The sequence below is a fragment of the Tachyglossus aculeatus genome, chromosome X1, assembly GCF_015852505.1.
Source record: "Tachyglossus aculeatus isolate mTacAcu1 chromosome X1, mTacAcu1.pri, whole genome shotgun sequence".
NCBI lineage: Eukaryota > Metazoa > Chordata > Mammalia > Monotremata > Tachyglossidae > Tachyglossus > Tachyglossus aculeatus.
The window spans coordinates 36,602,773-36,674,861 of NC_052101.1; the positions used below are offsets into that span (position 1 = coordinate 36,602,773).

Sequence of the window (72,089 nt, forward strand, 5' to 3'; positions counted from 1 at the left end):
GAAAATTGGTTTGGACACAGTCCCTGTCACGCACAGGGCTCACAGTCTTAATCCTCATTTTACAGATGAGTAAACAGGCACACAAGTTAAGTAACTTGCCCAAGGTCACACAGCACTCAGAATAAGAACCCAGGTCCTTTTGACTTCCAGGACTATGTTTTATCCATTAGGCACCCGCTGCTTCCTACTGTATGAAGGTTAGGACTCCATGGTAACACTCAAGGTCTCCCAAGTGCTTGGTACAGTACCCCGCACATAGTAGGTGCTCAAATACAATTAACTGGCACCAAAAATCTGGCATCTCTCTGATATAGTGGCTACATCACCTCAATTCTCTCCAGGCTCACTTGGGTGTGTGCCTCTGGGGCACAGTCATCCACCTTTAAAACTCTCAAAAGACTTGATGACAGTGTTGAAATTTTCCCAAGGATCTGCCGTGCATTCTACCTCAGCACTCGGGTCTCCTGCTCCATCCTCCAGTATGGATGACAAGTTAAGACCTACTAAACGTCCCTGGTTTATCCCATTGAATGGAGAAGCCAGTCTGACAAAGCAGCCTCACTTTGGACATGATTGTGAGCCCCATGTGGGACAACCTGATCACCTTGTATCCCCCCAGGGCTTAGAACAGTGCTTTGCACATAGTAAGCGCTTTACAAATGCCATTATTATTATTATAACCAACCCTGCTATACCATATGCATATAAGACATACCATTTGTTAATTGCCAAAGCCCTAATCTACTGGTGCCAACTGCAGCGTGGCTCAGTGGAAAGAGCACGGGCTTGGGAGTCAGGTCATGGGTTCTAATCCTAGCTCCACCACGTCTGCTGTGTGACCTTGGGCAAGTCATTTAAGTTCTCTGAGCCTGTTACCTCATCTGTAAAATGGGGATTAAGACTCAGTCCCTTTGAGACAACCTGATCTCCTTGAAACCTACCCAGCACTTAGAACAGTGCTTTGCACATAGTAAGCACTTAGTAAATGCCATCAGAAGAAAAAAAGCTGCACGTGGAAGGTCTGTGGAACTGTAGGTGTTGTCCATGTTGCCCACTGCACATCTCTTGACTCCAATGCTCTATGTCACATCCACTGTGAGCCCACCTTTTAGACTGTGAGCCCACTGTTGGGTAGGGACTGTATATGTTGCCAACTTGTACTTCCCAAGTGCTTAGTACAGTGCTCTGCACACAGTAAGCACTCAATAAATGCGATTGATTGATTGATTTAAAGCTACAGTAGGATTCTTGAGGTATACAGTCCACATTACATTCTTCAAGAGCTAGTCCAAGAGTGCTGCTAGAATGTTACCATGCAATAGAGAACAGAGATGTACCAAGAGTGGGCAAAGAACCGTAATACCATAGTCCAGTATTTCATTGGGAGACTTCAGTCTAATAAACCAGCTAAGATCTGAATCCTCATTTCTGATCTGATAACTGAAGGGCCCAACAGTGAGAAGCAGCGTGGCTCAGTGGAAAGAGCATGGGCTTGGGAGTCAGAGGTCATGGGTTCTAATCCTGGCTTTGCCACTTTCAGCTGTGTGACTTTGGGCAAGTCACTTTAACTTCTCTGTGCCTCAGTTCCCTCATCTGTAAAATGGGGATTAAGATTGTGAGCCCCACACGGGACAACCTTGATTATCTTGTATCCCCCCCAGCGCTTAGAACAGTGATTGGCACATAGTAAGCACTTAAATGTCAACACTATTAATATTTAGGCCAGAACATCTCTACGCAACTGCCTGTGAACTGGCTTCGAATGAGTGTCTGTTTCTTTTAGAGTATTCAGCTCAATTCCATTAGAAGTATGGCAGTTTTTTAATTCCAACAATTGAAAACACATACACAGATGACCAAAACTGAGTTGGGAACAAGTCCAGAAAATGCTCAAGTGAAAAATTCCCCACATACACTTTGATAAAGCAAACCTAGAGGGTTTTTTATTTTTTTATTTTTTTTTTTAACAATTTGCCAAGACTGGAATGAGAGATAAATAGAAGGCACAACAATTTTGCTTTTTTTTTTACAAATACAAACTAAACATGAAAAAAATTCCCTACGTCAATAAAAAATTTCTTTTCACAAATTCAGGAAAAGCATTTTACACATCATGTTTTAGGCATTTAAAACATCGCACAATCCAAAATTTGTTAAGTGGTAAAAACAGTAGTTAAGAATTTTTTGTGATCATATATCAAAAGCAAAAAAAAAAAAAAACCTTTATGAATACCCTTTATTCCGTTTTAACCATGCCACGGAGCAAGAGCGACTGTCAATTTTTCCAGTGGCAACATCTCCAAGTCAGTGAGATAAACAAGGTGGGTTTTTCCTGCCCTCGAAACGCTCATCAAATCCTGAGTCTCTGACAAGCCCTTGGAACATGTGCAAAAGTTAAAAAAAAAAAAACAACAACCCAACTTATTCCACTGACTGAAACACACCCAGTTATGAGTAAGACAAATTCTTTTAGGAAAGGCTGCTGTTGTATTAAAAAAAAAAAATCCAGTCCATATATTTGAAGTGAGCAAGGAATTTCAGTTCTTTTCTCCTTCTTTTAAAATCCACTTTTTCTAAAATATTGTTCCACAAAGCTGGAAGTGGGGATAAGGACTAGGAAAAAACAGCACGCACTCACACACACATACACACATGCACGCAAAACCATAACAAACCCAAAAAAAAAAAAAAAAAGGACCAAAAATGGTATCAAACGAAGCAGTCTATAAACAGACTAGGGTCACATTCCAAGACACCCAAGGCTGAAATTCACAATGCTGCAGGGGCATGGGTTTGTGCCACTGTGTGGAATCTGTGATAAATTCACTGACGCTGGCCAATGCCCCTCCCAGTTCCAAATCCTGGTTTCTGAGACATGCCTCCGCGGGGCGGCCCCCTTATTCCGCCACCGAGCCCACTGCGAGGGCCTCCCGGTCCTCGCGGCCTGTTATCCCGGCGATCCCCTTCTCTGGCTGCTCGGGTCTTTTTCTCCTCCACGTTCAAACGCACCTCGCCCCTGAACATAATGGGCTGCAAGAATCAAGGGTGCAAAAATTAGTGACCCGTCTGCCTCCGTGGTTCAACCTGCCAGAGATTAAGCACAGTGACCCGCGGACAAGAGGTTCACATAATAATAAAAATAATAATGACGGTATTTGTTAAGCGCTTACTATGTGCAAAACACTGTTCTAAGCACTGGGAGGGATACAACGTGATCAGATTGTCCCACGTGGGGCTCACAATCTTAATCCCCATTTTACAGATGAGGTCACAGGCACAGAGAAGTTAAGTGACTTGCCCAAAGTCACACAGCTGACAATTGGCAGACCCAGGATTTGAACCCATGACCTCTGACTCCAACGCCTGTGATCTTTCCGCTGAGCCACGCTGCTTCTCTTTGGAGGTGCACGGCTGAGAAAAATACTTGCTGTGTTGGGGTCTGTTAATGCAAATACCAGATTCAGTGCAGGTGACCTCCTTTCCTTAAATCAATCAATGACATTGATGAAGTATTTGCTGTGCACAGAGCAATGTACAAAGTACTTGGGAGAATGTAATGTGGCTCAGTGGAAAGAGTACGGGCTTTGGAGTCAGAGGTCGTGGGTTCTAATCCCAACATTCATTCATTCATTCAATCATATTTATTGAGCGCTTACTGTGTGCACAGCACTGTACTAAGCGCTTGGGAAGTACAAGTTGGCAACATATAGAGACGGTCTCTACCCAACAGCGGGCTCACAGTCTAGAAGGGGGAGACAGACAACAAAACACATTAACAAAATAAAATAAATGGAATAGTAAATATTTACAAGTAAAATAGAGTAATAAATATGTACAAACATATATGCAGGTGCTGTGGGGAGGGGAAGGAAGTAGGGTGGGGGGGATGGCAAGGGGGAGGAGGGGGATATCTGTGACCCTGGGCAAGTCACTTTACTTCTCAGCCTCAGTTGCCTCATCTTAAAATGAGGGTTAAGGTTGTGAGCCCCACTTGGGACAACTTGCTTATCTTGTTTCTACCCCAGCATTTAGAACAGTGCCTGGCACATAGTAAGCGCTTAACAAATACCATTATTATTATTGTTATTATTATTAGTATAGATACTTTCACTGCTCATAACCAGTTTACAGACTCTACTATGAAGACTTCTGGATGCTCTCAACCTCAGGCCACCTGAGCCAATGCTTGGTGCCTGCCCTTTGAGAAACTTAAATTTCATGCTTACTGCTATCTTTCCCCCACCCCACACAAAAAGGCTTCATAATACCAGTTTCCCTCTACGCAAGCTGCTTGTCCCTAAAGACACACAGCCTTGAACGATTTAGAAGGAAACACGCTTAACTCATTAAGTGAAAGAAGAATTTGATAAGTTCAACTTGGGCAGGTGGGGCTTAACATGCTTCCATCGCCAGCTAAGAGACGGCTCCTAGTACAACACTTGGCACAGAAGAGGTGCTCCATAAATACTACTGATTGAGAGAAGCCTGAGTCCTGGTCAGAGATCTACAGCCCCCAGAATCTCAAAAATCCAAAATCCCAGCACGGGGCGGTTGAGGTATTCTCTCCCTTATCCAAGAGGAGCAGCCTGCAGGCTGAGAGTGAAGAAAACCTGCCACCACATTTGCTACTTCAAATGCCATGAAAACTCTGAACAGTTCCAGGCCTTGGGGGCAGCAGGAACATTTATTTTGTTCTGAAAAGGCTTCTTCAACTATGGACATTGTTTAGAAATATCCTTCCAGGTCGATGTGTGTTTATGGAATTTGTGTTTGTAGCTTCCCAGATTAGCTCCGAAGGCAGGGACCACTGCTCATAAATTCTCTTGGTATTTTCTCCAAGTCTTTATGCAGTGTTCTGCATGTTACTGTGCACTTCGAGGAAAAAAAACAAATAGTTCATTTTGAATGGTGATTTCTTCCTTCTCAACATCTATTAGAAACAGTTACTACCCTTTCCCACAGGTCTAAAGATACACAAATATGCTTTGTTTGCAGAAACACACATGTTCCCTCTGCGACTATGGTAAGTGTACCCGGAACTCTGGAAACACCCTGTATGACCCACATTTACCCTGTTGCTAAGGATCTTCTGAACAGGTTCTGGGTCGTCGAACACCACAAAGCCAAAGTTGGGCAGCTTCCCGCCACTGTTGATGCGAAGTTCCACAACATTGCCATAGCCTGCGACGGAAACACAGAGTTCTTCCATCACCCATTAGAAGCTTCCTTCAAGACGAAGGGCAATCAGCAAGTCTGACATATTAGCAACCTACTTTGGAAGAAGTCTTTAAGTTCCGCTTTGTCCACATCATGGGGCAGATTTCCAACAAAGAGCTGGTGACTGTCTGGGTATCTCACAATCCGCCTGGTCTCTAGATCACCCTGCTCTCCATCACGAACTTGGGAAGGGAAACAGGATACAACATAACGATACACTGCCTCTTCATCTATTCTTCTATCACAATTAACAACTTAGTTTTGCCTTTTGCCCCAAGTTTAATTCAACCCCAGTCTATCCATTCCAGTTGCCACTAAGAGAATCCTTTCAGACGCTTACTTGGTCTAGGACCTCTCTGTGGTGGGAGATTTGTTCGCTGCTCCCGCACCCTCTGAGGCCTCTGAAGCGGAGTCTGAGATTCGGGTTTAGATTCTGGGCGGGGCTGTGAAAAAAAAAAAAACCAAAACACAGCTGTTAACTCACATAAGCTCTTATGCCACCCACGCATCTAAAGTTTAGTTTATAAGGGATTCCCCAATCCTGCTCTCGTCTCTAATAGTTTTCCAATTCACCCAGTTAATCCTTCATAAGAGTGAGACAGCAATAGCTTAAAAGTTTTAAGAATCACTCTCCCTGCCACTTGCTCTCCTAGTCCCCAAAAGGGTTATTTTGGGAAGATAAATACCACACGACATGCCACTTCAGTTCTAAAGTTAGTAAAACAGCCTTACCTGAGACACTGGTACTTTAACAACATGAGGTGGTATGCCAGACACAGGAACAGCTCCACTAGGTGGAAGATTTTTACTGGTCACAGATGCCCAAGAAAACGTCTACAGGAACAAAACCAACACTTCACTGTTAACATGGAACAGAAATTCCCCTATCCTCCTTCAAAACATTATCCAAGCTCAACTTTTCTCACAGTATCCTACATACATGGTCAAGTGTGGCAATCGGAATCCTAGAATTTCCATTATCTGAACGAAGCTTTCACAAATGATAGACACCATTCCCACCAGGCATTTACTGGCCTTTACTGATACGAAGCAGTTGCCGAAAGTTATTCTGACAGGAGGAGTTTTCATCTAACAAAAGTGGGTCTAAGCAGAATCATTCAGCTACACACTCCTGCTCTCACTGTGTCAAGAAGAAAAGGCAAGCCCCATATAGGTATATCACATTATTGTTCCCCGCCAATCACTGCCTCTCCTGAAAAACTTTGGCTGGCAGTTCTGAGTAAGTGACTGGAAGTGATGTCAGTTTTTTTAAATGATATTTATTAAATGCTTACTATGTGCCACGCACTGTACTAAGCACTGGGGTGGATCAGGTTGGACAAAGTCCCTGTCCCTCACGGAGCTCAAGGTCTCAATCCCCATTTTACAGACAAGGTACTGGGGCACAGCAGTCAAGTGACTTGCCCAAGGTCACACATCAGACAAGTGATAGAGATGGGATTAGAACCCAGGTCCTTCTGACTCTCAGGCCCGTGCTCTATCCACTAGGCCACGCTACTTCTGTCAATTCTGCTAGAAAGGCAGGCAGGGACAAGTCCTCCAGTTATGTCTTTTCTAGCAACAAGACCCTTTGCTGAAATCGATTCCACTGAAATAGCCAAATAGCTTCACTGTAATTTCACTTTTATTTGTCCCAATTCCATGCTCTTGTTTACTTGAATAGGGAAGGGCCAAATATCCTGAATTCCAGAGGACGCAAGTCTTTTCTTGTCACATGAAGTATGAAAGCCAAGTCCTGGATCTCTGTGGCAGAATTAAAAACTGAAAGAACCAAATCCCGGAAGCAGAATGGTCTAGTGGAAAGAACACGGCCCCAGCTCTGCCAGCTGCTTGCTGTGTGACCTTGGGTAAGTCCCTCAACTTCTCTATGCCTGGGCTCCCTAAACTCTAAAAGTGTGAGTTGAATATCTGTTCTTCCCCCCAACTCAGACTGTGTGCCCCATAAGGGACAAGGAATGTGTCCAACCTATTTAACTTGTTTAATATACCCCAGTGCTTGACATATATAGTAAACATCTAACAAATACAATAACAATAAGGACGGTAGTAATAATAATAATGATAGGTAATCTTTCTTACCCTGGAGTCCTCCTGCACCACTGGGGCAGTGTCTGCAGGTACAGGAGAAGGACTCTTCTCCGTGTCCTCAGGAGCTGTTTCTTCTAACACCGGCTCTTGCTTTTCTTCTTGCGATTCAGGTGCAGCTTCCTGTTCAGGCTCGGCCTCAGCTTCGGGCTCCGGCTCCGCAACAGGCTCATCCAGGTGTTCCTCCAGATCATTGCTTTTAGAAGAAATTAAAAATGCAAGCATATTTTTCCACTTCAGCTTGGCTCCTGAAGGAATATATTTGCTTGTGAAATTGCCTGCACCAAATGAAGTGTTCGCTAATAAACATGCATTACTGAGTGCTTCGTAAGGGACAGTCATGTGCAAAGCACAGAGTATAAAAATCAAACAGTTCCTTGTCTGAGAGGGAGAGATAGCATCATCTCCATTTTACAAGGTAAGTGAGTTGCTCACCAGAACACAATGGGCCAGCAACAGAGATAGGACTACAACCCAGGTCTCCTTCCTCGGTCTCAAGTTGGTTTCACTAGGCCACTTGTCTCCCAATCTCTTGAGGACACTATACTAAATAAAACAGCTGAAGTTGGGGACCAAGATCATTAAACCAAAGGTTGTGTCTGGACAGGAGACCCACTTCTAAAATGATGGGGAAAAACTAAAATAAATGAAGTGGGACTTTCACAAGTTCTGAACGTCCTCTGCAACCGTGCTTTAGTTTCCTCTGTGAGCTGCATGTGAGACATGGACTGTGTCCAACCTGATTAACTTGTATCAACCCCAGTACTTTGGGGGGGGGGGGGGGGGGGGGGGGAGAGAGAAAGAGAGAGAGTGTGTGTGTGTGTATATGTGTGTACATACACAAATCAGGTTGTACACAGTCCCTGTCCCTCATGGGGCTCACAGTCTTAATCCCCATTTTTCAGATGAGGTACTAAGGCACAGAAAATTTCAGTGACTCGCCCAAGGTCACAAAGCACGCACACAAGCAAACACACACCACTCCCCACACCCAATGGTAACTTAGCAGTGGGGCCTAATGCAGAGAGCACAGTTCTGGGAGTCCAAAGGACCTGGATTCTAATCCCATCTCTACCACTTGTCAGCTGTGTAACCCTGGGCAAGCAACTTCACTTCTCTGTGCCTCAATTACCTCATCTGTAAAAGGGGGATTAAGACTGAGACGCATGTGGGACAGGGACTGTGTCCAACCCAATTTGCTTATATCCACCCCAGCGCTTAGTACAGTCCTGGCACATAGTAAGCACTTAAATACCAAAATGAGTATTATTAAGTCACTCAACCACCCCATGTCTCAGTTCTCACATTTGCCAGACTATCCTAAAAACAAAATATTAGTACATCTATGGCACGGCATACAGGCTGTTGAGAATTGATTGGAAAAATGTAATAGTGTTAAGCTGCAAAAGCTCCACGACTGGTGGCTTTCCACATCCCATAGGCAGCCTATTAAGTAGTCAAGATATTTCTTCAGCAGCTCAACGAGCACCAAAGAATAGCCCAGACTTCTCCTTTTAAGGGTTGTGGAGCATTGGAATGCATTTCCAAGGGAGGTTACTTTCTCGGGCTTTTTTCAAGATAGATGGCTACCTTTCTCATCTAGGCCAGTTTTATTCTGGCCTTCAGGCAGGAGCTATAATAATAATAATAACAATAACAACAATAATAATGTTAGTATTTGTTCAGCGCTAGGTGCCAGGCACTGTTCTAAGCGCTAGAGTAGGTACAAAGTAATCAGGTTGTCCCACATGGGGTTCAAAGTCTTCATTCCCGTTTTACAGATGAGGTCACTGAAGCCCAGAGAAGTTAAGTGACTTACTTGCCTGAGGTCACACAGCTGGCAAGTGGCAGAGCCAGGATTCGAGCCCATGACATCTGACTCCCAAGTCTGGGCTCTTTCCACTAAGCCAGGTTGCTTCTCTACTACTTGACTTGGCTACACTAGGGAATCAAGTTTCCATACCTGACCGTTTGCTCATAGAAAGCCCCAGGATCATCGGGGACAACCTCAGGAGTTTGCGGTCTTTCTTCAGGCTCTTCCACTTCTTCCTCTGACTCTGTAAATAGGGAAGGGGCAAAGCATTAGAATATTTCCACCCTGACAGTAATAAGATAATGTTGCAGTCAGAATTCTACAATTTTGATGACTAGTTTTTATCTTTTCTGTAGGTTCAAATGCTAGGTCAAAAGCAGATCATTGATTTCATGAGCCCAATCAATGGTATTTACTGACTGCTCACTGTGTGCAAAACACTACACTAAACACCTGGGAGAATACAATACAGCAGAGACTGCGAACGTGTCTGACAACTATCAGGAACTTACAAGTCCTGAGTTTCAAAAGCCAAACTGCATTCTCCTCTCCATGCAGGGTACAGTTGAACTAAGACAACTCACTGACTTTGGCAACTAACTCACATCCAAATGGGAACATAAGCAGAAAATTCAACACTTGCCTTCTTGTGGCTCAGTGACAAAACCCCCAAAAACCTCATCTTGGTATCGGAAGATGTCGTTGTGAACGTAGAACTTGTTTGCAACAGAACCCTGAAAAGGGAAAAAAGAGCAAGGGAGTGTCATTTACTCTGCAGTTTTTAAATTAAAATCATATGAAAGCCCTGAAGAGCTTACAGAGATGTGGAATTTTAATTGGTGTTTAAATCATTTAGCTTGCCACACTTGTAAACTTAAAACTATTAACACATACTGACCAAGCCCATAAAGCATCATCCTCAGGGGTTTGTTGAGACGTGAAGTCCCTGGAAGGACTCCCAAGTGCTCCATAGTGAAGGCAGTGATGGGGGCGAAGGGGGAACATCCACTGTGTTTGTCCCACCTACCCAGAGTGCCTTTCCACAAGCAACTTTGGCCCAAACTATAAGAACATTCCCAAGAATGGGAAATGAACGTTTCTGTAGCTGAAAGCAGGACGTCATACAGAGCACAAGCCCCCTATTCACATGTGTCCCACCATTCTGTTGCCATTAACACGATCAGGTTGCCTTTCTCTTACCCAGAAATTCATTTCTAGCTTCCCCCTCCCAACCCCATTCTCAGTGTTCACTGGCCTCAAGTGAGACAAGGTATCACGTGATACCACTGCCTTTCTCTTACTCAGAAATTCCTTTCTTCTAGCTTCCCGCACCCAAGTCCGTCCTCAGTATTCATTGAGTCCACTGGCACCAAGTGGGACAAGGAACCACGTAATACCACCCTCCAGCACAAAGCTGCTGCCCTGCTCAGAAGCCCGGAGACAGGTTAATATTGCCACAGCCTCTATTCCCATCTCAGGATGAGGCCTGAAGCCCCTCCCCTTCTCATCCCCGTTCTCTTCTGTAGGTTTAAGAGTCGATGAGGGCATCAGAGGAGGAAAGAGAGAGAGATAACAGTAGCTCAAATAAAGCCAATGGTCAGGCTGGAGCAGTCTTTTCACTCTCCCGCTACCTCCACACTGGCATCTTCACTCTGACAAAAATAGATGGCTTCTGCTGTAGCAGGAGATGTGAAAACTTGAAACCGCATTATTTCTCAAGGGAACTCACCAGGACCAAACATGTGAACAAAATACCAGGTTTGCTGGTACATTAATTTTGAGCCTGTGATTAGGTACTAAGTCCGGTTACTACCTATCTTGACCACAGCCAATGTATCTGAGCTCTCAAATTCGAGGGTACAAGGCAGCAAGATCACTGGCAACTCGCACCTATAAGCATACCTCTGGAGCAAGAACGAAGGTCTGCATGAATCTCCGCAATGGCTGCTCATTATTGGACAGCAGACCCATCACCTGGACAACTACACCATCATTGAGGGTGGCGTGAGCATCCACATGGCGGATCTTGGTGAAGCAGTCCTTGAACTTCAGGGACATCACCTTTTGGTGGATTTCCTATAGAGAGCAAACTAAAGTCAGTTAAACCCACCTTACACATCCTCGAATTTCATAAGAAATATATCGAGGCTAAAAGTTGAGATAAAGTTGAAAAGCATCGTGGCACAGTGAGGAGGAGCAACGCTTAGTGGAAAGAGCACAGGCCCGGAAGTCAGAGGACCTGTGTTCTAACCTCAGCCCTGCCACCTGCTTGCTATGTGACCGTGGACAAGTCACTTAACTTCATGTGCCTCAAGTTGTCTCAACTGTAAAATGGGGATTTAATACCCATTCTCCCTCCTACTTAGACTCTGAGCCCCATGTGGGACAGGGACTTTGTCCAACCTTATTAACTTGTTTCTATTCCAGTACCTACAACATTGTTTGACACGTAATAATAATGATGATGATGGTATTTGTTAAGCACTTACTATGTGCCAAACACTGTTCTAAGTGCTGGGGTAGATACAAGGTCATCAGGTTGTTTCACATGAGGCTCACAATCTTAATCCCCATTTTACAGATGAAGTAACGGGCACAGAGAAGTTAAATGGTTTGCCCAAGGCCATACAGAAGACAAGTGGCAGAGCTGGAATTAGAACCCATGTCCTCTGACTCCCAAGCATGTGTTCTCTCCACTGAGCCACACTGCTTCTCATAGTAAACACTTAAATACCACAATTATTACAATTATAACAAGCAGGCTTGTAATTTGAATGCATCACAGGTACCACTTTCTTCCCTTGAAAGGCATTTCCCAAAACCTTGACCATGCAACCAAGGACACTTAAATTTGCAGAATAAAGATATTCCAGTTAACATGAATTTATTTTCTTGCTGATATTTTCTTGAATGACAAATAGGCAGGCGCAGGAGTTGTTTTGAGTCCTGGTGTGGGTTCCTACCTCTAGAAATACTTACAGTTTGACCATAGACAGCATCGGCTGGTTTTCCATTGGAATCTAAGCCTCCATGGACATAGGAAGAGTTCTTCCCATAAAACCTACAAAGAAAAAGCAAAGGTTTCAGGATTGTGGGCTTCAGGCAGCTCTTCCTTCTTCTCAACAGCTCTGCTGTCAGAGCAAGCAAAGGATTTTAGATTTCACATCTACTGCACCACAATGCAAATTATTCCAATGCCCCATTGGCAATTATCAACAGGCACTAGAATGAAAGAGCGACTGGGTCAAATTCCTAAATTTCCCAGCAGATCTTTCATACACAGCTCTCGAAAGAAACATATAGTACGTTACATATACTAGCTACAGAGACAGTTCCTCAACCGGACCACCTTCTGTCTACAAGATACAAGACTAACCCACTGTGAGTGAGCTCACTAACAATGCAGACCACGAGGATTTTTACCTGTGCAGCATTTCAGGTGCTTGATTCAGGAGAGTATAATACTGCCTCACGAATTCCCGCCCGACCAGCAGGGGACTTGGCTTCTCCATCACCATTTCTTTGGTCAACTGAAAACTGAGAAAGACAAAATGTGCCAAACACGGTCATTTCGTATTCTAGAGCCTGAGGAAACATTCCCACGTTAAAAACACCCCCCATAAAATAAATCTTCCATTCAGTCTAAAGAGCAGTTGAAATGATAACCGCCCTCAGCTTTCTGGAAGATTACTGGAGAACGACCGCTGTGCTCAAAATACAACTTCCCCACCAGTTCTCTCTGAAGCAGACTGGTCTAACATGTTCAGGTTGGAGGCGGTGCTGCCACTCCCAATTTGGAGTAGAACCCAGTCTTCCAGTCTAAATTATTAAGTTTGGGGATTTATCCCACTCCTAGTTTCCCCACCTTGGAACTGCATCTGGAGAACAAAACAAGAATTTGCCCATTTCCAAGCCTCTGGTCCCTGCCCAGCTCTGATTCTGTAGATGAGAGCACCATCCATAATAATAACGATAATGGTATTTGATAAACTCTCATTATGTGCCAGGCAATGTACTAAGCACTGGGGTGGATACAAGCAGAATGAGTTGGACACAGTCCCTCTCCCACATGGGACTCAGTCTTAATATCCATTTTACAGATGAGGGAACTGAGGCACAGAGAAGTGGCTTGCCCAAGGTTACACAGCACAGTGGCAAAGGCAGGATCGGAACCCAGGTCCTTCTGACTCCCGGGCCTATGCTCTATCCACTAGGCCACGCTGCTTCTCAGAAATAGGTTGCTATCGTTAGCAAAGCATGGCTAGAGATGATACTTTATTCCATAAGCCTCTATTAAATATTGGTATCAGAAACAAAATAATTTCAAATAGGCTTTAGAGTTCTGAGAAGTGGCAAGATTCCTAAGAAATTAAAGATTAGCAAAGCTGCCTTTGCGATTAAATAAATTTTTAAATTTCCGAGGACAAGCTTTGCCTTAAGGTGTAATATTAGTATACTACATTGTACCCACTGGGTGCCCAATAAATATTAACACTGCAATTACTACTAAAGCTGAATGCCAGTCACTCAGAATATAAACAAAAACCAAAAGGAACTACTAAGAGAGGCATTTATTAAGCAGTTACAGTGCCCAAGCACTGTGCTAAAGCACTGGATTAGGTACAACACAATCAGATCAGATACAGCCCATCTCACATGGGGCTCAAAGTCTAAGTGAGCGAATAAAACGCGTATTTAATCCCTATTTTACAGATGAGGAAACTGACAAATAGAAGTGACTTGCCCAAGGTCGTATAGCAGATATGTGCAGAGCTAGAATTAGAACCCAGGTATCCTGATTCCCAGTCCCGGGCTCTCTCCGCTAGGTCACGGTGCTTCTTCAAGTAAGTGTCCTCAGACATGGGCTCAAACAGCAAAGGAAATTTAGCAGGTCAGCAATTTCAGAGCTACCCAAATAATCAAATATCTTGTGCATTACACTGGCTGATAATATATAAGGCACAGTACAATCATTTTAAGTCTTAATTGTCTTCCACAAAGGTTTTAAAAGAAAGAAGCACAGCTCTCGCTACTACTGTTCTAAATTTAATACACACAGAATGCCATTTGTAGAAAGGAACCAAAGTGTCAACCTTGAAATTCTCCATTTCTTACTTAGCAATAGCTCCTAACCCATTACTCTTACAACATTACCACTCTAAAGAGCTGAATAACTGGAACATTTAAAATTAAAATTTTTTTAACTCCTATCTGGTTTTTCTACAGAAATGTGAATTTGGTTGGTCCTATAATCACTTAAACTTCTTTGCCTGCAGCTTTTGGATGAGAAGGTAAGCCTTGAATTAGAATGCTTTCACAATCATTCTCAGTACAAATGCATGACCTCTTTCAGTAAGAAGTGTTTATTTGTAAATGCTTACCTGTGAAAACAGACATAAAATTCAACCTGTGATTTTAACCTCTGAATTAGAATAAATTAAGTGCACACATCAAGGTAACTCTTAGGTTGGGGCGGTGAGGGGAAAGGAGAAGCAAAAAAGCATTCCGTTATTTCTAACCACTTTTAAGGAGGAGGACTCGAATGTATACAGATCAACAGTATTTATCGAGCACTTGGTTCAGAATACTACAAGAAACTCTTTGAGAACAAAAACAGCTAATAGTCATTTATTTACCTCTGCCTTCAAGAAGTCTACAATCTAGAATACAGGCACTAAAATAAATTCATTCAATCATTTACTGAGCGCTTACTGTGTGCAAAGCATGGTAACAAAGCCCACAATATAACAGACACAATCCTGCTCACAATGAGCTCACAGATGAAGAAATAAAAATAAAAAGTAAATAAAGTATAAAGATATGTACACACGTGTGTGTTGGGGGTGGGAGGGGGAGAATGTGAATAACCAAGTCCTGAAGTGGCAACTGTGGGAAGACATAAGATGGGGTGATGAAATGTGATCTCAGAGGGCTTTGAAGAAAGGAAGAGGGAGCTCCAGGAAGAAGAGAGGGTTAGAGCAAGAAGACAGGCAGGAGATCTGAGATCTAGGCCCAGTGAATAGGACAGCAGAATAGAGAAGTTGTAATTGATTATTTTCAGGAAGTAGGAAACATGACTTATACACCCTTCTTCAATTCATTTAATATAGGCTTTTGACCAAACCAGAATCTTTCCTCTGAAAAACAAAAAACAACAAAAAAAAACCAGCCTTCCATTTCTGTCCTCTTTTTCCTCTTACTGCACTCAGCCTGCATACTGATTTTGATAGGAGGCTGTTGTAACTCTGAAAGAGGGAGATGATGGAGACAATGAATTTCAGATGTCATTTTTAGGGGACCTCTTTATAATCGTTCTTTGCTGGGCATAACAATTAAGTCAAAGGCCTTTTCACTGGCTTCAACACACTGTTGTTTGCAAATGAGATTTTCTACTCAGTCCTGGCCAGAGCTGAAGGGTTGTTTTTTGTTTTTTTTTGTCCAGTTGAGCTGCTAAAGGATGGGGACGGCTGAGAAAAGGGATTTGCACATTTAAGAAGTCCAAATATGGGTTTAAAAGCTTTTTTTTTTGGTGGTGTAAGCATGCGTGCAGTGCGGCACAACCTCTTGCCCAGGATCCAAGTGGGGCTGGGTGAGTCAGTACGATCAACCTGGCTTGTTGGCTTTTGATTCAAAATATGGAGTTTTCAGAGCCACCCATTTCCCACAAGTTTAAGCACTTACCCTAATGCATAGGGCTTTTCACCTCAGGTTCACCTAAAATTTGGCGTCCATCAGAAAGCATGTGAAATGAATAGATTCCACTAAGGTCGTTCATGTTTAAGGAGAATATGACACACCACAAATGACTGTGAACATCCGTTAGGTCTTAGCTTTCATTTTGGGCAAGTCACTTAACTTCTCTGTGCCTCAGTTACCTCATCTGTAAAATGAGGGTTAAGGCTGTGAGTCCCACGTGGGACAACCTGATCACCTTGTAACCTCCCCAGCGCTTAGAACAGTGCTTTGCACATAGTAAGCACTTAATAAATGCCATTATTATTATGATTATTATTTTTACCTCCACTACACAGAGCAGGTAAAAGCATGGAGCTCATGCAAGAGAGCTCTGGGAGCAAGAAATGGGAATGGAAGGACGGCAAAACACAGGGTACACTGGCTGATGTATAAGCTGCTTCTGCTCTAGATGCACCTGCTGCTTCCTGCCCCAGCCAACAGGGTCATAACACCCTAAGCCTCCTTTCTACAGGGCTAGTCTCTTTGATCCACTGTTCCTGGATGGGCACTGATAAAATTCCATAACTCAGCTTCAGGGACTTTTTAATAAACAAATTCCCCATTAAAATGTCATCAAAAACATACTTCTCACACCCAGCGCCCGCCATATAAGAGTTGGTAGCAAACTTTTATCCTGTCATGAAGTGGTTACCCAGTTAATCTTCTAATAAAACATTCATCTCCCTACTCCTCAAAAGCCTCCAATGATCGGCTTCCCATCCATGTCTGCAAACAGAAACTCCTCACTATCAACCTTAAGGCTTAACTCAAACCATTCTCACCTACCTTTTCTTGCTCTACACCCACTATAATCTAGTCCACCAGTTAATTCCTTTAACACAACCTACTGTGCCTAGGCATCTTGCTGTTAACCCCTAGCTCACATGCTCTTTCCTGTGTGCTCTTTCCACCTCTTCAAAACGCTACTACTAAAATCCTCTCTCCTCCAGTAAGCCTTCCCTTTCATCGCACTCCACATTTAGCCTTCCCTTCTGCATCATCTACACACCGGGGTCTGTACCACTTACGTACAAATTCTTGTGTTCTGTTGTTTCCCCTATCTGTAATTTACTTTAATGTCTGCTCCCCCCTACTAGACGGTGGGCTCCTTGAGGGCAGTGATTGCTTAACTCTTATTATAATCTACCAAGTACTTAGTACAGTGTGTTGCCCTATTATAGTCTACCAAGTGCTTAGTACAGTGTATTGCCCAGAAAAAAGTGTTCAATATATACTACAGATTATCTGTTACCAGAATAACTCTTTGGACATACTACTAGAACGACTGCAGGTGGAGGTAGGGCATTTTGGGAGAGATGTGTCCAAGGCTTCGCTACGGGTCGGTGACGACTCGACGGCATTAAACAATAGACAAAAATGGAGAAAAGATAGACTGTGATCCCCATTGTCACACGGTATGTCAGTGGAGGAACTGGGACTAAAACCCGGGCCTCCCAATCTCCACTCCTGTGCTAGGTCCTCTGGGCCAAGCCACCTCCCATTTGGGGATGGGAGAAAAGCTGGTTTCTACACAAGTTAAAAAATGGCCACGGCAAGCCGCTCACCATTCCTTCCACTCTACTATCCCCCTACCAAAGGGACTGACTGAATGCCGGCCAAGAAAGATATGGATTTCTCCATCGGCTGAATCATCATTCCCAGGTTCATCTCCAAACCCTGAACTTCGAATGGTTACTCATTTCTCTCCAAAACATGATGGATATCTCTACCCCTTTATTTCTCTGCTATAATGTTCTACATGTTCACTGCTCCAGGTTCAATGTTGGAGAAATCCATGACACTTTTTGCAATCACTCAATCGTTTTCGCTTTTTGAGGGCAAATGGGAGAACGGAGGTTTGGGTGGAACCGAGAAGCTGAGTACTGGAGGGACTGTTCAGATCAAACTCAGCTCTCAAACATCCACAAAAAAAAAAAACTACAATAGTGAGAAGAATGAGATTGAGGGGGAAGCGTCAGTATTTTGGCAGGTTGAAAACTGGTTGAAAACACTGATTCCAAATCAGTGAAAAAATATTTGATCTGTTTTGCTCAAGTGTTCATTCCCTTTTTTCCCTCATAAGAACCTCAGTCACTAAATCTTAATTTTAGATAAGCAGCTTTGCTGTAGCACTAGTTTTTTGAGGATTTTTTTTTTAAAGTGTTCAGATAACACGGATCTGAGCAGGAAAAGAGACAGCTACACATACCTGTTTGGCATCAGACATGCAGTACTAAAGCAACAGTTTTCCTTAATGCGGATGTCTTCACCACGTAACCCCCACATTTTAGGAGGATGACCTGTAGTTGAGTATCTAATACCTTCAAGGATCATTTGTTAAGAGTATTAATTAATATCCATGCAGCCCAGGATGGCTTAGTGGAAAGAACATGGGCTTGGGAGTCAGAGGTCGTGGGTTCTAATCCCAGCTCCGCCACTTGTCAGCTGGGTGACTTTGGGCAAGTCACAACTTCTCTGTGCCTCAGTTACCTCATCTGCAAAATGGGGGCTAAAACTGTGAGCCCCATGTGGGACAACCTGATAAGCCTGTATCTATCCCAGCAGTTACAACAGTGCTTGGCACATAGTAAGTGCTTAACAAATACCATCATTATTCTATCTTTGACAGTGGAAGCCATATTTGCAGAAATTACATGCTTGGTTGCTCTCCTTCATAGCCATTTTAATGTTCAGGGATGTACCCTCTAGCATCCCTCTAACACATCATGAACTATTTAAAGAAATCTTTAATTTATTCCTGTTGAACCTACTCACCAGAGTTCAGGGGACCATCCTATTTAACATAACATCTATGCATCAAAGCCTTTATATAACTCATTCTAAAACAGCAAATTCAAACTAGACTTGTTAGTCAAATCAGGTTTGACCGCCCACAGTGCTTGAAATTGAACTAGGCATTGGAGGTGTTCAATGAAAAGAACAGTCCCCGATCCCAAGAAGCTCAACCTACAATTATATGCCCTTACTCAGGAGGAAGAGACAACTAAGATATATACAGTTTGAAGACAAGAAGGCCTGCATTAGGCTAGTTCCCACTTTTCTACCCAAATGTTGAGACAAAAGTGGTTGGTTGAATTTTAATGAGGCCACCTGATTTTAGCACTAGTAAAATAGGGCAGATAAACTTGGCATGCTGTGCTCTATTTTAAAGCTGGGACTGAACTCACAAAAGAAACTCAAGACTCTAGCCAGCTCTCAATGAACCAGAGCAATGGGAGACAATGACAGCATGCCCATCAATCATCAAAAAAACCCACATTTCAGACATGAGTTTCAACTTTCCTCCTCCAACTTTTTACCATTATAAAGTATAACGAAACTGATTTGAGTTTCACCCGTCTTTCCCTCTGTATCAGGAGTCTGCAGACTCGCATACCTAGGATCTATTTTTGCCTGCTTCTGTGGGTTGTAACCTTAGAGGAGTGGAGACAGAGGATGGCAGCACAGAGGGAAAACTGTCTGAAGTCAAGAGAACTGTTCAAAATATACCAGACTCTGCCTATAAAGCTGCAGCCCAAGAAGAGCCTGATGAAGAGGCACAATGTGAGAGGCTGGTGCCAAGCGGGCGAACGGGAAGAAAGAGGTGTGAGGCTCCATGAGAGCAGTAGCAGAAGGGACGAGGAGAAGAGTTGCCTTCCTGGACTGCATGAATTTTCCCTGTCCTCTTGGCTTCTCCTTTCACCTCTTCTGAGCTAACAGGCAGGGCTTGGTCCTCAGCTCAGTCTGAGAATAGGTGGGGGTGGTCCAAGACTTCCTCCTGGATGGGGGCTGACCCCATGACTGCCACACCAATTTGTTCTTTCATTCATTCATTCATTCGTATTTATTGAGCACTTTGTGCAAAGCACTGTACTAAGAAATTATAACAGACACATTCCTGCCCATAACGAGTTCATAACAAGGGGGAGACAGACACAAATATAAATGAATTACAGATATATGCATATGTGCCGCCAAACTAGCTCTCTTCCTCCCTTCAAAGCCCTACTGAGAGCTCACCTCCTCCAGGAGGCCTTCCCAGACTGAGCACCCTTTTTCCTCTCCTCCCCCCCCACAGCACTTGTATATATTTGTACAGATTTATTACTCTATTTTACTTGTACATATTTACTGTTCTATTTATTTTATTAATAATGTGCATATAGCTATAATTCTATTTATTCTGACAATTTGGACACCTGTCTACATGTTTTGTTTTGTTGTCTTTTTCCCCCTTCTAGACTGTGAGCCTGTTGCTGGGTAGGGACCGTCTCTATATGTTTCCGACTTGTACTTCCCAAGCGCTTAGTACAGTGCTCTGCACACAGTAAGCGCTCAAGAAATACGACAATGAATGAATGCTGTGGGGATGGGAGCGAGGATGAATGAAGGAGCAAGTAAGGGCGGCACAGTAGGGAGTGGGGGAACAGGAGAGGAGGGCTTAGTCAGGGAAGGCTTCTTGGAGACGTGCCTTCAATAAGATTTTGAAGTTGGGTGGGGGGGAGCAATTATCTATCTGATATGAGGCAGGAGGGCATTCCAGGCCAGAGACCAACTCACTGCTGCTCATCCACCACACACACATCTCTTCCCGCCACCCTCCAACACCACTGCTATTCCAGGCAGCGGCAGAGTTCCTATTCATTTTTTTCTTCTTTCTTCTCTATGCCCCTGCTTACTACTGAGAAGCAGAAGAGAAGCAGCATGGCTCAGTGGAAAGAGCCCGGGCTTTGGAGTCAGAGGTCATGGGTTCAAATCCCGGCTCCGCCAATTGTCAGCTATATGACTTTGGGCAAGTCACTTAAAGTTCTCCGTGCCTCAGTGACCTCATCTGTAAAATGGGGATTAAGACTGTGAACCCCCCATGGGATAACCTTATCACCTTGTAACCTCCCCAGTGCTTAGAACAGTGCTTTGCACATAGTAAGTGCTTAATAAATGCCATCATTATTATTATTATTACTGCCTATTTGTTTGAGGCTGGATGGGGAGGTCTGTACAAGTTCATGCCCAAGTGGGGTAGAAAGAGGTCAGGGATGGGGCAGAAGATGAGTCTCTGCTCTTGCCCCTAAGGCCAGGTTTTCCACAGCTTTGAAGCATCCCTTCCCCAACCAGCCAGCCCATTCCACTCTTGCGGGGCTTCACTGCACGGGGACAGGAGATGTAAACCAAGGTAAAAAATAAATAAAAATAAATAATGGCATTTATTAAGCGCTTACTATGTGCAAAGCACTGTTCTAAGCGCTGGGGAGGTTACAAGGTGATCAGGTTGTCCCAAGAGGGGTTCACAGTCTTAATCCCCATTTTACAGATGAGGTAACTGAGGCACAGAGAAGTTAAGTGACTTGCCCAAAGTCACACAACTGACAATTGGCAGAGCCGGGATTCAAACCCATGACCTCTGACTCCAAAGCCTGTGCTCTTTCCACTTAGCCACACTGCTTCTCTGGTAGCTTCCAGTAGCCCTAAAGAACTCCTGCCTCTGTGGGTCCACTTTCCATGTCAGTGGGCGAACGACCTGCTCCTAAAAAGAGGTTGATCTCTCCTATCAATTAACAGTGATTAACAGTTGGGACGAGGAAATTCCAATTAGCAAAATGGCCCAAACTAGAGAGCAAAAGGAGCAGAAGTAGCAAAGAGCCCAAATCAGATTGCTGTGTACAGTAACTTATTTCGGTAAGTTGATCAATATCCCAAAAGTCCATCAGGTGGTATGACCAGACCCAATTCTATTATGCATCTCAATATTCAATCACAAGTAGTAAAGAAGTCCATCTGGGCTTGAGGTCACTTTGCAGATGGTCAGCTTAACAAAAAAACACAGTACAATTGCTACACTAGAAACACAGTAGTGAAATATGTCATTATTACTAGAGCCTCTTTTCTGCTAACTTGGTTTGTAGGTACAAATGAGAAGGACTCAACCGCAAAGCTCTAGGGTTTTACACTGAAGTTCTGCAGCATGTGCTTTGATGCTATTCCCACTTTATTCCCCTCTCAGACTGAATTTAAAGATGTTGCATTGGATCCCATATTTGGACATTTTCCAAATGAATTAAAAGTCCAAACTAAGTGGTGTTTGGGTTTTCCTTTTGTATGCATTTTAAACCAAATAAAAATGTACAGCCAATGTGATTTTCCTTTTATACTTTATTACTGAATAGTCACTGTGAAACCAAATTAACCCTGGAACTTTGTGAAAATAGTTTCCTACTTCCAGGAAGAAATTTTTGGCTAATTGATAATCCTTGTAACTGCATCACAATGATGGCCTTATGCACTGGAAGTCATAAAATAAGTGAGGATGCTATACTTATAAAGCCTTTTATGGACCAGGCAAGAAGTCTGGGATAGAATTAATTGGAAAAAAATAGCAGCCTAAAGAATCTCACATTCCAGAGCTTTCCCCCCAACTGTACGCCATTTATGTCTGCCTGTCTCCACTAGTTTAATAACTATAAATGAATTCAAAAAGACACTAATGTTTCAAGTTTTTGTACAAAGTTCTGCTCTTCTAAAAATAAATGAGATCACTCCCAACCATGTGCTCTGCACTCAGGGGTTCAATGACTACAAATGAATTCAAAAAGAAACTAATGTTACAAGTTTCTGTACAAAGTTCTGCTCTTCACTTAAAATAAATGAGATTGGAGAAGTGTCAATAGAAGTTTTAGCATGCTTTTTAAGGTTAAGATTTTCATTAAATCTGTCCTGCATTTACTATAGATCTTAAATTATGAAATTGTGATCTTAAATTATGAAAATGAATTTGGGCAACAGATTATTAGTATAATGCCTCCAAGAACCCAACTAGAGAAACAAACCTGAGCAGGCAAGAGAGCTGAAAGAAGGGAGGTAGGTGGGAAGGTGTAGAGCACCTTGCAAATGGTTCAAAAAACCATAGTCGAAAGTGTTAGGTACTTGGTAGCTCTAATAGGCATGAAAACCTTGTCCATTACTAATAGCATTTATTTACTGAGCACCTCCTGGGTGCATTATATTGTGCTAAACAAATGGGGAAGCTCAGCATAAAAAAATGACAAAGTTCCTGCAAACGAAGAGCACACACAGAGACAAGCAAAGTATTCACAACCAGAGTAATCAAAATAAATCACACACACGTGCTGACGATGGATATAAACAAACATATGCTCCAAATGGCTGGTGTTTTTGTACTGTTTGGGATACTGGGGATTAAGCAGGGAAGGCTTATTGAAGATGGGGGGGTTATCAATCCGTCAATGGTATTTATCCAGCACCTCAGTAAGCACAAAAGACTTGGTTGGCATGATCCCTGCCCTCAAGGAGCTTACAGTCCTATGGGTTTTAAGAAGGTTTTGAATCTGGTGATACTTATGGACTGCCAGGGAAAGGGAACAGGGAGAAGTTTCAGCCTATGGGAACAGCTCAGAAATTTGAAAGGAATAGTTAGGTGGTTGGTTTGGGGAGGAGCAATGAAAGTACTCTGGATCTAAACTGTGGAGAAAATGCATTTCATGCAACTTGAAAGAGAAAACTAGACCCTGCTAGGGTCAATACTTGGCTATAGAACATTTCCTGCAGAACTTCACTTTACAGGACTTATGTTGTAACACTTACACCTTGGCCAACATCAGGCACAAGTTCAAAACCATTTCTTCCATCACTACCTCTCAATCTACCCCCAGACAGACATTATGTTTGGGATGCACATTCCCTTATTCTTCATTAGCATTCTACCTAACACGTGACATGACAGAGTGTCATAACTAATGATCACATTAAACAGCACTTCATCCTCTTAAAAGTGGCTTAGGATCGTGCTTAAAGACACAGATCCCCTGAATTTCTTTGTGTATTATTAGAATGTGTCCCTAGTATATTTTTGAAACTTTAAATCTCTGAAAAACCTGCCGTTCCCTACTTCCTTATAAGACATCAATAATGAAAGAACTTAACCCAGGGAAGCCAAGGGAAGTCCACTCAATTTGGCAAGTTTGAATACTTCATACAGATAAGTGTTTATTAATTTGTGTCAAAACTACCTTTCTGTGATAGCAAAGGCAGACGTGCCCAGAGTAACACCCCTGTGTCATTGGATCTGAACAGATCTGCTCCATTTTAATCCACTTTCTAGCATCTCCTCTTCTCATCTGCCACCTGCTCCAGCACTTCAAAAATCCTCCTGACTGAAAGAGGCCTGAGGGATGGAATTAGAAAACTGTATCAGTTTGCAAGGATGTTAGTTACTGCTTAACTCAGAACCTCTTGCTATTTTATCAGAAGACCACTTGTTCTGGGGTGCTGTGTCAACCATACGTCAATGCCAAGTTGCCACCAGTCATTTTCATCCTCAAGATGAAAATGGCATATGACTGGCAATTCAGGGGAAAAGCCAGAAAGTTAAATTTGCTCTTTTTTTTTTACCCACAAGATAACCACCATCTAGTTCCCCCATCAAAAAGGCCAAACTATTACCGAAGCACAAGAAAAAATGGCAGCAACCTCTTGGGCACTCAATGTGTAAACTGTCTTCTGCTTTTAGTGCATCCTCAAGGGACTAGAAGTCTTCTGAATTCAAAAAGTTGCTAAAGCACTCATGGCATGGTGACGAGCTCTCTTTTTGCAGGTTATGCAAGGCCGCTGTCCTTTGAGAGCTTACAATTTAAGTATGACATTAAAGCAAGCATGTGATCCCAGACAGGTGTAGATGCGTATTTGTTTATGAATGGTGGGGGTACAAAGATGTCTCTGGGGTCATATTCACAGCACCACTAAAAAATATTTGAATGCCCAGTGGGTGAACTTTATCAAGCACCTGATTACTAAGGAACAGGAGCGTCTACCTATACGTTTGTCAGTCTTTTGGGAAGGTAGCAGGCTCCAGTAGCAAAGCAGCAGCAGTCTGGCTCTCTACTTTGCTATGGGACTGCCAATGGGCCTCTACTAACTGGTTCTCAAAGTCACTTCACGGACTGGAGATTTACTCTTAAAAATAAAACCTTTTTACAAGTTCTAAGAGCTCTCTGGATAGGAAAAAAAATCATACAGCTTTATTTTCTGATTTATCTCTTAATTAATGCCTGCCAATGAAGTTATGGGGAGCAAATATTCTATTCCCTCCCTCCCCCCGCAGAAACCTTTGCTATTTGGGAGGTCTTTGGGATTTTCTTTGGATTACCATCAAGACAATGAGAGAATACATACATCATCTAGACTGTAAGGTCACTGTGGGCAGGGAACGGTCTACCAACTCTGTGGTATGTGCTCTCCCAAGTGTTTAATACGGTCTCTGCACACAATAAGCACTCAAATACCATTGATGATCTAAATCCTTGCATTCCAATCTGTTCATCTGCAAAATTATGCTGAGCTGGTAAGTTATTCATTAAGGCAGGAACTTAATCAGATAAATGTAAAGCCAAATCCTATCTAGTGCTCTTACCCCCAGCCTCCAAAAACTAATCTTTGAAGTAAAACAAGTAAATACCTTCTAGACTGTAAACTCATTATAGGCAGGGAGTGTGTATACCAACTTTGTTACACTGTACTCTCCCAAGTGCTTAGTACACTGATCTGTACAAAGTGCCCAATAACCATGATTAATAAAACACATAAAGGAAAAAACCCACACTGAAAACTGACACAAGTCAGCAGAAGTAGGTCAGAGGGAACACCATAAACTTGCTGATGCTCCTTTAGAAAACCACTGCACAAGCGGCACACTGAAAATCATATTCAACAAAACACCTCCCTTTAATTTTTTTGGACCTATTGAAATTTTGCAACTTCACCTATTGTAAATTTTACCTAAAACTGTGATTATACCTATTAAGACTGCAATGATCTGCGTTCTTTAAGAGGCAAAAAGGGAGGTTCAGATAAGAAACTAGTCTGCTGCTCCTGTTCAGAGGGAACTTTCCCCAGCCGCTTCTAGATTTAATACACTCTAGTACTTCACTTTTGCCCAGCGAACTGTGAAAGCCAGCCTACAAAATATTTCATTATAAAGACTAAGTACTTGGGTTAATTGTTTTTTCTAAGAAACCATATTTCATGGTTCTTACCTGAAATGAATCCATCCATTGGTATGTAGCTTACCCCATCATGAAGCTCAGGATGACGTTTTCTATGCTTCATGAGTTGCTATGCCAAATTACCAAATTCTAACCACCTTTGTAGAACTGCTAAGTTAAAACTGTTAATGTAGTTGTCTAGTCATAATTCAGCTTTATTTTTAGTCAAATCTATGGAACATAAGAGCAACTATACGCACTTCAAAAAATAACACTAATCCACTTGGAAAGCTTTCTTACTGATCGGTTAGGACATGAGATTCTAGTTTATCTGTAGCTGCTCTCCACTGGGTTATCCATATAACAGAACATTATATGGCTATCCTTTAGTACAGGGTTCTTTGAGCACCATCGTTGAGTTCATCAATACAGGAATTAATTAGACAATGCAAAAGGCCACCAAAGAATAATTTTGTTACAAAAACGCAAACCTGTGCAGCCAAACTTGCCCAAATGTTTCTCCACAGGATGTTGCTCTGCATTGGAGATTTGATGTCTATTAAGGCATAATAGTTTAGGGAGCAAATGGGGTCTCTGTGGCAAATGGTAACAAAAACTTGGAGGGGAAGCAGTGCTACCTGCTTTTCTTAATTGCCATTACTTTTCTGGGAGACCCAAACTGCCCTGACTGGAAATAATGCAGGGCTGTGTAAATGGAATGCCCTCTGATACCCTGGCCTTTTCATATATTTCATGTGTAGCTTGAAAAAACCTGTAATTGTTTCCAGTTTCTGATGGTACAGGTTCTCGATAAAATGGATGAAAAATACTTCCAAGGATGAAATGATGTACTGTCAGAACTCAGTTCTTTTAATCCGTTAAACCTGCTAATCAAGTAATTGACTGGTTTAAGACACGTGGTGCTTTTACTCAGTGAGGCCATTCATGAACAGATTTTAGCTTTAATCCCCAAATTCCAATTTTGGTAGCATCTTCCCCAACCGTATGTATCCCTATAACCCAATATCCCTGTACAAGAGATGGGAAGTGAGGTTAATTTTAGCCATTATTTAAATTTAGGGCTACGCCATGCTCTCAAGTCCTAGGTATCAGCCCATCCTCTTTCTCCAGGTGAGTTTGCACAACCAGCTTCTTGCTGATGGAACTTCCTTCCGATTAAGGGTGCTTCTAAATTCAATAGAGGAGCAGCGTGGCTCAGTGGAAAGAGCACAGGCTTTGGAGTCAGAGGTCATGGGTTCAAATCCCGGCCCCGCCACTTGTCAGCTGTGTGACTTTGGGCAAGTCACTTCACTTCTCTGGGCCTCAGTGACCTCATCTGTAAAATGGGGATTAAGACTGTGAGCCCCCTGTGGGACAACCTGATCACCTTGTATCCCCCCCAGTGCTTAGAACCGTGCTTGGCACATAGTAGGCGCTTAATAAATGCCATCATTATTATTATTATTATTAATGCCATCAGTCATATTTACTAAGCAATTACTGAATGCAGAGCACGGTATTACACACTTTGGGAGAGTACAATCTGGTTAGGATACACAGGGATCTTAAAAACTAGGAGGGGAGACAGACATGAAACATTTTAGAAAAGAGGAAGTAACAGAAGATATGTATATAAGTATCATATATATATATATATATATATATATATATATATATATAAGCACTTATACTTAGTATACTTAGAAGCAGTATGGCTTAGTGGAAAGAGCACGGGCTTGGGAGTCGGAGGTTGTGGGTTTTAATGCCAACTCTGATACTTGTCTTTGTGTGACCTTGGGCAAGTCACTCGACTTCTCTGTGCCTCAGTTCCCCCATCTGTAAAATGGGGATTAAGACTGTGAGCCCCAGGTGGGACAACCTGATTACCTTGTGTCTACCCCAGGGCTTAGAACAGTGCTATGGCACATAGTAAGTGCTTAACAAATACCATTATTATATAATAGTAGAAGTACTGGGGGGGGAATAGTAAGATTGCCCGTTTGTTTTTCACATCTGTGCCAGATTTCCTGCCATTCCACCAGCTCCATGTACTACACGCGACTTGCAGGGAAAGACTGGCTTGCTCCTCTCTGGTTAAGGAGAAAGTCTCTGTGCAAGCTGGCTCCCCTTTCTTTGGAAAAAAAGTGGCAGGAAGTGGAGGGGGCGGGGGACGCTGGGCTGCCGGATTCTCCCTGCCACTTCAACGTCCTTTATTTCGTTCAATTGCCCAAATCCAAAGAATGTGGCCTATAATCCGCTCCGGGACCCCCTGAAATCCCATTTGGCAACGTAGCCGGCACCCTTTCTGAGTTTCCCCTTAGTCTGCAGGGTGTCCACTCATTCCATTGCACTCTCCCAAGGGCTTGGCACAGTACTGCACACACAGCAGGCGCTCAGTAAATACCAGGTACCTGCGGATTTGAAATGATCCGAACGCCACTTCCAGGGAGCCCGTAATCCCTCTCAAGGCCGGGGAACAGGGGGCAGTCATGGTGCAGGTGCTATTTTCCCAGGGGAAGGGTGCTCTGGGCCACGGAGAAGAAGTCGGATAATCCAGGCCCCATCCCCTCCCCGTGCGGCAGCATTCCCGCCCTTGATGGGGAAACTGAGGCTGGGCCCACCACCCCAGAAGGGTCCACGACGGGGAAAGGGGAGGAGGAACAGGTGGTCTAGGGGTGGCCCAGGGCCGGATCAGGGGTCGCCAGGACAGACGAGAAGCAGCATGGCCTAGCGGTAAGAGCCCGGGCTTGGGAGTCAAGAGGACGCCTCCTCCACTCGTCTGCTGTGTGACCTTGGGCAAGTCGCTTCACTTCTCTGGATCTCATTCACTCCTGTGAGCTCATCATGGGCAGGGGTTGTCTCTCTCCTGCTGTATTGTATCTTCCCAAGTGCTTAGTGCCCAGCGCTTAGAACAGTGCTTGGCACATAGTAAGCGCTTAATAAATCCTATCATCATTATTACTATAATGATGATGGCATTTGTTAAATGCTTATTACGTGCCCAGCACTGCTCTAAGCGCTGGGGTGGACACAAGGTAATGAGGTTGCCCCACAAGGGGCTCACAGTCTTAATGAGAAGCATTAAGACTTAGAAAAGCAGCGTGGCTCAGGGGAAAGAGCACGGGCTGTGGAGTCAGTGGTCATGGGTTCAAATCCCGGCTCCGCCAACTGTCAGCTGTGTGACTTTGGGCAAGTCACTTAACTTCTCTGGGCCTCAGTTACCTCACCTGTAAAATGGGGATTGACTGTGATCCCCCCGCGGGACAACCTGATCACCTTGTAACCTCCCCAGCGCTTAGAACAGTGCTTTGCACATAATAAGTGCTTAATAAATGCCATCATCATCATTATTAATGTACAGAAGCAGCGTGACCTACTGGCAAGAGCCCGGGAGTCAGAGGCTGTGGGTTCTAATCCCAGCTCCGCCACTCGTCTGCAGTGTGACCTTGGGCAAGTCATTTCACTTCTCTGTGCCTCAGTTCCCTCTTCCGTAAAATGGAGACTACAACTGTGAGCCCCAGGTGGGACAACCTGATTACCTTGTATCTCCCCCACAATAAGCACTTAAATACCACCAATGAATTATTGTTATTAGTAAGCGCTTAACTACCATCATTGCTACTATTTCCTATTATTAATATTAAGCCCCATTTTATAGTTGAGGGAACACAGTACAGTGCTCAATAGATACGACTGATTGATTGATTGGGCTCATCTACAAAACGGGATTTGTGACCCCACGCGGGGCATGATGATTACTTTGTATGTACCCAACGCTTCATGGCTCAGTGGAAAGAGCCCGGGCTTTGGAGTCAGAGGTCATGGGTTCAAATCCTGGCTCCACCCATTGCCAGCTGTGTGACTTGGGCAAGTCACTTCACTTCTCTGAGCCTCCGTTCCCTCACCTGTAGAATGGGGATGAAGACTGTGCACCTCACGTGGAACAACCTGATCACCTTGTATCCTCCTCAACGCTTAGAACAGTGCTTTGCACATAGTAAGCGTTTAATAAATACTATCATTATTATTACTCTCTGTGCCTCAGTTCCCTCATCTGTAAGATGACGAAGACTATAAGCCCCACGTGAGACAACCTGATCACCTTGTATTCATTCATTTATTCATATTTATTGAGCGCTTACTGTGTTCAGAGCACTGTACTAAGCGCTTGAGAAGTACAAGCTGGCAACATCTAGAGCCGGTCCCTACCCAACAGTGGGCTCACAGTCTAGAAGGGGGAGACAGAGAACAAAACAAAACATATTAACAAAATAAAATAGCCCCACGTAGGACAACCTGATCACCTTGTATTCATTCAGTCGTATTTACTGAGCGCTTACTGTGTGCAGAGCACTGTACTAAGCGCTTTGGAAGTACAAGTTGGCAACATCTAAAGCCGGTCCCTACCCAACAGTGGGCTCACAGTCTAGAAGGGGGAGACAGACAACAAAACACATTAACAAAATAAAATAAAATAGCCCCACGTGGGACAACCTGATCACCCTGTATTCATTCATTCATTCAATTGTATTGATTGAGCGCTTACTGTGTGCAGAGCACTGTACTAAGCGCTTGGGAAGTCCAAGTTGGCAACATCTAGAGCCGGTCCCTACCCAACAGTGGGCTCACAGTCTAGAGAGGGGAGACAGACAACAAAAAACAAGATACTAGCAAAATAAAATAGCCCCACGTGGGACACCCTGATCACCTTGTATTCATTCATTCAACCGTATTTATTGGGCGCTTACTGTATGCAGATCACTGTACTAAGCGCTTGGGAAGTCCATGTTGGCAACATAGTAACAAAATGAAATCAATAGAATATGCACGAATAAAATAGAGTAGTAAATTTGTGCAAACATATATACAGGTGCTGGGGGGAGGGGAAGGAGGTAAGGCGCGGGGGATGGGGAGGAGGCCCCAACGTTTAGAACAGTGCTTTGCGCATAGTAAGCGCTTAATAAATGTCATTATTATTATTTTGTTGTTGTTGTTGTTGTTATTGCAGCGCTGGGGACCAAGGGGACTGTGAGCCCACTGTTGGGTAGGGGCCGTCTCTGTGTTGCCAACTTCCCAAGCGCTTAGGACAGTGCTCTGCACACTGAAAGGGCTCAATAGATACGATTGATTGATTGATTACCGTAATTATTGGAGGGTGCGCGCGATTTTCGCGGGGAAGGGGAGGGAGGAGGCGTTTGGGGGAGGACGGGGGGCACACGGAGGAAGGTGGGGGGGGTCCCCCATGCCCCGCTTACCTGCGGGGGGCTCAGCAGGAGAAGAAGAAAAGGAGGAAAAGGAAGGAAATCGCTTCACTTCTCAGCACGGCCGAGCGGCAAAACGGCGTCCGCACACACGCGTGCTCCGCCGCCGGTACATATACTAGGAGCGCACCCTACCCTGCTGACGCCGGGCCGGCCCACCCGCCAGCCAATCCTCGGCCAGCGCTCGGCGCCCCTCGGACGCTGATTGGCCGGAGCGCGGGGACGGCGATACTGTCCCTTGATTGACGGGCGGCACCGCCTATGGCGGCGGGAGGAGGCTGTTGCCACCCCGTAACCAATTGACACCCGGCGCAGCCAATGAGGAGGCTCCGGGGGTGGGACCCGGCGTGACGGACAGCCCCGCCGAGCAATGGGAGGGCGCGGCCCGGCTGGGTCGGGAGAACGCCGGCCCAGGGCGGAGGGGGGCGGCCAGGCAGGGGCGGTTGCTCTGCAAGACGGGGCCCGCGCGGGGAGGGGAGGGAAACCCCGCGCGGGGAGGGGGCGGGGACAGGGGGACCCGAGGCGCTCTAGGCCAATCGCGTGTCCGAGAGCGGGTGATTGACAGCCGGGGAGGCTGCGCGCTGGGGGGGCGCATGCGCAGAAAGGGCCGCGGGGGTTGCCTCAGAGCGCGCTACTCCTTAGGCCGGGCTTCAGGGGAGGGCACGCCCTGACTCTCTGCCCCTTCCCATAATAATAATAATGATAATAATAATAATAATATCATTTATTAAGCAATTACTGTGTGCAAAGCACTGTTCTAAGCGCTGGGGAGGTTACAAGGTGATCAGGTTATCCCACAGGGGGGCTCCCAGTCTTAATCCCCATTTTACAGATGAGGGAACTGAGGCCCAGAGAAGTGAAGTGACTTGCCCCAAGTCACACAGCTGACAGTAGGCGGAGCAGGGATTTGAACCCATGACCTCTGACTCCAAAGCCCGGGCTCTTTCCACTGAGCCACGCTGCTTCTCTATGCTTTGTATTATTAATAAAAAATAATAGTCCATACTAAAAATAAATAATCATATATCCATAATGATAATGATATTTGTTCATTCATTCCATCGAATTTATTACAGTGCTTTGCACATAATAATAATAATAATGATGATGGCATTTATTAAGCGCTTACTATGTGCAAAGCACTGTTCTAAGCGCTGGGGAGGATACAAAGTGATCAGGTTGTCCCACGTGGGGCTCACAGACGTCATCCCCATTTTACAGATGAGGGAACTGAGGCCCAGAGAATCAACCAATCAATCAATCGTATTTATTGAGCGCTTACTGTGTGCAGAGCACTGTACTAAGCGCTTGGGAAGTACAAGTTGGCAACATAGAGAGACAGTCCCTACCCAACAGTGGGCTCACAGTCTAAAAGGGGGAGACAGAGAACAAAACCAAACATACTAACAAAATAAAATAAATAGAATAGATATGTACAAGTAAAATAGAGTAATAAATATGTACAAACAGAGAAGTCAAGTAACTTGCCCAAAGTCAACCAGCTGACAAGTGGTGGAGCCGGGATTTGAACCCATGACCTCTGACTCCAAAGCCCGTGCTCTTTCCACTGAGCCACGAAGCCCTTAATAAATGCTATCATTATTATTATTATTATAGTAAGCGCTTAACAAATACCAACATTACTATAGTAAGCGCTTAACAAATAATATATGTGGCCAACTTGTACTTCCCAAGCGCTTAGTACAGTGCTCTGCACACAGTAAGCGCTCAATAAATATGAATGAATGAATGAATGAAGCGCTCAAATACAATTGAATGAATGAAGAGCTCAATAAATACGATTGAATGAATGAATGAAGCGCTCAATAAATACGATTGAATGAATGAATGAATTGAGCACTCAAATACCAATTGGTATTTGGTATTTTGTTGGCTATATATACGGTATATATGTTTGTACGTATTTATTACCCTATTTATTTTACTTGTAATAGAATATTTATTCTATTTATTTTATTTTGTTAATTTGTTTTGTCGGCTGTCTCCCCCTTCTAGACTGTGAGCCCGCTGTTGGTACAGTGCTCTGCACACAGTAAGTGCTCAATAAATACGATTGAATGAATGATGTTGGTATTTGTTAAGCGCTTACTATAATAATAATGATAGCATTTATTAAGCGCTTACTATGTGCAAAGCACTGTTTTAAGCGCTGGGGAGGTTACCAGTTGATCAGGTTGTCCCACGGGGGACTCACAGTCTTAATCCCCCTTTTACAGATGAGGTAACTGAGGCACAGAAAAGTGAAGTGACTTTCCCGAAGTCACACAGCTGACAAGTGGCGGAGCCGGGATTTGAACCCATGACCTCTGACTCCAAAGCCCATGCTGTTTTCCACTGAGCCACGCTGCTTCCTATTATTATTATTACGCTTTGTATTGTTATTAATAATAATCGATAATAATAATAAATATATCAATAATAATAACGATGTTTGTTCGTTCATTCAATCATATTTATTGAGCACTTACTGTGTGCAGAGCACTGTACTAAGCGCTTGGGAAGTACAAGTTGACCACATATATTGTTAAGCCCTTAACCTCCCCATCCCCCCCGCCAGGTTGTCCCACAGGGGGCTCACAGTTAACTTCTCTGTGCCCCATTTACGTCATCTGTAAAATGGGCATGAAGACCGAGCCCCAGCTGGGACAACCTGATCACCTTGCAACCTCCCCAGCGCTTAGAACAGTGCTGTGCACACAGTAAGCACTTAATAAATGCCATTATTATCATTATTATTATTAATCCCCATTTTACAGGTGAGGGAACTAAGGCACAGAGAAGTGAAGTGACTTGCCCGAAGTCACCCAGCTGACAAGTGGCAGAGCTGGGATTTGAACCCATGACCTCTGACTCCAAAGCCCATGCTCTTTTCCACTGAGCCACGCTGCTTTCTACTGTTATTATTATGCTTTGTATTATTAGTAATAGGCAATAATAATAAGAAACAATAATATATCAATAATAATGATATTCATTCATTCATTCAATCATATTTATTGAGCGCTCTCTGTGTGCAGAGCACTGTACTAAGCGCTTGGGAAGTACAAGTTGGCCACATATATTGTTAAGCGCTTACTATAATAATGTTGATATTTAAGCACTTACTATAATAATAATAATGATAGCATTTATTAAGTGCTTACTATGATAATGTTGGTATTTATTAAGTGCTTACTATCATAATAATAATAATGATAGCATTTATTAAGCACTAACTATGTGCAAAAGCACTGTCCTAAGCACTGGGGAGGATACAAGGTGATCAGGTTGCCCCACGGGAGGCTCACTGTCTTTGGAGAAGCAGCATGGCTCAGTGAAAAGAGCATGGGCATTGGAGTCAGAGGTCTTGGGTTCAAATCCCAGCTCTGCCACTTGTCGCTGTGTGATTTTGGGCAAGTCACTTCACTTCTCTGAGCCTCAGTTACCTCATCTGTAAAATGGGGATTAAGACTGTGAGCCCTCCGTGGGACAACCTGATCACCTTGTAACCTATCCAGTGCTTAGAACAGTGCTTTGCACATAGTAAGCGCTTAATAAATGCCATCATCATTATTACTATTATTATTATTCATCCCCATTTTACAGATGAGGGAACTGAAGCCCAGAGAAGTGAAGTGACTTGCCCAAAGTCACACAGCTGACAAGTGGCGGAGGCGGGATTTGAACCCATGACCTCTGACTCCAAAGCCCGGGCTCTTTCCACTGAGCCACAATGCTTCTCTTCTGCTGCTTCTACTATGTGCAAAGCACTGTTCTAACTGCTGGGGGGATCATCTGTAAGATGGGGATTAAGACTGTGAGCCCCACGTGGGACAACCTGATCACCTTGTATCCTCCCAGCGCTTAGAACAGTGCTTTGCACATAGTAAGCGCTTAACAAATACCATCATTATTATCATTATTATACAAGGTGAACAGGTTGTCCCAAGTGGGGCTCACAGGCTCCATTCCCATTTTACAGATGAGGTCACTGAGGCTCAGAGAAGCAGCCTGGCTTAGTGGAAAGAGCCCGGGCTTGGGAGTCAGAGGTTGTGGGTTCAAATCCTGGCTCCGCCACTTGTCAGCTGTGTGACCTTGCCAAGTCACTTCACTTCTCTGTGCCTCAGTTCCCTCATCTGTAAAATGGGGATTAAGACTGTGAGACCCCCCAACGTGGGTCAACCTGATCACCTTGTACCCCCCTTGCCAGCACTTAGAACAGTGCTTTGCACATAGTAAGCACTTAATACCATCATTATTATTATTACGTGCCCAGCCCTGTACTGAGCGCTGGGGTGGAGACAAGCAAATCAAGTTAGACACCGGGATTGAGACTGTGAGCCCCACGTAACAATTATGATGATGGTATTTGTTAATTCATTCTTTCAATCGTATTTATTGAGCACTTACTGGGTGCAGAGCACTGGACTAAGCGCTTGGAAAGTACAAATCGGCAACAGAGATGGTCCTTACCCAACAACGGGCTCACAGGCTAGAAGGGGGAGACAGACAACAAAACAAGTAGACGTCAAACAAAACAAGAGTAAGTTAAGCACTTACTACGTGCAAAGCACTGTTCTAAGTACTGGGGTAGATACAAGCTAATCGGGTTGTCCCACGTGGGGTTCACAGTCTTCATCCCCATTTTACAGATGAGGGAACTGAGGCACAGAGAAGTTAAGTGGCTTGCCCAAGGTCACACAGCAGACAAGTGGCAGAGCCAGGATTAGAACCAACGTCCTCTGACTCCCAAGGGCGTCCCTGTCCCATGGGACTGTGTCCAACTCAATTTGCTTGTATCCACCCTAGCGCTCAGTACAGGGCCTGGCACATAATAAGTGCTTAACAAATACCATCATCATCATCACGGTCCCTGTCCCATGTGGGGCTCACAGTCGCAATCCCCATTTTACAGGTGAGAGAACTGAGGCCCAGAGAAGGGAAGTGACTTGCCCAAGGTCACACAGCAGACAAGTGGAAGCAGCGTGGCTCAGTGGAAAGAGCATGGGCTTTGGAGTCAGAGGTCAGAGGTTCAAATCCCGGCTCCGCCAATTGTCAGCTGTGTGACTTTGGGCAAGTCACTTAACTTCTCTGGGCCTCAGTTACCTCATCTGTAAAATGGGGATTAAGACTGTGAGCCCCCTGTGGGACAATCTGATCACCTTGTAACCTCCCTAGCGCTTAGAACAGTGCTTTGCACATAATAAGGGCTTAATTAATAAATGCCATCTTTATTATTATTATTATTATTATTATTAAGTGGCAGAGCCAGGATTAGAACCCCGGTTCCTGCTTCCCTCCTTTATTATCTTACTACTTCGCTGCAGCGGCAAACTTCCCGATGACCAACTTTACCAGTTCCCTCATTTTTGTCTTTTTTGGACTTCTCCCCCACACCCCTTTTGATAGTTTCCTGAGGTCTCACCCACCCTCAGCTCCCCTGACTTCCCTTCCACAAACCATCTTTATCCCTGTTTTTTACGGTATTTGTTATGCACTTACTATGGGCCAGGCACTATGCTAAGCACTGGGGTAGAGACAAGCTAACCGGGTTGGACACAATCCGTCCCACATGGGGCTCGCAGCTTAATTCCCATTTTACCGAGGAGGTAACAGGCACAGAGAAATGAAGTGACTTACCCAAGATCACACAGCGGACAAGTAGCGGAGGTACAATTAGAACTCAGGTCCTTTTGAGTCCCAGGCCCATTCTCTATCCACTACTCCATGCTGCTTCTCAAATCTCTTCAAGTGCATAATAAGTGCTTAACAAATACCACACAGCAGAGAGACTCTCTTTCTCTCTCCATCCTTCCACCATCCCCCCCAGTCTATGATGAAGACAAATGCTAGTTGGTATCTGAGTGCATCTGCAAAGCACTTAAGCTCCTCAGAGGAAAAGTTGCTGCAGAAATCTACCCATTGATAAATACTATTCAATCAATCAATCAATCAATCTTATTTATTGAGCGCTTACTGTGTGCAGAGCACTGTACTAAACCCTTGGGAAGTACAAGTTGGCAACATATAGAGACAGTCCCTTCCCAACAGTGGGCTCACAGTCTAGAAGGGGGAGACAGAGAACAAAACCAAACATATTAACAAAATAAAATAAATAGAACAGATATGTACAAGTCAAATAAATAAATAAATAGAGTAATAAATATGTACAAACATATATACATATATACAGGTGCTGTGGGGAAGGGAAGGAGATAAGGTGACGAGATTAGTTCCGGAATGCCAGGAGATTTTGCCAGCCTTTACTTCATTAAGAATAAGAAGGCTAGCAATCCGTATTAAATTTTCACGAACCCGGTATGGTGGTCTCCATTCCAACACAGCCTGACCAACACGACTAAGGTTCTTCTGCAAGACGTCTAGGGTTCAAAATGAAGGTGCTCTCCAGGGAGAGATCGGGTTTTCCGGTGCTTTGCTCTTCTAGGGTAGTTGTGTGATTTTTTTTTTCCTTCTCCCTTGAAACAAGAAAAGAAAAAAACTTTTCTTCCTTAGAGACAGAACAATGGGAACGTGTATGTTTTGATATTTTTAACTATAGTATTTAAATACTGTACATAAAATGTTTAAATGGTATTTTTGCATCACATATCTACAAAAAAGGCTTAAATGGTATTTTTGCATCACATATCCATTTCAGCTGTGCCTTAGTCTTTTCTCAGAAGCAAATGGAGAACACAGGTAGGAAGCAGGGAACAAAAGCAGCTATCTCTCCTGAACATACACCAAGCTCTTCTACCAGGGCCCGGTTTTCTCAGACAAAGCTGCACTCCCTTTGTGGGCTGGTGACATTTTATCTTCCATTACATAACGTACATTTTGTCTATTATAAGCAACCTTGTTGAGGTGAAAATGTGGAGTGGTGGAGGGAATCGATAATCTGTGACTTCAAGTTCATGAAGAAAAAGATTGGATAAAGGAGTGAAGAGACTGAGGTATCCGCTGCCCTGCAGTCCAAGAATAAGGGGATATTCATTAGAGCAGTCATCGCCTGATTCATACTCCCTTCTGGCATTGTGCCACCCTCAGCATTACTATCTCCCCTGAACGCTATTTATATCTGGAACCACATTTCAAACTGCCCTCTTGTAAATTAGCAGCTCAGGTTTCTCAAGAGTCTAAAGACCAAAGAGAATCTGCAGACAAAAGAATCTTTTCCCTACTTTAAAGCCATGCTACTCATGGTACCTCAGGCTCCACTTTCATCCAGCAAAGGGGCTCTCTGAGCTAGCTAATATCTTCCCTTTCTCCAAAACCCTCATCTCTGAACTGAACATAACCAAACTAAGAAAACAGTTCTCTGAGATCTGAAATACTATCACCCACATCTCTCTGCCCTGAAATAGAGGTGCCTGCTGAAGGAAGCATACAGATCAAAATCTAGTCGCCTGGACGCCCTCATCCTATTCACACACTGGAGGTGAAAGGTCACAACGGGGGTAAAGGAAAAAAAAATGATGGTGTGCTTACCTAAGCTGAAGCACAATAATAATAATAATAATAATAATAATAATAATAATAATGGTATTTGTTAAGTGCTTACTATGTGCCAAGCAATGTTCTAAGTGCTGGCATAGATACAAGGTAATCGGGCTGTCCCACATGGGTTCACAGACTTAATCCCCATTTTACATATGAGGCAACTGAGGCCCAGAGAAGTGAAGTGATTTGCCCAAGATCACGAAGTAGACAAGTGGCGGAGCCAGGATTAGAACCCACATCCTCTGACTCCCAAGCCCATGTTGCTTCTCCTACAACAATACAAACAATGAATACAAACAATGTATTCATGCCAAACTAGTTTTTTTTCTTCAGTTTGCTTATAAGCCAAAATTTTCAGCTTTCAGTGGGTTCCCCCAACGTTCTGGCTTGTGGGATTTAACGTTCAAGTTCACACTACCCAAACCTCTTGTGATTTTTTTAAAAGCATTGATCATGCCTTGTTTCAGCCATCTTCCTTGATTGAAGAGTCCAAAAGATCTCTATCCATTCATTCATTCAATCGTATTTATTGAGCGCTTACTGTGTGCAGAGCACTGTACTAAGCGCTTGGGAAGTCCAAGTTGGCAACATATAGAGACGGTCCCTACCCAACAGCGGGTTCACAGTCTAGAAGGGGGAGGCAGACAACAAAACAAAACATACTAACAAAGTAAAATAAATGGAATAAATATGTAAAAGTAAAAATAGAGTAATAAATATGTACATATATATAGGTAGTCCTAGGCCTAGTCTTTATTCAATCAAATAATATTTATTGAGCACTTAATGTGTGAAGAGCACTACACCAAGTACAACAGGAAAGTACAGTACGATAAAGTTGTTAGACAAATCCCTGCCCACAAGGAGCTTACAGTTTAGAAAAGAAGCTTCCATCTTGATAGACTGTAGTTTGTATATTTTTTCCTGCTTTACTATGTCCTAAGGAAACAGCAAGCAGATCTGCACACTGTACCCCAAGTGTAAATTAGTCAATCATATTTACTGAAGGCTTATTGTGTGCAAAGCACTATACTAAGCCCTTGGGAGAGTACAGTACAGGGTTGGTAGACACATTCCCTAACCACAATGAGCTTACAGTCTAGAGGGGGATACAGGCACTAATATAAATAAATTATGGCTATGTCTAAAAGTGTTGTGGGGCTGAAGGAGGGGTGAATAAAAGGAACAAATCCAAGTGTAAGAGCAACCCAGAGGGAGTGGGAGAAGAGAAACAACATGGCCTAGTGGATACACCACAAGCCTGGGAGTCAGAAGGAACCTGGCTTCTAATCCCAGCTCCACCACTTAACTGCTGTGACCTTGGGCAGTCACTTAACTTGTCTGTGCCTCAGTGACCTCCTCTGTAAAATGAGGATTAAGACTATGAGCATAATGTGGGACATGGACCGTGTCCAACCTGATTAGCTTGTGTCTACCACAGTGCTTAGTACTGTGTCTGGAACAAAGTAAGCACTTAATACTTAAAAAAAAATTGGAAATGAGGGCTTAGGCAGGGAAGGCATTTTGGAGACGTGCTTTTAATAAGGCTTTGAAAGTGGGGAGAGTGATCGTCTCATTTTCTATAGTGGTAGAACTTTGTTTTCTATACTGTCAGTACTCTTTCTAATGACACTAATACCTTTCTGATGAAACCTTTGACCATTTAGAAGTTGCTCAAGTTTGAAATGAAGGGCTTCTGGTAGACCAAATCTTTGAATTGAGAGGAGTGAGAACTCTGATCCAGTCCCATTTACAGTAGACCCCCTTTGTCCTCTTGGGGGTAATAAGAGACTGCATAATCCAAGCTATAACAAGTCACTTCCTACCTTCCAAGGGTGTTTCTGAGTAATGGAGTTAGCATCTGAAGCACACTTGAGGGCTTTGAGACAGTGCTCTTAGTACAGTGCTCTGCACACATTAAGCATTCAATAAATGCCATTGATTGACCGATGACTGAACCACTCAGGAGGGGGAAACAAACTTCAAGATAAAGACTGCCCCAAGGCAACTTACTCTGATTCCTGAACTTCTGGTAGCCCTTTATCTGGGCCTGCCAGCCTTGAAGAGAAAAACCTTACTCCCCTCCTTTATGTTTGTTTCCTTAACACTAGATACACCCATCCAAGCCATGCCTCTCTCACCAGTTGGATGAATTGTACTTATTGAGAACTTACTGTGTGCAGAGCACTGTACTAAGTACTCAGAAGAAGACAATGCAAAAGAGTTGCTGCCCACATTCCCTACCTCCAGTGACTTCATGCCATGCCCAAAACTCCAAAGTCCAACCTTTCCAGCAAAGGTCACCCCATTTTTTAATTAGCTCAATGTTTTCATCATTTCAGCCTGTTTCCTAAGATACAAAAGGGCAGCATCCCCAACACACTGACTTTGAGAGGACAACAAAGTGTCAAAACTCTCCCTAGAAGTGGGCTGCCAACTAATAGGGCCTGACAAATTCAACTCAAACTCATATTTTCAGAACTGGACAACCCAAGATAATCATTTCAAAGTACCTCTACACAACTTAAAGACAGAAAAAAATCTTAGCAAAGAAGAAAGGGAATAACACTCTACTCTTCACAGCCACCCCACCCAAATGAACTGCCTACAGAGCATGTTTTTATAAGCAGCCCAGCCATTTGATTAAGAGCCAATCTTCTATTCCACCTGCTCTGGGATCTCTCTTGGTCTTTCTCCTCTCCTCTCCCTCCCACACCATTGGGCCTATTTCTCTCTCAGCAAAGGACTCCCTCTTCAATCTCCAGTACCTAAAAGGCAAGGCCAACCTTCCTGTAGAGACAGTTCACCTTCACGCTTTGTCATAAGACATCTGTTACGATCCCCATTTGCTAACCCATCTCCCTCCTGAAAACTTTCCCTCGTTAGGGAAGCCGAAACTCCAGAATGCGGAGCTCGCTTGACCTGCTTAACAAGTAAACCCCTGGAGGAGTTTTATTTTTTTTGATATTCTCTCAAGAACTTTGGGCCTTTTTGCTTTGGTACGGAGTTTTGTACAAAGTAAGCATTTAACAAATGCAATAAATAATAATTTGGTGACTTGCAGGCCTAAGGCAGAGTCGGGTGGTACATGCGGATGTCAATAAGCAGAACATTTTGCTTCTTTAGAGCTCCTGGGGGCTCAATTCAATTCTAATACATTACAGGCTGAGCCAGTGAACAGAGAAAAGAGGCCAGATGCTCAGAGTGAATGACTGGCAGATGCAAAACCTTTAAGCTTCCCAGCACCTGCCAAATCACCACCCAACAACAGTCCCCAGGAACCCCTGGAGGGCATCTATATGTACAAAAGGACCGTCTGGTTCTTTCTGACTCTCAGCTGAGAGAAGACTAGCTTTGAACTACATAGGCACTGGTACAGAAAGGAGGCGACATATCTGTAATTCCCAGCTGCAACGTGGCCAATCTTTACAGACTACCGCTTGTTGCTGGGCATTCGTGATGATGATGGTATTTGTTGAGCGCTTACTACGAGCCAGGCACTGTTCTAAGCGCTGGGGTGGATACAAGCAAACTGAGTTGGACACAGTTCCTGTCCCATGTGGGGCTCACAGTCTCAAAACCCATTTTATAGATGAGGGCACTGAGGCCCAGAGAAGTGAAGTGACTTGCTCAAGGTGACACAGCAGACAAGTGGCAGAGCCGGGATTAGAATCCACGACCTTCTGACCACCAGGCCCGTGCTCTATCTACTGTGCCATGCTGCTTACCATTCATTCCCTGCCCAGTTTGGAAATCTACCCTGGTCTCGGGAGGGGCTTCCTCCTTGGGGTTAGCTTCAGCCAAAGCACGTCTACAGGTGGTATTTATTGAGCACTTACTATGTGTAGAGCACTGTAGTAAGCACTTGGGAGAGTATATTACAACAGAATTAGTGGGCCACATGCCTATCAGCCAAGGCCCAGCTTACATACATGAGCAATCCCTTCCAGTCCCAAAGGAAACTGACTGGACCACAATACTGACAAATCTGACAGTTGTGCAGGGGAGAATCAGTAGACTGACCACAGGTTTCAGAGGATCCAAGCGGATTCTGGGTCCCTTTTCGTACCCAAACTGAGATCCACTAGCGAAGCCGTGTGGCCTAGTGGATAGAACACAGGACTGGGAGTCAAAAGGACTTGGCTGTGTGACCTTGGGCAAGTGACTTCACTTCTCTGGGCCTCAGTTACCTCACCTGTAAAATGGGGATTAAGACTTTGAGCCTTATGAGGGACAGGAATAGTGTCAAACCTGATCATCTTGTATCTACCCCAGAGCTTAGTACAGTGCCTGGAGCATAGTGAGCACTTAACAAATACCATTTTTTAAAAAATGGGCCCTAGCTGACCCCTTGCTCCCCTGCAGATATGGCTTGGAAGGAGGCTATTTTAGCCCATTTACTGCCTGAAAACTGGAACTGCTTTTATGTTTAGGTTTTCACTCTGGGCCTAGTGAGGGTTCAAAAAGATATTTCCTCTCCCCTTGGAGTCCCTACCCACAATGGCTCCTCTAGACCTAAGCTCCTTGTGGGCAGGGAATGTGTCTACCAACTGTTATACAGCAGTCTCCCAAGTGCTTAATACAGTGCTCTACACCTAGTAAATACTCAATAAAAACCACGGATTGATTGATTTATTGATTAAATTACCTCTCCCATGGGAGATTCCCTTCCCCAGGGCTTTACTTCCTTGGACTTCTTCTATCCCCTATTGATAACCTTTTGCTAGGGACATTGATACCTTGATGGATAAAATGATCATTACTTACAATTAAAGTAAATTCAATTCAACTCAAATGCAACTTTATAGTTGAATTGTACTTTCCAAGCACTTAGTACAATGCTCTGAACACAGTAAGTGCTCAATAAATACGATTGAATGAATGAATGAACGATGGCTTTTTTTCAGTCCCGCCGGGAAAGGGGGGAAGTTGGGGAGAATGACCCCTCATGAACCCACCTCATAAAAACCCCAGTGTAATTCATTTATCCACTTAAGCTATAATGAATATAATTATTTATGATTTCAGCATTTTTATGTTTCAGATGCAGCTGTTCTCAAACCCATTAAAACAAAATCAGCACGAGCCAAAAAATTATAATGAACTATTATTGAGATAAAAACCTGGCTTGTTTCCATAAATCCCACCTTCTGATATGAGGCCAACATCTAGCAAATCCCCAGTTCCGTCCTCTAGATATGTGTGTTGAAGCAGCGTGGCTTAGTGGAAAGTGCTCGGGCTTGGGAGTCAGAGATCATGGGTTCTAATCCCAGCTCCACCACTTATCAGGTGAGTGACTTTGGGCAAGCCACTTAACTTCTCTGTGCCTCAGTTACCTCATCTGTAAAATGGGGATTAAGATTAAGACTGTGAGCCCCATGTGGGACAACCTGATTACCTTGTACCCCAGCACTTAGAACAGTGCTTGGCACATAAGTAAGCGCTTAACAAATACCATCATTAGAAGTGAAATCACCCAACCTGCCAATTTCTACCTACTTATTTCAACATGTCTCTTCTATTAATCAAATTGTTATGTTCCTTTGAATTCTTCCTAAATCCTCCCTTCTAGTTTTAACTCTTCTTTTAAACCCCTCCTTCAGTCCACCTCTAAATCCAGCCCGAACTTCCTGAATTGCACAGATTGCCCTTATTCTCCACCCTTACAACCACCCCACCCCTAGTATAAAATGTTATCCTCTCCTGGCCAGGCTACCATCACATCCTCCTTGTTGGTCTCCCTGCCTCCAGCCTCTACTCTCTGTTCAGGCTTTCCTACATAAAACTAGTCCCTATCCTGCTTCTAAAATGCTGACTGGAGCATTTCACTCTCCTCCACAAAAAGCTCCAATTGGTCCCCATTGGTTCTAGCAGCTTCAGCCCTCCATCCATGAACTCCTTCTTACCTATCAGCTTTCTTCTCCCACAAAACCCCAAATCACACTTTTGGCCCCTTCCAAGCAAGCCCACCTGCCCTTTGCACTTGATTCTTCCACTTCCCATCTATTCCACAGCCTCCACAACCTACCTGGAATGCCCTCATATTTTGTAAATCACCTCCCTTCACTCCTTCAATGCTGTCAGAAGCCACCTTCTCCAGGAAGCATTCCCTGTTTTGTCCCATTAACAAATTCTATTGTACTCTCCCAAGCACTTAGTACAGTGCTGTGCACTGTGCTCAATAAATCCCATTGCTCGACTGACAATCCCCCACCTTCCAAGCCACAACATCTCAGCACTAATATGCCTACCTTATTACTCATTTGTTTTTATTTTATGTCCTACGTATTTGCTGGGGGGTTTTTAATATACCTATTCCCTTAGTCTTGTAACTACTGTTTGTACATCAGTTTGTCTACCATCTCCTCTAAAATGATCAAAAGGTCCTTGGGGGCAAGAATTGTATCTTTTACTGCTCTTGTAAATTCCCCATGCACTTGGTTTGGTACTCTGAACACAGCAAGCTCTCAATAAATACTGTTGCTCCTGATACTGATATTGTTACTGCAGAATTTCTGTTTAGGGAAATAACGTTATCAATAAACTCTGCTATTGAAAAGGGGCCCAGGACTGGGGTTCAGACTACCTGAGTTCTAATCCTGACTTCACCACTTGTCTGCTGTGTGACCTTGGGCAAGTCACCTAACTTCTCTGGGTCTCAGTTTCCTCACTTTGTAAAATGGGGATTAAATATCTGTTCAATGTCTAATCTGATTGGATTGTGTCTACCCTCCTACTTTGCAGAGTGCTTGGCTTTTAGTAAGTGCTTAAAAGATACCAAAGTGATCAGAGTCTGATCTGTTGGCTAGGATTTGTCAGTGAGGGCTGCTTTCAAGCTCTATCTCAATACAGTTGATTAAATTAAACAGTTGATAAATGGTATTTATTGAGCACTTACTGTGTGCCGAGTACTGTACAAAGTGCTTGGGAGAGTACAATATAACAGAGTTGGTAAACATGTTCCCTGCCCAGAAGGACCTGAGTTCTAATAGTGGCTCTGCCACTTGTGTGGTGTGGGGCCCTGGGCAAGTCACTCAACTTGTCTGTGCCTCAGTTATCCCATGTGTAAAATGGGGATTAAGACTGTGAGCCCCACATGGGACATGGACTAGGTCCAATCTGATTAGCTTTTATCTACCCCGGCGGTTAGCACAGTGCCTGGCACATAGTAAGTGCTTAACAAATACCACAAAAAAGGAGTTTACAGTTTAAAGAATATTTGTTTTTATCACATTCTTAGATCCATATGCATAATGAGGTACTATTAGCCCATTTACTACCTTGTAACTGAATGCTAATGAGGAACCGAAGTTACACTCTCTTGCCTGTTGAACAGTTTACAAGTGACTGAAATACTACATCTTCCAGATACCTGTTCAATAAGGGTCACTGTGGTTATTAATCTTGTTGAAGGAGAGGCATCTGCTGACATTTTTGGAGGGGCAGTGTTTACTCCAACTGGAAGTGATCAAAAAAGACACCTTGGGACAATTTCAGGGATGCAGAACGTAAAAGGGTTGTGACAATTCACTGCCAGCAGCAGCACTTTCCAACAAGGACATCTTTACACTATTCACGATCTACACTTCTATTAAATTTTCCCCTCAGCATATATCTGCTATAATTTTTGGTGCCATGACAAACCATTACATTTCAGGGAATATTAAGCTCCCTTGCATCCATAAATCAGACATTCTTATCTACAACAACCCTTCAGTTTCAGCACACAAGAAGCTTTGCTTTTGTCATAAATTAAGTTACAGGTTCATCTACAAAACTTTGACTAAGGTGATACGGATAAGTGCCCTACAACTTTTCTTCTCTAGTATTAATTTGCCGTGGAATTGTTGGTAGATTTGCTGGGGGAATATACTTGATATTCCTGAACAGTCATTACGGCTAGTGTATGTAACTTAACACTCACCCAAACAAAAAAAACAATTTGCAATATTGACATTGACAAATATCAGCAGTCATGACTAGCGTATACAAATTTACACCCACCCGGACAAAACACAGTATTGATTTTGACAAATATCAACAGTCATTATGACTAGTGAATGCAACTTTACACTAACCCAAACAAAAACACCCCCACAAAAACCCATAGATGTTTTCTCTGCCTGAATTGCAGAACTACCCTAAAAGCTAATGCCCAAAAGTGGTTGGGTTAATTGGAGTTAACTATCACCACACACCAGAGGTCACAGTAGAACTTGGGAAGCAAAATGACTTTGCTTATTGGTAGCAGATGATGGATTTCTTTATAGTATATTTTACTGAAACCATAACATCATCCACAGGGCCTCATGGTTTAATTCAAGCAGCACAAGATATGGCCTGCCCCACAAAAGAAATACAATTTACTTCAGATTAAGGGCATGTGTTAGGAAGATCACTTGGTTTACCTTATAATCCATCAAACAATGGTATTTACTGAGCACTTACTAGGCTTAAAATAATACCACCTATGACCATCCAGCACATTTAGAACATTCTTGGGGGAGACTGGCTTCACTGCCAATACTGGGAAAGCTCCACCTCCCAAGGAGGGAGTCAAACACTCTTCAGAATAAAGTGAAGAAAAATCAAAGAACTGGGAACTCCCTAGGGCTGCAAGCATTGCCTACCTGCCTGCTCCTTTGATACGCAGCCAGAAGAAGTCTTCATGCAGTAAATGTATTTCTCTCTACATATACCTGGGGTAAAAACAGTGGGTTAATTGGTTATTAATTAGACTATTTGACTATTGGTTATTTTTGACTATATTCCAGCCTTTTCCCCCATGCCAAGCTCTCAGGTTAGCACATGCCATCTGCTTTCCATTAATCAAATTCTCAGCTTGGCCCTGACAGTCTTATATCCCAAAGGCTATAAATATTACCGCAAACCTTAATTTTAGTAGCTCCAGTTGTGATCAGCTCCCATTCGCTTGACTAATTAGATTCTGAGTTTGATCATTATCTATCTCGTTTAGGAGTCTGTTTCAGCTAGGGTCACTGGGGCCCCATAGAATCCTTAATCAGAGTTCCTTCCTACACAATATATATAAATACACTAAGGCTGATGGTGATCCTCGTTGACGCTTATACAATAAAGGAGCCCCGATTTTGATCTCCTGAGGAAAAAGCCTCAGTTGGATCTAATTCACAGTTCCCTCTGTGGAATGCATTGGTCCACGGGGGACTTCTGTCTGGCCAACAATCATCTATTAATCAATGGAACAGACCGCTACAGAAATGAAAATTGCCGTAAAAGCGGGTCCGTGTATTAAGGAAGCTTGAGTCTTACATGCCCTGGTAGGGTTCTCTCGCTTTCACCCCGATCTTCCAGGGCAAAATCTACAGAAAGCCTCTGTAGTTGTAATTAAAGAGGCGTCCATCTAGAAAATGATGTTGGGAGATAATCAATTCCAAACCAAAAGCAAGAATATGGGTGGTGGGGGGGGGGATCAGACCCATAGTCAGCATCAACAGCATCTATTGAGACACGGTCCCTGTACCTGAAGAGCTTTTATTTTAGTTTTTTTTTATTACTAATAATAATGTGGAACACTTTTCTAAATGCTAGAATATAGAAAAATTAAGAGAAAAATAAATGAATCTCCCCCACTAGCCAGTAAGTTGTTGGGGGCAAGGAACTTCTCTACCCACTATGTTACACTGAACTCTCCCAAGTGATTAGTACAGGGCTCTGCACACAGCAAGTGCTCAGTATAATATGACTGATTGATTACTCTGACAGGGGAGACAGAAACAAACTGCCAAGTATACAATAGATAAAAGAGTAGGCAGGATACCAATAATAAAAACAAAATCAAGCGATTGAATAAAACGAATAGATAACAAAACACTCACTTCACAGTAGCTGTGAGGCCTACTGGAAAGAGTATGAGTCTAGGATTCAGTGGAACTGAGTTGCAGTCCTGGCTCAGCCACTTGCCTGATGTGGGACCTTGGGCAAGTCACTTAAACTTAGTGATGGCATTTGTTAAGCGCTTACTATGTGCAGAACACTATTCTAAGCGCTGGGGGGGATACAAGGTGATCAAGTTGTCCCACTTGGGGCTCACAGTCTTCATCCCCACTTTACAGATGAGGTAACAGAGGCTTAGAGAAATTAAGTGACTTGGGTACAAGGTCACACAGCAGACATGTGGCGGAGTCGGGATTCAAACCCATGGCCTCTGGCTCCAAAGCCCGTGCTCTTTCCACTGAGCCACGCTGCTTCTAAAAGGACAGCAGCGAGCCAGGCAAGAGTCGAACCTACAATCTTCTGATCCGTAGTGAGACGCGCTACCCATTGCGCCCCTGGCCCCGCCATTCTCTGTGCCTATTTTCTCCTCTGTAAAATGGGGATTAAATGCTCTCTATCCTACATAGACTGTGATCCCCATGAGGCATAGGGACCTTGTTCCACTTTAATATCTTGTATCTATCCCCAATAATTTAGTAAAGTCCTTGGCACAGTGAGCACTTAAATAACCATTATTATTTGCGCCCTAACGGAAAGAATCTGGGCCTGGGAGCCAGAGGACGTAGATTCTAATTCCACCTCTGCCGATTGCTTGCTGGGTGACCTTGGGCAAGTCACTTAACTTCTCAGTGCCTCCGCTCATCTATAAAATGGAATTAAGACCGATCTTCACGTGGGACAGGGACCGCCTTCAACCGGATAGCTTGTAATCTACCCCAGTGGTTAGTACAGAGGCTGGCACATGGTCAGCACTGAACAAATATATTTGGAGAGACAGACAGACAGACACAAGGGGAACAGGTAAGGAGACGTGACTGGGAGAGTCCTGAAGGCTCCAGTCAGGAGTTTCTGCTAGGGAGAAATGGGGAGCCTTTGGAGGATTTTGAGGAATGGAGCGATGTGCTCCGAAGGGCATTGTTTGAGGCCTACGGGGGCAGCTGTGGGCACGCTGTCCGGGCCTGGAATGCCCTCCCTCTGCCCATCCGCCAAGCTAGCTCTCTTCCTCCCTTCAAGGCCCTGCTGAGAGCTCACCTCCTCCAGGAGGCCTTCCCAGACCGAGCCCCTTCCTTTCTCTCCCCCTCGTCCCCCTCTCCATCCCCCCCTTCTTACCTCCTTCCCTTCCCCACAGCACCTGTATATATGTATATATGTTTGTACATATTTATTACTCTACTTATTTATTTATTTTATTTGTACATATCTATTCTATTTATTTTATTTTGTTAGTATGTTTGGTTTTGTTCTCTGTCTCCCCCTTTTAGACTGTGAGCCCACTGTTGGGTAGGGACTGTCTCTATATGTTGCCAATTTGTACTTCCCAAGCGCTTAGTACAGTGCTCTGCACATAGTAAGCGCTCAATAAATACGATTGATGATGATGATGATGATGATGATGTCCGGCGGTTGGGAAGGCGGTGCCCGGGGTGCGGGGGTTGGGTTGGGGGCTTGGGCTGCCGCCCGTGGCCCGTGTCCACAGACGGAGCCAAGGCCCCGGCCGGCCTGCCGACCGGCCGGCCCCGCGCGCCCTCTGGCGGCCCGGTGAGGCAGCAGCGCTAATTCTCCTAGTGATGACCCTCACGGCTCCTCCTCCCTTCCCTTTCTTCCCCCTTCCCCTCTCCTCCTCCCTTTCTCCTCTTTCCTCCCTTTTCTCCTTCCTCTCTTTTTTCTCCCCCTCCCTCCCTTTTTCCCTCCTCCCTTCTTCCCTCTCCCTCCTTTTTCCCTCCTCCCTTCCTTTTCTCTCTCCTCTCTGCCTTTTCTCCCCCCTTCCTTTTCCCCCTTTCCCTCCTCCCTTCCTTTTCCTTTACCCTCCTCCCTCCCCTTCCCCCCTCTTTTCTCCCTCGTCCCTTTTCCCCCTCCTCTCTCCCTTTTCTCCCTCCTTTTCCCCTCCTCCCTCGCTCCCTTCTCCCCCTCCTCCCTCCCTTTTCTCCCCCCTTCCTTTTCCCCCTCCTGTTTCCCTCCTCCCTCCCTTTTCTCCCCCCTCCTCCCTCCCTTTTCTCCCCCCTCCTCCCTCCCTTTTCTCCCCCCTCCTCCCTCCCTTTTCTCCCCCCTCCTCCCTCCCTTTTCTCCCCCCTTAATTTTCCCCCTCCTGTTTCCCTCCTCCCTTCCCTTTCTCCCTCTCCTCCCTTCCCTTTCTCCCTCTCCTCCCTTCCCTTTCTCCCTCTCCTCCCTTCCCTTTCTCCCTCCTCCCTTCCTTTTCTCTCCTTCTTTTTCCCCCTCCTGTTTCCCTCCTCCCTTCCTTTTCCCCCTCCTGTTTCCCTCCTCCCTTCCTTTTCTCCCTCCTCTCTTCCCTTTCTCCCTCCACCCTTCCTTTTCTCCCCCCTTCCTTTTCCTCCTCCTGTTTCCCTCCTCCCTCCCTTCTCCCCCCTCCTCCCTCCCTTCTCCCCCCTCCCTTCTCTCCCTTCTCCCCCCTCCCTCCTCCCCCCCACTCTTCTCTCCCTCCTCCCCCCCACTCTTCTCTCCCTCCTCCTCCCTCCCTTCTCTCCCTCCTCCTCCCTCCCTTCTCCTCTTCCTCTTTCTCCCCCTCCTCCCCTCCTCTCTTCCTCCCCTCCTCCCTTCCTCCTTCTCCTCCCTCCTCCCTCTCCTCCCTCCCACTCTTCTCCCCCTCCTCCTCCCTCCCTCCTCCCCCTCCTCCCTTCCTCCTTCTCCTCCTCCTCCCTTCCTCCTTCTCCATCTCCCTCCCCCCTCCTCCCTCCTCCCTTCTCCCCGCTCCTCCCTTCTCCCCTCCCCTCCCTCCGGCTCCGGGGCTGGGCGGGGCCCGGGGCCCGTCCCCTCCCGTCCGTCCCCTCCCGCCCGTCCCGGTCCCCGGTGCCTGTCCGCGGCCCGGAAGCCCCGTCGGGCCGGGCGCCGACCCGCCGACCGACCGACCGACCGACCGACCGACCGAACCGACCGACCGACCGACCGACCGAGCGAGGCCTCCTCCCTGTGCCCGCAGCCCCGCGCTCAGCGCTTGGGACCGGAGACCCCCGCCGCCGCCGCCGCCGCCGCCGCCGCCATGCCGGTAACCCCCGATGACAGTCACCATTCGGAATCAGACTAAGACTATAGGGATCATGATGGGCTTTGGGAAACGCTTACACCTCTGTTCTAAGCGCCAGGGATTCGTTCGATCCTATTTGTTTTATTGAGCGCTCAGCGGCCGGGACTAATCATTCATCATCATCATCATAATAATGGTATTTGGAAAGCGCTTGCTCTGTGCCGGGCCCTGTTCGAAGCGGTAGGAACCCCATGGCGGCCGGGACTAATAATTAATAATAACAACAACAGTAATAACAATAATATTTGGAAAGTGCTTACTCTTTGTCGAGCCCTGTTCTAAGCCGCAGGGACCCCATGGCGGCCGGGACTAATAATTAACGATAATAATCATGATGATGGTGGTATTTGGAAAGCCCTTACACTGTGCCAGGCCCTGTTCTAAGTGGTAGGAACCCCACGGTGGCCGGGACTAATAATTAACAATAATAACAGTAATAATAATAATAATATTTGGAAATCGCTTACTCTGTGCCAAGCCCTGTTCTACGCGGTAGGAACCCCATGGCAGCTGGGACTCATAATTACTACTAATAATAATAATGATGATGTTGGTATTTGGAAAGCGCTTACTCTGTGTCAAGCCTTTTTCTAAGCGGTAGGAACCCCATGGCGGCCGGGACTAATAATTAACGATAATAATGATGATGATGGTATTTGGAAAGCCCTTACACTGTGCCAGGCCCCGTTCTAAGCGGTAGGAACCCCATGGTGGCCGGGACTAATAATAATAATAACAGTAATAATAATAATATTTGGAAATCGCTTACTCTGTGCCAAGCCCTGTTCTAAGCGGTAGGAACCCCATGGCGGCCGGGACTAATAATTATTAATAATAATAATGGTATTTGGAAAGCGCTTACTCTGTTCCAAGCCCCATTCCAGGCGGCCGGGACTAATAATTAATAATAATAATAATGATGGTATTTGGAAAGCACTTACACTGTGGCAAGCCCTGTTCTAAGTGGTAGGAACCCCGTGGCGGCCGGGACTAATAATTATTAATAATAATAATGGTATTTGGAAAGCGCTTACTCTGTTCCAGGCCCTATTCTAGGCGGCCGGGACTAATAATTAATAATAATAATAATGGTATTTGGAAAGCGCTTACACTGTACCAAGGCCTCTTTTAAGCAGTAGGAATCCCATGGCGGCCGAGGTGGGGGCTGTCGTGCATCCCCCGCTCCCCCAGTTGCTCGGCTCGGAGAAGGCGCTCAGTACATAGCCGCGAACTCGGTTGGACTCAGGGAGCTGCTGCTGCATCGGGGGCGCCGAGGCCTGGAGGGAGGCCTTCAGTCCTCCGACCGTTCATTCATTTACTCATTTATTCACTGGTATTTATTGAGCGCTTACTGTGTGCTGAGCGCTGTACTAAGCGCTTGGGAAGTACAGATCGGCAACATAGACAATCCCCACCCAATAACGGACTCCCAGGCTAGAAACAGAGCCAGGCCCGAGGCCTGTACTAAGCGCTCCAACCGCCCTCTCATTATGATCATCATTCACTCTTAATTATCGAGCGCTGACTGTGTACAGAGCACTGGACTAAGCACTCCAACCACCTTCTCATTATTACCATTCAATCGTATTTATAATAATAATAATGACATTTATTGATAATAATAATAACGATGGCATTGTTAAGCACTTACTATGTGCAAAGCACTGTTCTAAGCGCTGGAGGGGGATACAAGGTGATCAGGTTGTCCCACGTGGGGTTCACAGTCTTAATCTCCATTTTACAGATGATGTAACTGAGGCGTAGAGAAGTGAAGTGACTTGCCCAAGGTCACACAGCTGACAATTGGCGGAGTCTGGATTTGAACCCATGACCCCTGACTCCCAAGGCCGGGCTCTTTCCATTGAGCCACGTTGCAGTAAGCGCTTACTATGAGCAAAGCACTGTTCTAAGCGCTGGAGCACTGGCCTTGTGTCGTGTACTAAGCGCTCCAACCGCCGTAGTACCTGCTTTGTGCAGAGCACTGTACTAAGCGCTCCAACCACTTTCTCATTATTATCATTCAGTCCAACCACCCTTTTATTATTATCATCATTCAGTGGTATTTATCGAGAGCCTAGTGTGTGTAGAACACTCTACTAACCACTCCAACCACATTCTCATTATTATCATCATTCAGTCGTATTTATTGAGTGCTTACTGTATGCAGTAAGGAGATCGCATTGGACACCGTGCCTGCCCCACCTGGAACTCACAGCCTTAATCCTCATTTTACAGATGAGGTAACTGAGGCCCAGTGAAGTGACTTGCCCAAGGCCACACGTATTAGTCTGTTTGCCACACTAGAGTGTAAGCTGTTGTGGGCAGGGAGTGTGTCTGTTGTTGTACCCTCCCATGTGCTTACTACAGCGGTCTGCACACAATAAGCACTCAATAAATACGATTGAATGAATGAATACAGTGCTCTTTACATAGTAAGTGCTCAATAAATAGGATTGAATGACCCCACCACGCCGAACTGCTTTGACACCCCAGTGGCTTCCTCTTGACCCCTCCACCGATTAATGGTATTTATTGAGCGCTTACTATGCGCAGAGCAAGTCACTTAACTTCTCTGAGCCTCAATTACCTCATCTGTAAAATGGGGATTAAGACTGTGAGCCCCACGTGGGACAACCTGATCACCTTGTATCCCCCCCAGCGCTTAGAACAGTGCTTTGCACACAGTAAGCGCTTACCAAATGCCATCATTATTATTATTATTACTGAGCTCTTGGGAGAATACACCGTATTAGAGTTGGTAGGCACGTTCCCCACCCAGTCGATCAATTGTATTTATTGAGCGCTTACTGTGTGCAGAGCACTGTACTGAGCGCATGGGAGAGTCCACCGCTTAGAACAGTGCTTTGCACATAGTAAGCGCTTAATAAGTGCCATTGTTGTTGTTGTTGTTGTTACAAAATATAACAGGACAGCCTCAGTCCCTGCCCACAACGAGTTTAGGTTGGGGCTTTTGAGTCCTGCTTTAGAGCCCCAGGCCGGAAAGGTTCACATCTGGTGTAGATGAAATTTAATGGTGCCCCGGATCTCTGCGACACTTTGATTTAATCCGTGGTTGTGGACTGTTCTGAGAGCAGGGCCTGTATCTGTTGATTGCTACATTGTACGCTCCCAACTGCTCAGTATAGTACTCTGCACACACCAAGCGCTCATAAAATTACGATTGAATGAATGAATTGGGGACTGCTTAATCAGGGGAATATCACTTCTTGGGTATCTTTCCTGAGGCTGTTTTGTCCTCCTCAAAGGAACCAAACTCTTTAGCTAGGGATTAGGTAAATATTTATCGGGTCACGCCTCCCTGGTGTTAAGGAAGAAGAGAAATATCCTCTTCACAATGGCTGAGCCTTTGAACAAAAGACATCGCCCTACCTTGTTCCTGTTTCCCGGCAACACTTTGTTTCACGTGTGGGAGTCACATGAGCCACCATAGTCAGAGAATCTGGTCAGTGGGCAGCTCAGAAATGCTTTGTCAATGTATTTATTGATAGTTTGCTGTGCACTGAGTGCACCTATATATATATATATATATATATATATATATATATATCTCTGTACATATTACTCTATTTTACTTGTACATATCTATTCTATTTGTTTCATTTTGTTAATATGTTTGGTTTTGTTCTCTGTCTCCCCCTTCTAGACTGTGAGCCCACTGTTGGCTAGGGACTGTCTCTATATATTGCCAACTTGTACTTCCCAAGCGCTTAGTACAGTGCTGTGCACACAGTAAGCGCTCAATAAATATGAATGATTGATTGCTTGGGAGAGTACAGTAGAACAATAAATAGGACACATACCGTACCCACAATGAGTTTACAGTCAAGGCGGGAGGCGGACATTAATTTAAATAAATGACAGGTATATACATCATAAGTGCTGTGGGGCAGGGAAGGGGGATGAATTAAGGGAGCAAGGAAGGGAGCTAAGGAAAAGAGGGCTTAGTCAGGGAAGGCCTCTTGGAAGAGAGTAATTGTCTTGAAGGGGAGGAGAGTAATGGTCTTTCCTGACCCCTCTGCTTTCCTGACAGCAATATCTTGTACTTAATTTAAACAGGACTCTGTAGTTGCCTGGTAAAGTTAGAGGGATAACCGACTGCCCTAGGCCAATTTGCAATCGTTCCTGGAATCTTAGAGGCCCCAGCAGGGGAGATCTGTACACACTTTCAGCTTCTACTAATGCAGAGAGCAGAAATGCACACAAAGCTCTTGTCCCTGGCTTCCAAAAGAAGGGGAGAGTTCACCTCGCACTGTTTGTGTTCTCCTAGAGAGGAGGGTATGGGTTTTTCAGAGCACGCAGAACAAAGGTCCAGCCACTGCCCACCACTAGACTCTCAGCAAATTGTTTGGCTTGTGCAAATAAAGGGAAAGAGAGGCCTGCTGCTCCCGAGATAACTTACAGAAGAATTTTTCAGTTGTGGGCCCCCTGTAGTAATTAGGCCTGGGCTTTGTCCAGATGAAGTAATTGAGGCACAGAGAAGTTAAGTGACTTGCTCAAGATCATACAGCAGACAAGTGGCAGAGCTGAGATTAGATCCCAGCTACATTGCTACAACATAATTATGCTGGCCTGCTTAGATCAGAACCTCTCCACCACCTGGCTTAGTAAATGCCAAACCTGAGCATCCTGAGAGTCAGTCTACTAATCAGTAGTATTTATTGAGGACTAATTCTGTGCTAACCATTGTACTTTGGAGAGTGTGAGTTGGTAGACATGATCCCTGCCCTCAAGGACCTTAAAAAGTAGCTGGAGAGACAGCCATTAAAACTTATTACAAATAGGAGGAAACAACAGAATTTAAAGTTAGATATATCTATCTATCTATCTATATACTACTGGGAGAAGGGATCCCCAGCTGCTTATATGAGAAGACTAGAGGGAAGGGATATAAAACTGCAGAAGAGATTTGGGAGAATTTCCTGACAAGGGAAAGGGGCTGTGAGACCCTGGAAGGCAATGCTGAGGGAAATTGTGGAATCTCCTTTACTGGAAATGCTCAAGACCATTTTTTGGCTGGGATTATAGAGTCTTATCAAAGGCAAGCCATGTGACCTTAGGCAAGTCACTTCACTTCTCTGGGCCTCAGTTACCTCACCTGTAAAATGGAGATTAAGACTGTGAGCCCCATTGGGGACATGGACTCAACCTGATTACTCTGTATCTATCCCATTGCTTAGGACAGTGCCTGGTACTTAATAAGTGCATAACAAATGCCATATAAAATAAATAGACTTCGTACTTCTCCCCTTTTGTTTTTTTATAGTGTGTATTAGGCACTTACTATGCTTCAAACACTGTTCTAAGCACTGGAATAGATACAGGATGATCAGGTTGGGCATCATCCCTGTCCCACGTGGGACTCACAGAGAAAGAACAGGTATTGAATCCCCATTGTACAGGTGAGGTAATTGAGACACAGAGAAGTGAAATGACTTGCCTAAGGTCATAAAACAGACTCATGGCAGAACCCAGATGTTCTGAATCCCAGTGCCCTGCTGTGGGCAGGTAACGTTTCTACCAATTCTGTTGTGCTCCCAAGAGCTTAGCACACATAAATGTTCAATAAATACCACTGATTGATTAATCTTTCTGGAGCACCCCAAACTTCTACTCTCTTGGAGGCTCTTTACACCTTTCCTGTAGGACTGATCTCTCAGAGGATGAACCCAAGATCCTCCATTTTTCCAATCTCACAAGCAAAAGGGAATTTCCCATTCCCCAAGGCTGGAGTCAGATGTGTCTTGTTCCCTCCCTTCCACCCACTCTATAGAATGGAGCATCTAAAATATCTTCTTTTTTGGTTTCAGAAGCATGAATTTTCTGTGGACATGACGTGTGAAGGTTGCTCCAATGCAGTCACTCGGGTCCTCAATAAGCTTGGAGGTGAGTGGAAGCTGGGAAGAACATCTGGGGCTGTTCTTGCAGGGTGAGCTTGGACACACATTGGAACGGACTCTGACAGAATCCCCTGACCACTATAGTCTGTTTTAGGGTTTTTGGCTTGCCCCATGTTTCTTATGTCCTTCTGACACAGGGCTCTCACTTAATTTTAGCAAGCTGGGTTCTAGTCCTGCCTCGTCCACTTGTCAGCTGTGTGGCCTTCGGCAAGTCACTTAACTTCTCTTTGCCTCAGTTACCTCCACTGTAAAATGGGGATTAAGACTGTGAGCTCCACATGGGACTGTGTCCAACCCAATTAACTTGAGCCTACCCCATCGTGAAGCTGAGGTTAAGTAATGTTTCCAGTAGAAGGGTGTGGTTCATAATAATAATAATAATTTTGGTATTTGTTAAGCAATTACTGTGTGTCAGGCAGTATATTAAGTGCTGGGGTAGGTACAAGATAATAGTCCCTGTCCCACGTGGGGTTTACAGCTTTAATCCCCATTTTACAGATGAGGAAACTGAGACCCAGAGAAGTTAAGTGACTGCCCAGAGTCACACAGCAGACAATTAGAGCTGAGATTAGAACCCAGGTCCTCGGACTCTCAGGCCCATGCTCTTTCCACTAAGCCGTGGTGTTGAAGGTAGCTGAGAGGTTGAAGGGGATTAGGATGAGTAGAGGCCTTTGGATTTGTCAAGAAGGAGGTCAGTGATGATATTGGAGAGGGGAGTTTCCATGGGCTGAAGGGGATGAAAGCCAGGTCGGAGAAGGTAAAGGAAAGAAATTGGAGGAGAGGAGGTGGAAGTAGACAACTCACTCAAGGAGTTTGGAGAGGACTATTAGGAGGGAGATGGGGGCCGTAACTGGAAGGCTCATGGAGTTAAGGGAGGGTTTTTTAGGATGGGGGATACATGAACATGTTTGGGAGAAGACACTAGAAAGGGGACAGTTGAAGATGGTGGTCAGGGAGTGAAGAAGGGATGGGACAAATGTTTTGATAAATGATGGGGTCAGAGGTGCTTGAGTAGATTTTGAGAGGAGACAAGAGATCTGTAAGCTACAAGATTGTGGACGGAACGTGTCTACTAACTCTGTTGTATCAGTACTGTCCCAAGTGCTTAGTGTGGCGCTCTGCACACAGTAAGTGCTCAATGAATCCCATTGATTGATTGATTAATCTCCTCTTGATATGGCTGGGAAATATGGAAGAGATGAGGAGGGAGGGAGTGAGCACAGGGGATTTTAAGGAGCTCATACCTGATGGTATCAATTTCATCAATAAAGTGTCCAGGTCATTAGGGGGCGAGAGATCAGTGGGACAGGGTGTTGGAGGATGTTAAAAGTTTGAATCGTGCTCAAACTTTGTTGTGATTTTTAATGGAAATTCCAGTTTGTCTGCGACTGGACTGTGTGGGGTTAATTTCTCTCCAGGGGAACCTATTGCTCCTTCCCTTGGGCTGGGGAATCTTTCCAGCCCTTCCCTCGAAACCGACCTTTTTAAATGATTAATTCCAGCTGGTTAGTTGTGTTTGAGGCTCTCTCCGTCCCCAACAGTGTCGACTTTCTTTGTTGGCAGCCAAGTCCAGTAAAGTAATAACCAACACTGAGCCTGCAGGACCTGTCGGGAGTGAATGAGGAAGTAAGGGAGGCATTTTGATTCCTGAGGAGGCAGGGGAAGAACAGGATGTGGGTGGGAAGTTCTCCCTTGGTCACTTTGGATGGGATCTGGGGACCGGGAGGAAGATTGGGACCTGCTGATGTGGACATCCCTAACCCTCGACCATCATCACTGCTTCTCCTCCCAATACTGCAGGGGTCCAGTTCGACATCGACTTGCCCAACAAGAAGGTGTCCGTTGACTCGGACCATAGTGTGGAAACACTCCTGGAAACACTGAAGAAGACCGGGAAAGCCACCACCTACCTGGGAGCCAAGTAGTCACGGCCAGGCTGATGGGCTGGGCCCCAATCCTGGCTGGCAGGATGGACCAAGGTGGGATGCTTGGGCTTTCTGACTGAGCTGTGTTTGAAAGGGGAAAACTGACCCACAGTGGCCGATTCTAGCCCACTCCTCAACTCAACGTGGTTTTTAAAAGACTGGTCTTGGAGGAGGAGTCTGTGTTATAATAATAATAATAATAATAATGGCATTTTTTAAGTGCTTACTATGTGCAGAGCACTGTTCTAAGTGCTGAAGCAGTGTTTCAAGTGTGTTCTGACTAGACTCAGTGGGACTCCCAAAAAGGAAAATTGGATTAGTAGTAAGAGCTATAGGCCAGGAGGATCTAAAGCAAGCAAGATACCAAAGCATCTTAAAGGCTATATGTGACCTGGGAACCACCATTTTATGGTATTTAAGCACTTACTATGTGCCAGACAATGTGCTAAGCTCTGGGGTAGATACAAGCTAATCAGATTGGACACAGTCCCTCTCTCACATAGGACTCACAATCTTAATCCCCACTGAACAGATGAGGGAACTGAGGCCCAGAGAAGTTAAGTAACCTGCCCCATATCACACAGCAGATAAGTGTTGGAGCTGGGATTAGACTCCAGATCCTTCCGACTCTCAGGCCTGTGCTCTGTCCGTTAGGCCATACTGTTTCTTGTTGCTGCCAAGTTGCTGCTTCACTCTCCCATCTCTCTCTTATCACTGGCAGGCTTTGCAGATCTCTGCAGATTTTAGCTGAGCATTCTCTATTCTATCACCCGAGTCATTGATTGGGATATTTCAATGGTAAAGTTTTCTGTGGAATAGCACGTTGGTCACGTCAGGTTGACAGTGAAGCATCGACAACATCAGAGTTTAGTCACACAGATCCCCAGTTAGAGATGCAGCTACCAAAATAATCATAGCTCTTAAGCATTGCACTGTAGTTTTTTTCCAGCCTTTTGAAAGGGTGATTTTAGAGACAGATCCCGTATGTTCAAATGGAGTGGGCCTTTTTTTGTTAAAGGCCCACCATTCTTTTAGGAGCAAATTAGATTTTTTTTTGGTTAACACTTTCTAAAACCCTGTTTAAAATTCCCTGGCCCCTTGTTATCTGCCAGATACATTTGATTGCCTGGTGATTTATTCCAGGAATGAATGATAGCCAGTCTTTAATTTCTCTATTTGTACATTTTATCTCCTGTGATTCAGACCCTTCTAACATCCTCTGTCAATTATCATAAACCATGTCATGGCTCTGAAAAGGTGGAACTTTGAACAAGAAAGCGGGGTGATACCTGTGCAGAAATGCAGGTGGTTGCGTTGTTGGGGCGGTGGGGGGGGACGCCCTGGATGGTGAGGAATGAGGGTATGCTGCTTATGATGTAAATGTTGAAGAAAGTGGAGAAGAAGCAAGGGAGAGTGCAGAGAATACTGAAAACCTTTTCACCAGGGTTTTAGAAGAGAGAGGTGCAGTGGAAATTGAATGGTGTAAATTTTCCAAGGGCACCATTTGAGCCAAAGATTGAACTTCCTCCAGAAATCATCTTTTCCCCCCCAGGCTGGTTGACAAGGAGACTAGTTTGTGTTCCACTTTTCTCTGTTTCCTCTGTCCACCCTCAAGAAGCAACAGCTTGCCCAAAATAGGGACATGTGGAGGAAGTGAGGGCCAAAAAACAGAGATAATCCATCATCTAGATGGCAAGCCCCTGAAATAAGCACCTCAGTAAGTACAGCAGTAGCAGTTCTCATGTTCACTGCCCTCAAGAAACAGGTGATTATTTAAAAATAGAGAGAACAGAAAGACATACAAAATAATAGGTGGTAGTGCCAGGATCAATCAATCAATTGTATTTATTGAGTGCTTACTGTGTGCAGAGCACTGTACTAAGCACTAGGGAAGTACAAGTTGGCAACATATAGAGATGGTCCCTACCCAACAGTGGGCTCACAGTCTAGAAAGGGGAGACAGAGAACAAAACAAAGGATGAAATAGCTAATAATTATATAAATAAGTGCTGTGGGTGGGTGTTGGACTGATGAAGCTGGAGTGTGGCAAATTCATCAAGTAAGGCTTCCAGGAAGCGGTGGGAATTTAGGAGTGTGGGAGAGCTGCACCCTGGCAAATCTGGGCCTGGGAGAGACCCAGGCTGTGGGTACAGGGGTGAGTGGGCGTTTGGTGGCAGGAAGCCATGTAGAGTTGGGAGGTAAGCTTGGAAATGCAAGTTAGGTAGCGTGTGCACGGTGTGAACCTCATACTGAGGGTGAGACGCTACAATAATAATTGTAATTATTGAGTTACTGTGGCCAACAATGAAGGAGAGGGAGATGGTTCTGCTGTTACGCGTGCTGCACACAGCAGAGGGCTCTCTTACCCAGCTTATCTATATATTTTTTTTTTCTCCATCCTTACCCTGTGCCTGCAGGAGCCTCAACATGGCTTCAGTGAGAAGATGGCCTTATTTACACGTCTCCGGAAGACCCGCTGTCGGTGACCTCAGCACTCCTGCTTCATGTGGGAAGAAGAGGTGGAGGGGAAATACTGAGCCGAAATCACCTGGCTGTTGCAAGCACCTCTGTGTCTTTCCCCGCCCCCCGCAATAAAATAGAGCAATTTCTGGCCGAAAAACGCTCCTGATCCCCTCTTTCCCCCATTCCCTGGCCTCAGCTCGGCCGTTCTCCGTCTCATTTAGTTCTCTGAAAGCTTGTTCCATCTAGATCAGTTACCTCATCTGTAAAACGGGGATTAAGACTGTGAGCCCCCCGGGGGACACCCTGATCACCTTGTAACCTCCCCAGCACTTAGAATAGTGCTTTGCACATAGTTAGCGCTTAATAAATGCCATCATCATCATCATTTCTCGGCGGCCTTCTCCCCTCAGAGGAGGAGAACGGGAACCTGTGCTTTGTTTTTGTACCCCTTCAGCTTGCCTATCCTCAGTTAGCCAGCTGTCAAAGTCTGATTGGGGAGTTGGCGGCCCTGAGAGCCAGCATGGCAGATTGGCTCTCCTTGAACCAAAGCTCCTGCGGTGAGATCACCAAGACAGGGAAAGTACTAGACTAAATCCATAAATTGCATTTTGGTCCCTGGCTTCATTCAAACGTTTGATGACTGTGGTCTGAACTAGCCACCAGTTTTGTTTGTCCATGTGTCAATCTCCTGGAGCCCAAAACAGCCGAATATCAAATTAAGGGTAGTGGAGACAGAATGGGTGTTTTGCCAAGCACCCCCGGGCCTGCGATGATGCTGCCCTCGATGCATCCTGTCCCGGAGTACACCCAGACTCCAATTCCAAGCCTCGGTCTAGGGAGGGAAAATAAGGCTGTCAGTCTCCCTAAGCGAGTCTGTCTCCCGGCCACCAGGATGCAGTTTCTTTCAGCATGACTCAGTTAATATGTCTCCAGCATTCTGATCCAAGCTGAGACCTATTCCTCAGGCCCAAACCCAATACTGGTATCCCCAGGGATAACTGTCCTTTCGCACAGGGAAGTGGACTGTCGAGGTTATTACCCAGATTGTGTAAGCTAAATATTCATGGAAGTCAGACATCTGTTTCTCTGTACCTCTTCTCCATTTTGGTTTGCCAATGGAGACCTGGCTCAAGAGGACTGTGGGGTTTTTTTGTTGTTTGGAGTTTTTTTATGGTATTTAAGTGCTTACTAAGTGCCAGGCACTGTTCTAAGCACTGGGGTAGATACAAGCTAGTTGGACACAGTCCATATCCCACATGGGGCTCACGATTTTAATCCCTATTTTACAGATGAGGTAAAAGAGAAGTGACTTTCTCAAGGTCACACAAAAGACAAGTGGCAGAGTTGGGATTAGAACCCAGGTCCTTCTGACTCCCAATGCTCCCAAGCCAATGCTCTATCCACTGGACCATGCCCATTCTGTGTTCTGCAGGGGAAGGGTTAAGGGAAGAGGCATTGAACAAGCGAGAGGACTGGTCTGAGCACCTCAGAGAGTGGTCATTAAAAATCTTTTGTTTCCCTCCACTTCCAGTAGCCTGATGGATCCCTCTTCTACCTTCCATCTCCATCACTAGGCTCGAGGGGAACAAAGATATTTCCACCCCATGGCTCTGACTGGAGCCCTGAGTGCAGTGCTGATTGTATGAGGCTTTGGGAATACAAGCATGCAGTAGGAGGTCCCCTACCTGCTTTGTTCTAACTAATTTTAAGGTAATGAACATGGAAGTTTCTTTAGTCTGCCCCACCAGAGCCCTAAGCCCTGCCCAAGTGCTTGGCATGAAGCAGCTCTTGGGGCAGTGAACCCTTGCTTTGCCCCTCATAATTATCTGCCCAGTGCCTGAAGGGGCACTCTCATGGCCTGAAGGAGTCCACGTGCCTCTTAAATCTGAGCCACAATTGCCCTATTCTGCTCAGGGTACAGTCTAAAACTTGGCAAGATGCCCAGCGTTCAATTGTTCACCCTCACAACCACTCTGGGGAGAGTGAAAGACCAATGCCATCCCCCATTTACAAAGCAAACTCAAAACCCAATGAGAAGAAGCAGCGTGGCCTAGTGCATAGAGCATGGTGCTGGGAGTCAGAGGGACCCGGGTTCTAATCCCAGTAATGCCACTTGTCTGCTCTGTGATCTTGGGCAAGTGATTTCACTTCTCTGGGCCTCAATTACCTCATCTATAAAATAGGGATTAAGACTTTGAGTCCAGGTGGGACATGGAGTGTGTCCTACCTGATTAGTGTGTATCAACCCCAGCACTTAGTACAGTGCCTAGCACGTAGTAAGCGCTTAACAAATGCCATTCAGAATTTAAAAAGCAGGGCAACTTGGTCAAGGGTAGAGGTAAAGATCTGACGTCCTCCCATCTATTAAGATGCCCTGAGCTTTCCAATCCTTACTCCATGGGGATGTGTTGACTGAGTGATAGAAAACCAAATTTGAGCCACCCAGAAATGGAGAAAGTAGAACTGATGTAATTAGTGCTTAAATAGATGAAAGACGGCAAGGATTTTGCTGATTCCGTGTTACAGTTTTATGAATTAAGTGGTTTTCTGATGTGGGAAGCTTTCACCAGAGCCTGCTTAAGCTAGTCTCTACCAGCCCCCATTCAGCAACCGACTGCCCCTTCCTTGTGCCAGCGTTGCCCTGGAGACGGAAAGAATAAATCCATCTCCATCCTTTGGGGCAATGGAAATGAAGAATCGGGGACTGGGGTAGCACACAGAGTTAGAGGTTCCCTCCCATGACTCCCTCCTGCTTCTTGATTAAAACCAAGTCTCTTGGGTGGCAGAAGCCCATTCTTTGGGTCACTGCACTCTCTCGCTGGCATTATCTCTTAATTAGAACCAATCTCCTGTAATTACTACGTCTCAGATTTTCTCAAAGAAATCCGGCTGCCAATTAGAGCTATTTCCCCAGCCCAGCCTTACCCCATGTTTCCAGGGGAGGGGGATTTCCAATTCGAGAAGACTAAAAGTTAGTACAGACGTTCCCACAAGCCCCCAGAAATATTGGTACTGCATTCCAAGTTCTGTCCCACTCCTGATATCTTTTAGTTTCTTCTTCCTTCTTATAAGTAGTTTTAAGAAACGATTCCAACAGAATGAAGCCTTCTCAAGCCAGGGACCTCACAGGTTCCCTCAGGTGCAATCAATCAACGATATTTATTGACTACTTATGTGCAAAGTACTGCACTATGTCCTTGGGAGAGTATAATACAATGGAGCTCTTAGTGCTCATCTGCTGCCTTCTTCCCTAGGCATCAGGAGGTCTAAGTGGCCAAGGCTGGGATTTAAATCCCCCACTAGAAAAATAAAAGGTGGTGATAATTTATGGTACTTGTTAAGCGCTTAATATCTTCCAAGCACTGGGGTAGATCATTAGGCTGAATGCTGTCCCACATGGGGCTCACAGTCTAAGGTAGGAGGGAGTAGGAATTAATCCCCATTTTACAGATGAGGAAACTGAGGTGCACAGAAGTGAAGTGACTTGCCCAAGGTCACAAGTGGCAGAGCCCAGAAGAACCCAGGTCTGCTTACTCACACGGCCATGCTCTTTCCACCAGGCCACGCTGTCTGTAATACCCTTCTGGATGCTGCAGAGCTTTATAACCACAGCTGTTCTAATCATGGCTCCGCCACTTGTCTGCTGTGTGACCTTAGGCAAGTCACTTCATTTCTCAGTGCCTTGATTACCTCATTTGTAAAATGGAGATTAAGAATGTGGGAAATGGACTGTATCCAACTTGATTAGTGTGTATCTACCCCAGCACTTAGTACAGTGCCTGAGACATAGTAAGCGCTTAACAAATACCATAAAAAAAGTGAGGGTTAGGCCAATTTATAGGGGAAGATTTGACTACACAAGCCAGGGGCCAGCTGTCTCTATAGGCAAAGTAAAATGGAGAGGAGACAAGTAGCGGACTCAGTTATCTAACCCACAGGCACGTAGGTTCCCCAGTCTACAGCTGTAGGGAGGAGCTCTGCCCCCTTAAGTCTCTCCATTATTCCTTCTTTCAACTCCCACATAGCCTGCCAAACCCGGGGTTCCAATCCTGTAGGTAAATAAAAAGAGGAGGTTGCAGCTGGGCTACCTGATCTCCTAAGGCTGCCAGGCTCTTGGCTTGGGCCTGGGACCTTTCTCTCGCTGCTTGTTCCTCTCAGACAGATGGAAAAGACTGGATTGAGGAGACCTGCTTTTCTTCCTGTCTAGAGTATTGGTATGATTTATTGCTTTTAATAGCATGGTGAGGCTCTGGAGACAGCACCTCAGAAAAATCCAGCCAACCCTCCCACTTTCCAGAAAAGCATTCCACGTTGGACCATAGAGCCCTTGATTCTGCTTGGTGCCAAAGGAAATTTAATAGCTGAGGGAAGTGAGAGCCTTTTGCCGACGACCTGCAGAGCAGAATAGACTCTCTTTGACTTAAATTGGTTTTAGTGTTGTTCTGCCTGATATCAGGGAGACAGACTAGATCACTTTTCAGGCCCCTTCCAGCTCTAGGAATTCTATATGGTGATACTATTACAGGGACAATATACCTACCTTTTACACCCTTCTGTTTTGGATTCCCTTAAGCAGAGACCCAAATATTCTCAGGCCTCCTCAGATGTGGGTCATAATGAATGTTTTGGGATTAACTGTGGGTCGGGTGCTGATTAATTGGCAGAAGTGACTCAATTTCTGCTTCCCACCATCAATATTTTCAGTGTTTAAAAATGCTGCCACTATTACTTCCACTTGAGGATGATGCAACTGGTCCCCACCCATCGGAAATCAACTGGGTTCCCTGCTCCCCTCATTCCCTGAGGGAAGGTTTCAGTGGGTCAGTGTATGGATATGGCTATACCAAAAGTTATAAGGCTGCTTGTGGGAAGTCACAGCATGAAAGATTTGTCTGCCAAATTCAATGCTAGTGCCAATCATACCATGTCATTAAACATCAGAGCACCAGAGGTAGCCCACTTGGCTAATAAACAGAGCTACACAAGTGCTTACTATAGGGCTCTGCACACAGCAAGCACTCAAATGCTTTTAATTAACAAGGCTTGATAAGATCTGATGCTGGGCTTTCTGGATCCCTGCCTTATCACTGCCCAAGATGATATGCTGGAGTTGTGAACCTCCTGAAACCTATTCCCTACCAAGCTGTTACTGGGGTGGTGGAGAATTGTTCTCACAAGGAATTGGAGTTGCTGAGTTTTCAGCTAAAAGCTCAGGGCAAGGTTTTGGGGAAATCACAGTAGCCACCGAAGGGGAACCGGCCGATAACAGGACTTCCCAGGTCTGAAACATTGTGGAGAGAGCTAGTCATCCCCTTTCAGAAATTCATTGGGAACTGATGTTAAAGTTCCCCCAAAACGTAGGAACTTGAGAAAGCTCTGAGTTTTTAGTCACCCTGGATACTGTCATTTCTACCCTTTTCTTACTTCCCTGCCACCATATTTTCAACGGAGAGGCAGTTTGGCCTAATAGAAAGAGCGTGGGCCTGGGAGTAAGAAGGTCTGGGTTCTAATCATGGCTCTGCCAAATGTCTGCTCTGTGATCAAGGGCAAGTATCTTCATTTCTGTGCCTGGGTTTCCTTATCTGTAGAATGGGGATTGAGACTGTGAGCACCCATATGGGACAGGGACTGTGTCCAAGCCAATTTTCTTGTATCTACCCCAGTGCTTAGGCCAGTGCCTAACACATAGTGCTTAAGAAATACCATTAAAAAAATAGGTGAAAGCAATTCTAATTCAGGGAAAGGCTCTAAGGGTCTGCTTCCATTCCCTTCATTCTTACAGCCTGATCGCACACCTCCTCTAGCCACCAGTTTGGGCGGTGCCCTGTTCTGCACTGTCTGGACTTCTCTGCCTGACTTCTGGCAAAAGAGATAACATCAGGCAGTGGGGTCTAGCCTCCCTCCGAGCTTGCCACGTTAAAACAGTCAACACCCAGCCTTCCCCAAACGGTACCAGCTCATCCTCCCCAAACCCAGTGGGTGTGACCAGTGGTGCCATCCCAGCCACAGAACAAACAGGTTTCATTTTTAGATATGGCAGAAGAGTAGAACTAGAACCCATCTTGTCCTAAGAGCCGGGTATTTTTCTCTGGTGGCTCTGGGGTATTGGCCAGGGTTAAGTTAAAAATAAAAGTCAGCAAAACACTAGCGCTGAGGAATGCAGAGACATAGAGGAGAGCAAGGCGGAGGCAGGAGGAGGAGCCTTTGCTTGCTCTCTGTTCCCCCAGCAGGCTGGGCAGGCCCCACCGTTGGCTTCAAACCCTGCTGGGGAGACTGAAGTTATTCAGTTGCTTTTCTAAAAGCAGATGGGGAGGGGAAAAAAACAGCCAAATGAGATGTAAAAGGACAGTTTATGGAGCTGACAGAGTTTGCACAGCAAACTAACTCCGGAAATGGGTCTGGGGGGCCTGGGCCTGCTTCTTGCCAGGAGGGCAAATTCAAAATCCTGGCAAGCAAGGGAGGTGCCCAGGCCTGATCCCAAGCCTTTAAGTCACATCAGCTTGGGTAGAGCCTCCTGGACTCCTAACAGGCCAGCTTGGTTCTGTGGAAGTTTCCAGAAATGGAAGAGGGGGCAGGGAGTGTTCTGAGGCTTTCTCATCCCACGAAAAATACATCCCCGTTGAGACAGACTTTCCATGTGTGAGTCACAGAAACCAAAGGCGGGAGAGGCCCAGGATTAGACACTGGCCCCATCCCTTGCCAAGGAGGGCTCTGGCTCTAGATTGGGCTATTTCTTCATGTCCACCCCAGTTTTCAACTACATCCAGGAATTGAACTTGGTGGGAGTGGGGTTTCTTGGGACTCTAGGCTGGTGCATTAAAAAATGATTAAGGATCTGGCCTTTGTCTTCAGATGAGGGAGTATTCTTTATGTAGAGAGCAGGAATGGGAAAGATCTAGTTTGGACCTCTTTCCAGTTTGAAAGTTTTTCAGGGAAATAGAGCAATGAAGCAGGAGGGGAGATAAGAAGCCTCTGAGACTCAGGATTTTCAATCAGTCAATCAATCATACTGAGTGCTTACTGTGTGCAGAGCACTGTTCTAAGTACTTGGGAGAATAGACTGTAAGGCTCATTATGGGCAGGGAACTTGCTGCTAATTCTCTTGTACTCTCCGAAATGCTTAGAACAATGCTATGCACATAGCCCTGAACAAATACCATTGATTACAAAACAACAATATAGCTTCATCCAGTGATTGAAGTAGGGACGGGAGGAGTCCCAGCAGCTGTTATGTGCTATGAAGTGAAAAAAGGATGGACAATCCACCCATCCATCCACTCTATCCATTAGTGGATAGAGCAAGGGGTGGAGAGTCAGAAGGTCCTGGGTTCATTCATTCATTCGTATTTGAGCGATTACTGTGTACAGAGTTCTAATCCCAGCTCCACCACTTGTCTGCTGCATAACCTTGGGCAAGTCACTTCATTTCTCTGGGCCTCAATTACCTAATCTATCAAAGTGAGATTAAGAGTGGGAGCCCCATGTGGGACGTGGACAGTGTCCAACCTGATTAGCTTGTATCTTCCCCAGCAATTAGTGCAGTGCCTGGAACAGAGTAAGGGCTTAATGAATCAATGGATAGTGTTACTCAATTACTCTTTGTACAGCACTGTACTAAGCACTTGGGAGAGTATAATACAATAGAATTAGCAGACACATTCCAAAACGTGTTTACAACATCGCATTAACCCGTAGGATCAGGAGATGAGGGAGATGGATGGGTTGAAGTAGTCCAGTGCCCATCTATTCTTGCCTCCCTCCTTCCCTCCCTCCCTCCCTTACCCATAGTCTTGTTAGTGATAGGAGCCTTCCTACAGACAGTGGTGGAGTCTCTATCATGTAGTACTGACTAAATCTAGCATATCTCTTTACCTATCACTAGACTGTGATCCAAATGGCTTCTCAGTAGGCAGCTTGTTTTTGCTTTTCACCAGCTCGGAATGTTCCAGGACCATCAAACCAAAGAAGGTAATTGAACTAAGAATAACACAAACCTTTCTCTGAAGCAGTATAAGTGATTTTTTCTATATTCTGTTTAAAGAAACTTCCCACAGTTCTTGTGGGGTGTTAATGGGGAAGAGACCCTCAGGTCCATTTGGTAGATGGGGAAACTGAGGCTCACAGACTGACAGATCTGGGGTTTGGAATGGAAGCTCTTAGGAGGGCTGTATTATGTAGATGCTCCTTGCAGTGCCAAGGACCGTGGGTTCTCCCAAGCTAAGCATGACTTAGTGGATAGAGCAAGGAGTGGAGAGTAAGAAGGTCCTGGGTTCATTCATTCATTCATATTTATTGAGCGCTTACTGTGTACAGAGTTCTAATTCCAGCTCCACCACTTGTCTGCTGCATAACCTTGGGCAAGTCACTTCATTTCTCTGGGCCTCAATTACCTAATCTATCAAAGTGAGATCAAGAGTGGGAGCCCCAGGTGGGACATGGACAGTGTCCAACCTGATTAGCTTGTATCTTCCCCAGTAATTAGTGCAGTGCCTGGCACAGAGAAAGGGCTTAATGAATACCATAAAAAAAATCCAAAAAAACCCCTAACTGTACCTTGGGATACAGCAGTATTTGAAATCACTTGTACTCCTTGGAGAAAAGATCATCATCATCAATAGCATTTACTGAGCATGCACTGTGTGCAGAGCACCATACTAAGTGCTTGGGAGAGCACAATGCAACAGAGTTGGTAGGTACATTCCCTGCCCACATATCAGGTTGGTATTATTATAATGTGTTGCCTTTTTGAAAAAAGTATAGCACAGGATTAGTCTAGAATGCCAACCTGATATGTGAGGGGTTTCTCAGGAAAGTAAAACCCAGGGTTCATGCTGCACATGGTGCAATGTGATAACATTCCCTACTTTATTTATGCTATGTGCCTTGTCATTGAATTGCTCCTTTCGAACGGCTGGCAAGACCCACTCAGCCATAGGGAAGGGCTGGGTTCCACTGGGTGTCCTGGGCTCTGGCCTCTTGGTTCTCAGAGGAGGTTTTTTTTCTTGAGGGGGTGGGAGTCTGCCATGAGTCGGACCTTGAGCGTGGCTGCAGGATCAGGTGGGACAGGCAGGGGAGGGGCCTGGCAGAAGGATTTCTTTTGACCAGGTGGCCCTATGCCAGCAGCCCCAGGGGACAGAGGAGTTCAGATGCGGCTGGCATGGCACGTGAGATCTCCCTTCCCTTTCAGAGCGCCCACCTTTCCGTCAGCCCCAACTCAGGAGTGAGGGTGGCAGGGTAGTGTAGAAGGTGATGCGCCCACCCCTCCAGGTAATTGTTATTATTATTATGGTATTAATTAAGCACTTACCATGTGCCGGGCACTGTACTAAGGTAATAATAATAATAATGGCATTTATTAAGCGCTTATGATGTGCAAAGCACTGTTCTAAGCACTGGGGAGGTTACAAGGTGATCAGGTTGTCCCACAAGGGGCTCACAGTCTTAATCCCCATTTTACAGATGAGGTAACTGAGGCACAGAGAAGTTAAGTGACTTGCCCAAAGTCACACAGCTGACAATTGGCAGAGCAGGGATTTGAACCCATGACCTCTGACTCCAAAGCCCGGGCTCTTTCCACTGAGCCATGCTGCTTCTCTAATTACACCTATTAGGTAATCCACCCCCTGAGCTGCCCCCTTATCAGATTGGCTCAGGAGGCTTAGGTTTTGAAGTCAGTCCATTCTGGAGTGGGGCAGGAGAAGGGGCACCGTATTTAAGAGGGGCTGTGGCCCTGACAGGTCATTCTGTGCCTTGTACCTCCTGTCCAGGGCTGCTGGGGGCATCAGCTTGAGGGCCCTTTAGGTGGTCTCTGACATTGCTTGACCCTGGATCTGAGAAGGTGAATGTTAGAGCAAAGCAGGTAGCCCCAGATGACTGGCTATTTGCCCACCCACGGAGCAGCCCCACGGCTGCCTTATCATGTTATTGGGCTCACAGGCCTAGGGAGATTGTAGAGGGCTCAGAGCACCCCACCCTATTCCTGGAAACAGTTCCAGGACATGTCCCGTGGGACCTGGATATCTCCCTTCCTCTATGCCCAAATCCCAACTGGATTCCTGTGTTGGGAAGTAGCCAGCAGCACTGCTCAGCAGCCCCCAGGTTCTGACATCTCCATCTGGATGTCTGCCCACCATCTAAAACT

At 45.0% G+C, this 72,089-nt stretch overlaps 2 protein-coding genes across 3 annotated transcripts; one reads left to right on the forward strand and one right to left on the reverse strand.

The window, feature by feature from the left end:
• Window positions 1-1,806: 1,806 nt before the first annotated feature.
• On the reverse strand, window positions 1,807-31,206 carry G3BP1 (G3BP stress granule assembly factor 1). Of its 2 annotated transcripts, none has more exons than XM_038740420.1 (12): window positions 31,122-31,206; window positions 12,560-12,673; window positions 12,116-12,197; window positions 11,039-11,212; window positions 9,780-9,870; window positions 9,287-9,380; window positions 7,318-7,519; window positions 5,950-6,051; window positions 5,558-5,660; window positions 5,274-5,399; window positions 5,072-5,181; window positions 1,807-3,030 (listed from the first exon to the last, which is right to left on the reverse strand). In XM_038740420.1, the coding sequence occupies exons 2-12, from the start codon at window positions 12,652-12,654 to the stop codon at window positions 2,824-2,826; spliced, it is 1,386 nt and encodes a 461-aa protein (XP_038596348.1). In that variant the 5' UTR covers window positions 12,655-12,673; window positions 31,122-31,206; the 3' UTR covers window positions 1,807-2,823. The 2 variants fall into 2 exon arrangements, with proteins under 2 accessions (XP_038596348.1, XP_038596347.1); XM_038740419.1 differs by having other exon boundaries at window positions 5,072-5,202.
• Window positions 31,207-51,348: 20,142 nt separating this feature from the next.
• On the forward strand, window positions 51,349-62,107 carry ATOX1 (antioxidant 1 copper chaperone; the record flags this gene model as incomplete). Its single annotated transcript, XM_038771686.1, has 4 exons — window positions 51,349-51,603; window positions 57,471-57,546; window positions 59,361-59,539; window positions 61,903-62,107. Coding segments are annotated over 3 exons (456 nt in total), but the record flags the coding sequence as incomplete, so codon positions are not given.
• Between the last annotated feature and the right edge of the window lie 9,982 nt (window positions 62,108-72,089).

Coding starts and splice junctions, on each gene's coding strand:
- G3BP1 (XM_038740419.1), bottom strand. CDS start 12,654: ATGGTGATGGAGAAGCCAAGTCCCCTGCTGGTCGGGCGGGAATTCGTG. Junction 12,198..12,559: donor GCACCTGAAATGCTGCACAG/GTAAAAATCCTC, acceptor TTTTCTTTGTAG/GTTTTATGGGAAGAACTCTT. Junction 5,400..5,557: donor ACAGAGAGGTCCTAGACCAA/GTAAGCGTCTGA, acceptor TCCCTTCCCAAG/TTCGTGATGGAGAGCAGGGT.